Consider the following 72,089-nt stretch of genomic DNA (forward strand, 5'->3'; position numbering starts at 1 on the left):
ACTCATTAATTATATGAGTTAACGAGGGCTGAAATTCACCCAAAAGTTACTCCAATGAAGATCTCTGGCTTTCTGAAGACGACGTGCTTCACAGAATTCAAGTCCCTACGACTATGATGATAACGTTCTGAGAATCACATGCAGTTTGTATTTAAACCTTAACTGGAGAAATTTCATTATTCAAACAGCTTAAAATTTAATTACTCTGGTCAATTTAAGCCAACTAATTGGGAATAGTCGTAAAAATCTACGCTGCTCGAAAGCACCTGTTCATTTTCTTACAAAAACCAAACCCTATGGAAATAAAATTACTACAATCGTGAAAAAAACGTTCGACCCAAACGGCCACATATAGCTAAACAAAATATTCATCAAACTTCGTCAGGGATTACTATACAGTGTTTCAACTTTATCGAAAGATCAAACCAAAGATGAGGAGCTAATAGCAGTATTTTATCACAGGAAATCACACTGGAAGCAACGGGTTTGAAAGAAACATTTTTTTTTCGAGTTCCCTTTGAATGCACTCTTGTTTCGTCCGCCACCGTCACGGAATGGTCAGTTTTGGAGCGAGTCATTATGCAGATGTGGGACTTTTTTGACTGTCAGGGTGCATTTCCACGGCAATGTGGGTATTAGTCGTCTGGGTGAAATGGCTGAGGGGGAGGGAAGGAATGAGAGGCGGGGAATGGGCCGCGGGGGATTGAGGGTGGCGGGTTAAGAGGGGTGGAGGAAGGGGAGAGTGAACACCTGTGAAATCGAGATATGAGGGGATTTGTCCGCTTGGTTGCACCCGTCCGCAGGTCCGCGCGAGAGAATCGAAGCAACAGGGAGTATGGGAGAAAAGTACCTGCAAATCGATGCGGTGGATTTACACCTGCGCAGGCTCAATCGGATTTCGATGTATTTTTGCCATCCGGAATCAATTTATTTTCACTAGATAAATAACATAACTTCGTTGGTAACCTTTCACCAAACAACATGTATCCTGTGGAGTTCTCCGGCATGGTATCTATGTAGTAAGACTGGCAAATCCTCTGTCACCAAATCCTGCCATATGAAGTGATGTTAACTAATAAATTGTATGGGGTTTGCACCGCGACAAAGCTCCATATTTAAAGGGTAGGATAATGACTAAAGACTCGAACAAAGTTGCGGGAAGACAAAATTACAGCAAGTGATAACATGCATTAATTGGGCTCACGAAGACACGAAACTTCGCCTCGCCTCGCTTCGACACTACGTATAATTGAAATGAACCCATACATTTTATGTGAACCACGTTTATGGTTCAACGTGGCATCCTATCACCCTGGTATTCTAAAATTATACGAGTTTTTTCTTTGAAATTATAGTAAATTTAGTTCAATGATTTAAGCATCTATACCAGTAAGAGTCACCGGAAATACTGGAATTCTTCATACCGAAACGATTAAAATAAGTAATAGATTATGTCCAGAGAGAGTGAGATTCGGCAGTCATTTAATTTGACTACCTTTCCTACGCTTGTCTTAAACAATAACTATTCCATCTCTAGTCTCAATTCAACGGACTTTTCAATTTTACGATTTCTGTAAGATGTTATTACTGAAATACCTCGTTTAACTATCCCAAATGCGCAACCATGGAATGCTGTATAAAACCAATGTTATTAACCTAAAATAATTCTTACATTACCGCCAATCAACAAAAGTTTATATTTTCCAAGGCAAATAAAGTGAAGCCAAATGATAAAATTAAACCAAAAGAAATATACAAGTTATTAATAATGTGATAAAAAGTTGTAAGTATATATCTAACCGAATAAAGATAAGGAAATGTATGTCATAAATGAAGTTGTGACCTAAATTTAGTTATGCTATTCATATGAAAAACAAAAGCCAAAAAATTCATTCCACCACTGTAATGTACGAATTTATATCAGTTTAAACTTGACTTCATAAGAATATATTTTTCAATACAGAACTTCCAATCTGGTCAAAGATACTAAGAACGCTGCTACTATTCATGACATTTCTCCCATTTGACAAGGCAAAAAGGCTTGCCACAAAAATAATTTTTTTTATGAATAGAATAGTGTGTAAAGTATTTTTGCACACTAAAATTCCCATCGTGTTTCCATTATCTGACGTAAACGAAATTCTATCAGTTAATTTCGATTCTAATTTGAATGCTATAATTTTGATATGATATTTGCTAAAGCTGGAGGCATTTCGCAGAAGTAACCAGGTCATTCCGATAGCTCTAGAGGAGAAAATCTGTTACGTCTAAATAAATATTTAGTAGAGATCAACCTTTCTTGGCATACAAATATTAGTAGGAATGAAGAAAAAACAAAAAAATAAATATAGAAAAACCATACTTTGAATGTGTCCTGAAAGAATTATTATTAATTATTATTAATGATGCAGCTTTTATTAGCAACATTGGGGTTTTATCACTTCCTTAATGCGCAAAAGCACAATGCACAACTCTTAAGCGAGACTCGTATGCGTATGCACGCATGCCCATTTACGTGAATGCTCTATGAAAGAAGAATTGAGACTGGAAAATACATGCGGAAATAGCACGGAGATTTAACTATGTTGTAATATATGGAAACAACGGAAAGCAGGATAATATGAGTTGCCTTCAAAAATGTAGTTATGAAATTAGATAGCGAAGTGAGATTTCAACGGAGTTAACTTTAATCTAATTCGATACGCGGGTTCCCATCACCTCTCTTTTAAGAATTCAATGCGGCAGCAGTAACAGCAGCTAAATTTGGACATGGTGCACCCCATACCCCATTTCTACTACGAGCGATCATGGTGCACGATTATATACATATTTACTGCGAAAAGAGGTGCGCTCAAGCCACCTTATTGTGCACCATTAGAGCCACATATGTTACAAATTTTGCAATAAATATTTTTCCTTGGGAACATGCATTTCGGTAATCGATAACCAATGAATGGATCGACGAATGATTTAGATTGGCGGAAAATTTGGAATCGAAGTCAGTGATTTTCAGGACAGTCTTCTTTTAATACTCCATATTATGTAACACCCCATGTTCCTGTTCCGTGAAGCATGTTCCTTCACTTCGAAAAATACGGAAAAATTATTCTGGTAGAATGAAAGAGGTACTCATCCTCGTACGGCAATCCAAAATGTCCCGGGAAGGAGATATAATAATTAATTTTGGATACAATTCATACGTACATCAATCAATGGATTTTTAATCAGTGGATTTCGACTGATGCGGATGCGGTTTATACGGTACATTGAGTCATTTCTCGCTTATTCAGAGGCAGTGGTTTCTAATTTAGCTAAACCTACATCTTATCTAGTGTTTTCTCCCTACACAGCATGGGTGTTGGGATTTATAATTGAAATTTATTCATTAAATACCATTCATACAATTGCATGTGCCTACCAAAAGTAAACTATGTAGGGTGAAACTATTATTTCCAAGCATTATATAGTAATCTTCTTAATTATATAGTAACCTTCTGGACGTAACGCCGTTAATCAAATAACCCCGTTCCTTTACTGCCAGTCAAAACACTTTGTCGTCTTAAAACAAGAGCAAATATCTTCAGTAATTTTTGTCGTAAACTATATTTTTACAAAACTCTATCAAAAATAGTTTTGTACGATATATTCCAAACACTTAAACTTACCTCAAATGTCATCATTTAAATAAATGTTAATTTCGCCGAAGGGATAGCGCATATCAATAAGTTTGGACTAAAAAAATGTTCGAATCGTAAATGATGCTCATACACTATTCATAGTGGCCGATTCCAGGAGATTTGGAAAATATGTGTTAGGCGATACAAAATCAACTTAAATGGGTAATTTAATTCGACAATACTTGTTCAAACAGTGATCACGCAGGGTCAATCGCCCATTTTTAATCAACTAAAATATGAATTGATTTACATCTACCAAACAGCTACCAAAAATCGCAATTAATTTGGAGATTGATCAGAGGTATTCCGCCACGGCGAACCTTTTAAATATGTATTTCCAGCCGGCTCTCCATCGATGATGATAAACGTAGGAGACCGGCCCATTGTCTCCCACGCACGACTTCCAGCGCTCTCATTTCCACCGGCGACGGACTCGCACAGATCCTATCGCGGGAGCCGAAGGGGTAAGCGGGGCAGGCGTGAAGCCGTCCTTCCGCTCCCAACGTCCGCGGCGTCCACAGCCACCGACGGCCGCGGAAAGCCTCCCGGCGTCTCCCCGCTTGGTCCACTGCCAAATGATCTCTAGTTCACCCCCTCCATCACCCTTACTCATACCCTCCGGTTGCACCGCTCGTCAAGTCGACTATCTGCTATCTTCAGCCTCGATAATCTTCACAGCGCCACACATCTCTTTCCCTCTCCTAGGCTATGTAATCCTTGTGTTCGCACATTCTCTTTTCTTTTATCCCTTTCACTCTTTTTGTTTTCTTTTACATGATTACCTTGTATCTTCCAACTCTATTAAATGGAATCCTGCAAGTCTCCACTAAGGTGTGTGGCATGGGATGATTCAACAACAGGCATGCAACATCAAAAATTAAATTTTGCTTGTTGCCAATACATATATACATACTATAAATAATGTCGAATATGTTAACTACAGGTAAATTAACCACTGCATATCAATTGCCATCTTCCCCCTCATTGGAATTCTTCTGTTTTTGTTGAAATTCCTCACACAGCAACTTCGTGAGCAATTATGTTCTCTGATTATTTTATGTTAATTCCAAAATTATTATTTATCATCCCAACCGTAAAATGTTTCGTGATCAAAATAGCTACATAATTACCTTCAGTCAAGTAAATCAGCTTTTTTAGCGTTTACCTTTACCATGCGTATTCGAAGCAAAAAATGTATTCTTTAATTGGTCTTGATTAAATAGCAGAAAACGCCGAACCGTCGCACAACCATTAATATCATGATCACACTTTGTCAGGACCTTGGTATCCCTACTAAATTAATATCATTTAGTGACTCTAGCAACGATCTATTTTTAATTTCGGATTCTACCTCATTTCCCTTTTACCCTCCGCCGTACCTCCCATAATCCATTTTTATATCGCCAAATGCATTTGCCCTTGTCTAAACTCTACACAGCTTCAGTAATGTCCTAGTTTCGAAGGCCTTCAGTGAATTCGTACGACTTGCTGTATCTACATGTACATGCTGTTTGAGAAAATCCGCAATATTCCCAAGCTATATACATACTGGAATTTGGCTAAATTTTAATCAACAGATTTTCCAAGAGTCCATTGTTCGGAATTTTAATCACTTATTCTACTTTTGTCGTCGCGCGAAATGCAGTTTCTGTGCATATGTAATAAATTCGATCCGTGAATGCAAGTTACTTCTTGCTAATATAATTGCCACAATCTTTATCGAATATATACTCTTTTAAAATAAGTCACTATCTTAAGACACTTAAATACGCACACACAAGACACAATTCCAACCTGCACTCTTTGGGTAGTCAGACCGGTAACCATAAGGATAGGGGTGATCTATTACAGACGAGATCATTGCGGTCGGCTTTTATATTTGTAATGTTTTTCTAAAATTTACTTCCCCATGGTCATAATTCCTCATAGGTACATGTCTTTACGTTCAGACTCAAAGTAACTATTTACCTGCATTTTTTCTTACGGCCATAATTTCATTTAGTTCTGAATACAACCATATTGCATACAAAAATAGATTTAAATTCGTTTAATCGAATATTTTGAGTTATTTATGGAACATTTTCATTTCCTCGTTTAGTGTCCAATTTATATAGATTATTAAATGAATTTTAAAAATGTTGAGCCTGAAATTATATGCGAGTCATTTATTCAATTTAGTCTTCTTCCTGATCATAGTAACTAATTGCGTTGAAGATTATTTTGCAGATGAATGGCCCACTTTCCCAGAAATGCTTTAGACCGACATGCATGTCAGGATTGGATACAAACGTATCAAGAGGAAATAGTTACAAATTATATTTTTATTTCAATGTGCCTTCATAAGAAAAGATAATTAAAATATCTTTCAAAGTGCTAAAAAGAAAGCATTTATCGCCACTGAACGAAAATTTGTTTAATAATATTTTCTCACACTGAGCCTAGAGAGCACATGAAATGATAACGTAGACCTAGAATAAAGCGTTATTAAATAGGAAAAAGAGTTTAAACTCTATGAGCCGTTAATCAGCTAACTTTCATAAATTAAAGCCGATTATGTTTATCATTTTTAAAAATGCTCTATTTACTTCAATGCGATTCAACCTAATTTTGAATTCTAATAATTTTACAAATGAGTTTAGTGTTAAGTGAAAGCGAAACTTAAAATGTAGTTTACTCTAATCCACTCAAAGTACAGGACCTTGTAAACATGAATCCCAAGGCCATTCTTATTTTTATTTTTCAGCGGGGTAAAAAATACATTACATTATATCTTTTCGTTTGAATGACTCACGTTCACTTAACTCCGGCGACCATCGTCCCAGGTCATCCCTCCACACATGCATTTTCCTCGCAATTTAATCATCCCCAAAACGAATTTCACCCCTTCCTTTCTCCATATCTTTAAATTCCTCCTTAGTTTCTTTCTCCATTTCATCCCATTTCACCCTCCCACCTCCGGCCCACTCCTTCAACTCGCGACCGGTCGCCCACCGTCGCCTCTTGAGTGACAATCCCATTACGACGGTAGAGGGAGTCATCTGCCCGTGACGCGCTCATTAAACCACGAGGAAAGAGACGCTGCGCCCATGGAAGGATGAAATAGTAGCAAGGAGGCAGATGGGAGCAGGGGGAAGGTAAAAAGTCCTGAACGTGCGGAAAAGGGAACTTAAACAAACCTTTGCTTCGTATTTGAGGAAGAAAAGTGGAGAAAATTGAGGGAGATACGCTGCATAAAGGACAAAATGTAAGATAACAAACACGATTACGGAGGAAAGATTAATTATCTTAAGTTGGCTGCCTAGATTAGTTTCCTCCGTCATTTACATTCATCGTGAAATATCTGTGTTATTTCGTCCGCAAAATATAGCAGACAAATCCAATGGCTATTTCAGTCAAGTAGTGCATGATACTTGGGTCGATTGTTGGAAGTAGCATGAATGAAAATAAGTATGACTGATGTTTTCAGGTTTCAGACCATTGCCCTTATTGCCCATATAAAAAATAATCAATTTGAGTCGTTGACAGAAAAATGTACAGCAGATGAACTTTTACAGTTTTTTAATGAAATATACTATATGAATGACTCAATTATAATATTAAGGTAGCAGACTTTTTTATTAATACTGCCAATGATTTTCTTTGCCTGTCTGATTACAATATATCACGAAAAATACTAATGCAAGCTGGTGTTGCAAATGGCTAGTTCCGGAGATACTTCATTGAGTTCGATGTGTGAAAATATAGGTATTAAGGACTATATGTCCCATTTTTTTATTGAGCCCCCAGAGTTTAGTCCTTGAGCCAGTACTAATAATGTAAATAACTTTTTAAATTGTACATAAACAGTTTAAAATTTATAAATTTTATTCTAGAATTATTCATCAGTAAATTACATTCATTCGCTGATGATACACACATATGGTGTGCATCGAGCATTAAAAACATTCTTTGTTGGCCTTTATTAAGTGATCCTGGTACTACGTAGAGTACAATTACATGGGAATTGCATATAAACTAATTGAATTCATAAATGATACCTACGCTATATCTTTTATGATGGTTATTGTAGTATTAGTTTTGATGGGAGGTGACCGACAGCTAAGGTCACTTGTGCCATTAGGGATGGATGGGAAAGGAAGGGTGGAGAGAAACCCGGGACCGCAGTTCAACGTCCTATCCGACGGACGTCGTACTCAGTGTCCCTTGGACTCTCCCAAAAGTACATCAAGTCGAGATCGAGATACCACTGAAAAATATTTGTTGTCCCCAGGATTTGAACTCGGGCCCTCTTGGTGGGAAGCCTGTACATTTGCCACCGCACAATACCGATCCCCGCGATGTGTATGCTCTTTATCGGTTGTTTGTTCTGTCTTTTAAAAATTTCTTGATTCTAGATTACAATATGGAATTACTTGTTGGAGAGGTGCCTTTTTTCTCATCTGTATAATAACAAGTCATTGTAGTTGCCCAAAAAAAAGAAGTACGAGGTCTATTTCGCAAGCCGAAACATAACGATTAATTTCAATTATTTCAAGTCTTGATCCTTTACTTCTCAGTCATTTTTTTACTTGCAAGGTGGTTAAAATATTTTATATCCATGTAGGCAACAGAATTGATTCAAATGAACACTTGCAGAATACCTGTAAGTGAGTTACGGTTGAAATACAATAATTGGGTGAATGCCAAAACCAAATATTGAAACTTTTAAACAGTCCTTTTATGTAGCAAATGACAAAAATTTTCTATTCCCTCCGAATCCACTAGATGAAATCAAACACCACCGTTAAAATGTTACTAATTTAAACAATAGCTCTTTTTCAAAGGATAAATGTAAGATCTCTTAGCAATTATGCGCAATTTATCAGTATTACTATTTTATTATGCCAAAAACTCATTGCAATATGTATAAAATTGTGCTCTGTAAAAGTAATTTCTAAATTTTATAAAAAATTGTTTAATGATGAACGCCAAAATTAATGAAATTATATAATGTAGTGTTATCGATTATGACCCCAAAATAGGTTTTCTTTCATGGTACCCTAATACGACCCTAGTTAAATTGAAAATACTAATTTTAAAATGTTGTGCTGAAAAACTGTAGATCGTGGAATAAAATTAATATCATTATACATGCACAGGAATGAGAAAAGAAAGTGATAACCTTTAGGTACTGATCGATGATACAATATTATCATAATCTACGCTTCAAAGTACTAGCACTATGCGATGAATGCAAAATATTATATTAAACACTTAGAGTTGGTATAGTGAAATATATCCGGGAAAATTAGTAACAATTTTAAATTATAGTTTTAAAACGCTTAAAACTATGAAATTGAGTGAATTATAGTGATATAGAGGGAATGCTGTTTGGCAGAGAAATTCCACCCTTCATGGGTGCTCCACCCTGAAAGGGTGGAACACCCACCCGTTAGTCTGGTGCCGACGCATCAAAGCATGAGTCAGACAACGAAACGTCCGCAACAGAACACCTGATCCAAAGGAACACCCGTGATTACTTCACATGTAAGAAGAAAGCACCATCTACCCCAAAAGAAAAGCACTCCAGCTTTTACATATACCTATGTAAAATATTTCCTCCATGAAAGGTCAAGAACGACCACAGGGAACAATTCTCATGCTTCCCAGGAGATGCCGTTGTATCCAATGACCATCACCCATCTTTTATACCCTAATGAAAATCATTACGCCAATTATTTTCGGATCGATGACTGCCTTTTGTACGAAATTCAGTTTGAAATGAAAACATTCTTCCATGGAGGCCGAAGAACTTAGGGTGGAAACCAAAGTGACATTGGTTGTCTAGTGTAAACGGACGGACCAGAAACAAATCAGTGAAAGATATCGGTGACGTACAGGGGAACTAGAACGATTTTGAGAATGTAGAGGAGTCCTTCCATATATTCCTCATATTATACATTATTCCATACATATATGTATTACTGAAAGCTCTTGTGAGAAGAATACATATTCACACTTGGGCACTGAAACGGTGGCTGAGGCTACCGACCGTCTGGTTGGTCTGTCGTATGAATTGGTGCTTAGTGTAGACGGATGTTATGGGCTAGGGAAATTTCTGGCATGGACGAACTACTGGATTTAGTATGATAGGAATTTTGATAAGGGACAAAAGAGAGGGATATAGCTTACATTTGGAAATATCATAAAAGTATTCCACAGATTTTGGAAAAGTTAAAACGCTTGCCCTTTCCGTGGTAAGGGGAAATGAATGGCCGGGATTTGCCAGGATGAAACGGAAGGAGAAAGTTCATAGGACATTTAACTGAGAGCCACCGATCAATAGCTATTTCCATGGTTTTAGTAGTCAAATTATCACGATTTCAGACGGAAATATGAACACTATATCTGAGAACTTAAAAAAGTGAACATCATGTTCTTAAGAAAAATGTTTTGAAATATAAGTGAAAGAACTCGGAAGAAAATTGCAACATACTCATGCTCAATATCCAGAAATTATATTTCTAAGAGCTTACAAGGAGGTAGTATTTCTTTACAGTGTGCTTTCTCTTTCATTCAGATGGAGATATCTATACAGCGAGGCGAATAGTCACTGCTTAGATACCTGGCGCCATTTTGTGAAATCTCTGACCATATTGTCGAAAGCATCAAGGCAAAGTTTATTTGCCGAAAATATCGCAATACATCTTGAGACCTGATGCAAGTACAGACAACAGTAGTGTGGTCGAAAACAGAACATCGTGGGTCGGAGAAGACTTATCCGGAAAATATAATAATTTAACTAGAATTTTGTGAGACTCTTTGTGAGTATGACGAGCAAAGTTGGTATCGAGCTCAATTTTTATTTTATAAAAAATACTTAATTCCTATCTGAAACATCTTATCTCCTCCCAAGATGTCGATGATCAATCTGTCGAACTGCTCTGCAGCAATTTTTGAAATCAGTTAAACAGAAATTACTATTTAAAAATTCACTATTTAAAGTCTACCTTTCCCTTACACACTCGTACCTTGGAGGGATGGCTGAAGACACTTCCAATAGGAAATAATAAAGGGGGTGGATCATGCTTAAAGTAAATGTTGAATAAGAGTTGAATATTATGAATTTTATCGTTCCAAAAATATTAAAAGTAAGCATGCTTTACTTTCACTTAATTGAAATAAATCACAAATACGTTAGGGACGCAACCAAGGATATTCGTGAATGGCGTAAACCAAGAGGAGGATCGTACTTCGCTTCATTTTCAACATGAATCATTACCTCAGGTTTTAACTCCATGTAAACAGTAATACGATCAAAAGGTGGGCATGCCTAGCACCCAATTGCCCAGGCATAAACTCTAAGTATGAAACCAAGCCCGAGCCAACCGGTAGACAACTCAGTCATTTTGCCTTAATTTCTCCGGGGCTGGTGATGGGGGAGTGGAGAGACGAAAAAGTCGCAGAATGACGAATACTTAATAAATGCGAGTGGGAGAGAACGGAAAGCGGAGTTGTGGACGGGGGACACATGGAAGTGTGGTGAAAGTTAATTAACGCGTTGCCTGGAGAGGAGATTTTGTCCGCCAGGGTGCGAGAGGGAAAAAGCGGCGAGTGGCAAAGCATACGAGGCAGTGGTGTCGGAGGAGATGCGGATGGGGTGGAAGGAGACGAGGGCGGGTGGCGCGAAATGTGTGCGGCAGGGTGTGTGGAGAGGTTTCAGAGAGAGGGAGAGAGAGAGGAAGGGGGGTGAGTGGAGCAAGTTGACTTGGGCCTGGGTTGACAGCCGGATGACTTTAGCCAAAGTGTAGTTTTAAGCATTTTCAGGGGTGTCGATGTTCTCGGAATTAAGCCGTGAGTGGGTCGCAAAACTCCAGCTCTCCTACCAGCGGAAGGCCCGAGGGTCTCTGAGGCGGCATGGTCTGCGCGAGAAACTTGCGTTGAGGGGATGGAGAAAGGGTGAAATGTGCAGGGACGAGTGAAAAAGGATGGAGAGTGGTGGGTGGAGTGCTGCTCTTTGAAAAGTTAGGGTCTAATAATGAGTTCTTTTAGATGGTTATACATGGCTTAGAACTGAGATAAGGAATAACAACACGAATTAGAGAGGATAAATTTAATTATTTGTCTTTCGATACTGAAATTTTTAGTTTTACGGTGCTCGGAAAATTTAATATTATGTGTTTTGTCGACATTTAACCTAAAACGCGGTAAACTAATATAATACCTTTGAATCAAGAAAATCCCTGTGCTTAGATAAGCTCCTATTTTATAATTTTGGTTAATCGGTGTAAAATTATCACGGATATTAAAGTTAATATTTGTATTCATCGCGCATCAATGGTGATGTTGAGGCAGTGCTAATTGAACAATTTAAATTATTTCAGAGTATAACGATTGAAATAAATATTTCTATTGGCTAACCATTGAATTACGTTTCGCGCCAATCAAGCAATATAAATGGCTATTGATTAGATAGATATTTCTCTCGCCTACTATACGCAATGACTGCCATCATGTTGATGTGTGATAGATAAATTCCTGCTCCGTCAATTTGAACATAAGCCTTTTCTAACTAGTTGGAGAAATGATACTGCGGGAAGTAGAGCGGCAGATGGGAAAAACGATTCCCACCAAGTTTTTATGGTACTTTGGTTATTTTTAGATTACGAATGGTGCAAGGAGCAAATGAGTATGTAAGGGAGTCTACTTCTCTTAATTTCATTCTAAAGTCTAATGCATCGATATAGTTTGAGGCCTAAATAATTTGCTGAAAAAACTGCGATCCTCGTTTTGCTAATATATAATCATTGCGATAGTCTTCTCGTGACAATTTATGAGATACAGACCTATTTTTTTCAACTTTATTTCATTCTAAATTATTGAATTATTCAAAAGGAATAAAATATTTTGCGAATATTCTAATACTCATAAAATGATTGTATATTACCACTCCATATATAAATTGGGTTCATTTACTTCCTCCATTGAGTTCAAGTATAATTCAGGGAAGGCAGTCTATTCTTCTAATTTATCCCTTCTGTGAGAAAGTTGCAGGTGATAATGATTCACTAGTACTTGATTTTCTCATAGTTAGATATTTTAGTGTATCTCGTCAATAAGATGTAGAGGTTTCATTTTTTTACTGAAAATTTTAATTTTTGAGCACTTTTTTAAAATTTAATTCTGATCCTACAGTAAAAAAAATCAGAAATATACCCATGAATCATGAAAGATATTCACCGTCTTCCAGACATAATTATTCTCCAGGTTACTCTGTCGTCAGATAATAGCTTCAAAAGGAATATAAATTACGTATATCTTCGAAATTCCGCTGTTTCCCAGGCATGTTGTGAATGTAATTAGATAAAAAAGGGGGTTCCTCACGTTTTAACACAGCGTGCCTTTAATCATTTCTGCCCAATTTTTACTAATGCCATTAATGACTATTTTCTCTTCATGGAGAAGTGAGAAGTTAATAGTTCATTATATCACTTTCTCGTTAATTCCATCGCATTTAATTCCGTGCAAAATTTATTTACGAGGGACCAAGACTTTCTTGAATCATTAATTCCAAAACCAATTGAAGAATACCTTTCGTCTAATTTATGAAGTTCATGAATAATGACATCTCATAGTTGCCCATGAAATCATTTATGTTTGATGCAAGCCACCCAGTATAAAAAAATCTTAAGTATTCCGAATTGATATTAAGTAATCTACTGCTACTTTCACTCAGGCACCATGATCATGAGTGGAACTGGATAAGAAAAAAGGGTTTTGTTGTACTTATCCTGGTCTGATATTGAGATGTAAAATTCAATTAGGCACGGAAATATAATTTATATCATCTAAAATACCGTCGCAAGAAGTCAAAAGTGTTCAAAAAGTCAACACAAGTCAAGTCTCAAGTCGCAAGAAGTATTAAACAGTATTCATTCAGTTCAATTAAAATTGATTCAAAGAACTGATAACTGCTATATTAAGAAAATATAAAGTAAAAAATGTTATGAATATGTATTAGCGTTACGACGATAAATATTTTAACGAATTAATTATCAGATCCAATGCTTTATAGTAGTTAAATGCTCTCAAAAAAAAATAGGCTTGTAAAATCTGCCAAAAAATTATTACAAACGTGATATTTCAATTTAAGATATTTTTTCAAAAGGCGAAGAAGTACGTCTGAACAGATAACCAGAACTTGGTAAAGTTCATCAAAATATTTCAGGATTTCCCTCAAAGCGATCGAAAAATTACATCACACACTGGCTTTCACTCACTTTTGTGGAATAAAAAATGAGTTACATCTTGATAATACGGAATGCAGCAAAGAAAAAGGAAATTGGAACTAGCGCCTACAGTGTTTTGGTATTCTCAGTCAATAAGACATCTGCCTTGACAGGTTCCCTCCAATTTATAAAATGACGCATTCCAACAACAAAATTCTCAACACGAAATCCCCAAACGTTCAAAAAATTTCGAAAATGAAATATTTTCGCTGTAATGAGGCATGAGAACCGGTCACGCACGAATTTTTTCTCCGGCTGTGCGATAAAAAAACCAAAGCTAGCTTTTCCGGCGCTAGAAGCAAAAAATATCCAAAGAGATCGTAATGGTCCAGCTTCCAAGTCCTTAACTTTTCCAGATGGGACACCAAATGGTAAGGCGGCTCCCTTTTTAGCAAAACCTCACGGAAACGCCTGAAGATCGAAACGAGCCGGTTGCAAAATTGGAGTCCCGCGAGCCCCAAAGCGTTTCCCACCCTATCTGGCCGGTCAAGCGGCTGGGGACCCTACAGCACTTCCAGCGACCCGTCAGCCACGGAAAGGTTCACGACGGCATGAGAGTCGGCGGCTTTGGCCCTCGGGAAATGCATAATTTGACCGATTAGTGGGGGGCGGGGGGGTGACGAGGGGATAAAATCGAGATAGTCCCTGACAATTGAAACACGAAAAGAGATTAAACGAACAAATCTGACGGTAGACAGAGTCCGAAAATATCGAATTACAAAATTGAATGCTTTTTTTTACTTTCTCGATAATCCAGGGGAGCCGACGTACCTGGAGTAGGAAAAATCTGCCAAATTTCATTCGGTAAGCTCGTAGGTTAATGTCTTAGGGGTGCTCTAGAGATCCACTTTAATAGGTGATTATTTTTTATCAATATGTAGACTTATCACTCTTCATTCCCGTGTTTTTTCCAATAATTTAAATGAGATTAGACTAAGTTAATCAGATTAGACTAAGTTCCTTTCACACAAAAGCCAAAACTGAAATGACAGCCATTTCACACATACGACTCGTACATACACTCAATTGTGTTCTCTAATAGCGATTACCCTTAAAGTTTATAGAAAGTAATTGCTACACATTTTCTGGTCTTGGTGGCGGTGGCGGATTGTCCTTTCCTGCCATACCAGAGGTCGCAAGTTCGATTTCTGACTAGGTGGGCATTTCCCCATCTAAGGCTTGAATATTTTCAGCAGTTTTTAATGTTGTATTTTTGATAAAGCTTGTCAAGGCCAAAAGTAGATTGTTTTATTAATATTTAATGAAATTTAGCAGTATAATACGGACATTTTCCATTTTTCAAATGACCAACTCAGATTATGGGAAGTTTGGATGGTTTTCGGTTGTATTCACTCACGCATCCTAAAAACTAACTAGCATAGTTAAGCTTGTGGGAGCTCAAGTACATCAAAAGTAAACTTTGTCAATAATCACTCCACCTGTGTCTCATTGACTAATATGAATTTATAGAGAAATGTAGGATGGGAAAATGCTTGAGACAAGACGTCGAGATTAGAACTTGATCAGGTTTGGTGCTAAAATTTGCATTGCATAGGAAATTGTCCTTTTCCAGGGGAATGGGAAACGACGGAAGATCTTTGAAGAGGGATGAGTAAGAAGAGAGGCAGAAGGAAAGGATGACGAAAACAAGGTACGACGGGAGAAGGGAAAACGTGGGTGGATCACGGCCGATGAGAGACTTTTTTCTTATAAGATTGGGAGATCGGTAAAGAAGCATGAAGGGAGAGGGGCGGGCCAAAATAAAATGTTGGGCAAGAAAGAGTGTCTGATTTTTGGCTTTAAGCACTGAGAACGCAAGAATCCCTGGCATTTCTTGGTGATGGATTAGATCAGCAACAACCGCTATCCGGAGGTTTCAATAAAAAAATTACCGAAAGAATGAGGATCCCTTGCCGGGAAAAAATTTCAGCAGACAAAGGAAGAGGGGAACGCATATCAGAGAGAACACGGTCGCCACCCACGTTCATCCACAGAGCGAAATTTTTCGAGGGAGTCGATGGCTTCGAACGAATAGGTGATAGCTAAGAAGAGTAAGGCAGGGAGGGGAGAAGTGGACGTGGGGGTGAGGGCTACGGGACGTGCTATATGGACCCTCTGTCTCATGGCCGGACTCACACCATCCCACCCCAGAAAAAAGGAAGGAATAATACGCCTCTGAACGACATCCCATCATAACCCGAGGGAGATTAGGGGGTTAAACATGTCTGTTAGAGAGGGCGCGAGAAAATCACGGGCATTTTGAGTAGAGGCACTGTGGGGAGAGAATCGCCTCGGGCATCGAGAAGCTGAAGATCGGTTGGAGGCAGAAAAAAAACGGATGGCTGAGGAATAACGAATCGCGTAAAGAAAGAGCGCTCTCTGGACCAAAAGTTCGGGGAGGCATGAGAATGGGGAGTATGCTAAAGGTGAGTAAGTGGTGGCAAGGTGTGAGTGTGTGTGAATATATTATATACACTACTATATATATATATATATATATATATATATATATATATATATATATACATACATATATACATACATACAAAAACGCATATATGCGTGTGTATATATACTACCTTGAACAAAAAGTTCCCGGAATAACCACCGTGTGGCGCTCCCATCGTTCCGATTTGAGTTCTGTTTTTTTTGTTAAATTGGTACATCTGTTGTTGATATTCCCTTTAAATCTTAGTGTCATAACTTGACATTTGCAAAAGTTACGTAGCCAAGAGTACATCTATCTCTGTGTGTGTTGGCGATTTTTTACAATTGCAGAAATGGATTTAAATTTGCAACAACGAACTTGTATTAAATTTTGCGTAAAAAACGGATTTAGTGGCGCACGGACGTTGGAAATGTTGGAAAAGTGTTTCGGCAACGATTCTCTAAAAAAAACGGTCGTTTACCAGTGGCACGAGCGGTTCAGAAGTGGTCGTGAGTCAATCGAAGATGATGAACGCAGTGGCAGACCATCGACATCGAAAGTCGGTGAAAAAATTGATAAAGTAAAAGAAATGTTGGTCAATAACCGCAAATTAACCATCAGAGAAATAGCGGAGGACTTGAACATTGCCTATGGATCCGCCCAAGATAATGTGGTTAATGATTTGGGTTTCCGTCGTGTAGCAGCAAAGTTGGTGCCAAAAGACCTCAATTTCATGCAAAAAAGAGACCGTGTTGACGTCGCAAAAGACATGATTTTGCGAGGCTGAATCCGATCCCACATTCATCAAAAGGATCATTACTGGAGACGAGACGTGGGTTTATGAGTACGACACGCAATCCAGACATCAGGCAAGTGAATGGCGTTCACCAAATGAGCCGAGACCAAAAAAACCACGTCGTTTTCAGTCAAAAAAGAAGGCAATGCTGACGGTTTTCATGGATTACAACGGTGTAGTGCATCATGAATTTTTGCCAGAAGGCCAGACAGTAAACAAAGAGTATTATTTGGGCGTTATGAGACGTTTGCGTGAAGCAATTCGCCGAAAGAGACCAGAAATGTGGGCAGAAAACTCGTGGATTTTGCACCATGATAACGCACCGTCGCACAGTGCTATCATTATTCGTAATTTTTTGACGAAAAATGCAACAAATACCATCCAACAGCCACCGAATTCACCTGATTTGGCTCCCTGTGACTTCTTTCTGTTCAATCGAGTTAAAAAACCATTACGGGGAACGCGTTTTAGCAGCCGAGAGGAAGTAATGGAAAAATCGCAGGAAGCACTGATGGACATACCGAAAACCGAATATAAAAAAATGTTTCGAGGATTGGATCAAGCGCTGGCATAAGTGTGTTGCAGTCGATGGGGATTACTTTGAAGGGGACAATATAGATTTAGATGAATAAACTTGTATTTTTAATTTTCTGAATAAATTCCGGGAAATTTTTGATCAAGGTAGTATATATATATGTATATATATATGTGTGTGTGTGTATATATATATATATATATATATATATATATATATATATATATATATAAGGTGGGTCGCGGTAATCCAGTGGGTAGAGCGTTGGACTGCTGACCAGAGGGTCCCGGGTTCGATTCCCGGGAAAGGCACTCTGGGCACCTACAGCTCCACCCAAGCTAAAGTGATATTTCGGGTACCAGGTCTTTCTGGGGAACCATAACCGGCACAGGGAAAGGAAGTGGCCCCCCTACCCTGATGTGTGAATTTTCACACGCCGTATGGGCTTAGTACTGGGTGATCTCTACCATCACCTACCAAACCGACCTTCGGGTTGATTACAGTGTTTATGGTTTATATATATATACATATATTTATAGCAATGCACACTTATATTTAGGCATGTGTATGTAACTATAAACACAAACAAATGAAATCTCTTTGTCTGATGCTCCCATCTTCCTCTGAAATCTCAAATACTCTCTCTCTCTCTCGAACTTAGCAATTTTTCCGCTGCAAGCGGTTCGGTCGACTCCACATATGTCGTTCCGTTGCCTTCGTTCTTTCAATGCCGTCCTTCTTGCACGTCTATATTTCATATTCTGAAGGTATGATAGTCCTATTAAATCGACACAGATCGGAGGTAAGAAATCTTTTCACACCAAGTTGCTCCAACATTGGCAACCACCAGCTCTCTTTCTCCTTTCGCTGTCTTCGGTTAAGTTTTGATTTATGGAGGGCAGTCCGAGGTAGCCTCAACTGTATGCATCAAAAGCAAAAGAATAAAATAAGAGCAGCACGCGTGAAGAACATTGGCTGCAAAATATGTACGCATATAATGTACACAGTCCTTAATATTTTACGAGGACTTGAACAATGCAAACGATGGATCTCATTTTATTCAGTTTCCCCAGAAAATTAATCATTCAGACCGCAAGTTATATCTACAATACATAAAAAGGTTAAATAGAAGAACATATCATCTTCTTTTATTTAAACGAGCTATTTTCCTAGGTAGCAAAAATCACCAGTAGTGCCAACCGACTGATAATCGATGCAGCGGACACATTAAGTTTTCTACACGTGTATGGGCTAAAAGTCATTCAGTACGTAGACATTTGTTTAGCCAAAGATGCTAAGTAAAACAAGGTAAATTTTGCTAAAGAAAAAAATGATGTAAAAATGTTTTCATCCCATCATATCTAGCGTAAAAATAACCCAAACGATCGCGGATAATTGGAAATCGAGAAACATTTCTTCCTCGAAACGAAAAAATCAATCATTAGAAATAACATTTGTTGGATATAATTAAATGTATTACACTTTATGCGGATCATGTAGTAACTTGTGGTAAGATAACGTGTAATCAAATAATATTGGAAAAGTACGGAAATACCATTTTTTGGCTTACATGCATGTTTTCCCAAATTACCTTCCTTAATACCGACCGAACTTACACCGCAGAACCATAGAAACGCAACATTTAATCAGATGGGAAAACCAAGAACGCGATTAATTGCCCGTTCAAAATTAATTCCTCGTATGTGTTAGGCGTGAGAGATTACTAAAGCTCTGAAAAAATAAACTACATTTATCTGCATTTTACCCAAAGAAATGGCTGTGGTAATATAAACATACTTGTGTGGTGAAAAATAGCCCCAATATGCTGAACAGAAGATGTAATGCCCTTCCTTTGAAAACTAGTGATACCCTTGGGTTCAGAAACGTGTACTGTTGCAAATAAATTAGTTGTATCCATGTTTCATAGTAATCCTGTGAAGTAGAAAAGCAGTATTTTTCCTATTTTGCATCAAAATGCATAGCAAAAAATGAATCAAAATTGTTTCATGCCTAGTATTACGGGAAAATTTCCTATATACAATTAATACCGAAAGCCAATAAATATATATTCCCCTCCTCATTTATTAGGCATTTAGAAGTTTGCGAAACATTTCTCTTTACTTTCTTAGACATCCCATTTCCTGCTAGGCGTATTTTCTCATTTCACTAGCCCTGTGACTCTGATTAACCAACCACAATATCTTGAAGGGATCCATTCTTCCCCTCCTCTTTTATTTACTCATCTTACTTTCTCATTTTCTCCTCTGCTTTGACTCCTCAAGCTGACTCACCTCTCCCTATTCCACTCTCTTTCGTTCCCCTGTGCCCACACCATTCCTCATTCCACGCACCCTGTCCCGCTGCCTTCCATACCTCTCCTCCCGAGCACCCCCACCTCCCTCGGCTTGCCTCTCTCCCCTAGCTTCCCGACACTCCAAGACCGTGCCTCAAGCTAAAGAGCCCCAACCAACTACTACCCCCACCCCACCCACCCACGTTTTATGGGAAAAATTACATATATGAAATTCCTCCCTTTTTTACCAGCGCGCATAATGCCTGCTTTAGCCTAGAGCCCAAGGCCTGCCAAGGATTTATGTCGTATATTGGGGGCGGTTATGTGGAGGGAGAAGGAGGAGATGGAAGTGCAGAAAGAGGGAGTGTGAGGGTGTTGGGAGAGTGGGGAAGGGACGGGTGAGCAACGGATCTGGATTAAATGGCGGGAGGAGAAAAAGGCTGGGAGGACTGGAACAGATGCGGGACTCGAGGGGCACACCCTCGCACCTGCAGAATCTTCCGGAATCTGTCCCTTTTGAGGTTTACAGGAATTTTTGGAGGTGCTCTTTCGGAGCAATCCCTGGACATTGAAAAGGATCGAGCATTGAGAGCGAGGGTTGGAAAACGTTCAATGCTGCCACTGATTTAAGATTGACGTGACTGTTTCTCATCATTCATCCATTAGTATTCCAATCCTAAGATTTGTATCAACAGCTGTTCACTTTCCCTTAACTACTAACAGTGGAAATCATGCACTCTTTTCTGCCCTTTCTAATTCCTACCATATAATGTTCTCACAGTAAGAAAGTTGGCCGACCGCTATCCTCTACATTGTGCACCTAGGCGTGCATTTAACCTTGCACCATGTGTTCTCTTCTTTCTCAAATTCCACTGAAATTTATTTTTTTACAAGTTAGCCCTTTGGTCTCCCTCCCTCTGATTTCATTTTCACGCAATTTTAAATCCAAGGTGTCCAACGTATGAGTAATCTAAATGCATAGAATCGTTGACGTATACATTTATTTCCGATAAAGAAAATTTTTCCTTATTTAATGGAATTTCAAAATGAATACCATATGATATCTCAATATTTATTTCCAACGCTTCAATATCGTTTATAGCTATCAGGGTTGCTTACAAAATAATGGTAAAATAATGGGTGTATCTGTAAACAGAACTTTCAGTTTAAACTAAAGATTTTTCCTTGAATAACATTTAAGAAAGTAAACATAACGTGATAATCATGGACTGATGACATAATTAAACAATGTAATGCAAATAGCTACTGAGGGAGCATTTTGATGCTTACATAAAAAAAAACCCTTGGGTTTCAAATTACTCAAAATGCCTGTTTACTTGAAGATGATATGGTTTAGAATGTTTTAAGAATGCATAAGGCATGCGCCAAAAGAGTAACTGGATCCTTCGGGAATAAGTTTAGGATAATATATAGATGTGATACATAAGCAATACGGGAGTGAAGTAAAGATCCTGAGATGTTGCATAAAAGGTGACCGCGGGGGCATGCAAGGACTTCTTATTCGGTGGAAGTGTTTTTTATATCTTTGCCGAGATCGTTTGGATCCTTCAGCCAATGCAGTATTTCTTACGTCGTATTTTCAATGGCCTTCCTTATCTCTCTCTCCCTTTCCACCTTACCCATCCTTATTCTCAAAATTCCACCAAATAGTTCACCACAAACTGACCCCTCGCCCTCGGTGCCGCTGGTCTTTCCTATAACCGCCGAAACTACATCACCCTCAACGACCCTCCCTCCCCATGTCTGTGGGGAGGTAATTTCCCGTGCAGCTTATGCTCCTGGGACAGTTCATTTGTGATAAACGGTCAGCTAGGGGACTATATTGGGACACCCTCAACCCATCCCGCCGGGAGAGGGTCCATCCAAGAGCTCACACACCAACGCAGACGCAAAGCGCACACTAAAGGAGTAAGTAAGTAAGGGATGGGTATAAGTTTCGGACGGGGAGCAGAAAATCCCGGAACGGTATCTCTCGGGAGTCCTTCTTTTAGCGACTGTGGTGGTGGCGTTGGATGTAACATACCTAGTGACCAAAAAAGGGGAAATGAAACATCTCCGCTGAAAAAGCCATTTCTGACGACAAATGGCACTTATATCCTCAACTGTTATTGGTCCCCCGGCGGTTGGATGCGAAATGAATTGCCTTCTCCGGCCTGGGCTCGGTGTTGCCATAAAAAGCGAGGAAGAAAAATAGTGGGAGTATTAAGGGCTTGGGATGTTCGCGGCCAACGTGAAAATGCGAGGGTCGCTGCATATGACCGAGGGTTTTTCCATCTGCCGAGAAACGCCAAGGATAGCTGAGACTTTGAGTAAGAATTTTAGTCGCTAGTATACCAAAGACGAGGAGCACCGATTCGTTCTAATGGAGTATATGAAACTTTTATGATATTATATCAATTAAATTCACGCAAAATATGTGAATTTTTTATGACAATGGAATTAAAGGGTTCCATTTCAATACTTTTATTCATGCAGTCTTTACTTGGAGAAATTCTTCCATAACCCATGCAACTTCATGTTAACAACTATATAATATTGCCAGGTCATGTCACAATGTGCACATAAAACTTAAGCTGGGTGTACTTTACCAATAAGATGATCTTATAAGTGGTAGAATGCACGAGAACTCTTGTCTGAAGCAATGATTACCTGAAATGAAATTCAAAAGTTTCAAATCAGTGGTAGAATTATATTATTGAATAGCTTAGGAATGAATCATGCACTAAATATAATTAAAAATCCCGATAAAAAGTAATAGAGCGTGAATTAAATATATCTGTAATACAATTGAGACGTCCAATGGGATTTAAGTTAAATTCATGATTCGTGATACTTGTATATAATAAATTTATGTAGATTAATTTCAAAAATCAGTTGATTAGTATAAAAATGCTGGTTTTCAGGAAAGAATGCATTTAATTTTCTGATAGTTAACCATATTCCTTTAGCTTAATCGGAAAAGTCCATCCGTTTCCGTGTGGGTTAGGGGATCAGAATTGAAGTTTGAGGTACTTTTGCATTGCAACAACACGTTCCAAGTGTTCTTCACCACTCCTTTCTCACCGATATTTTTTCATGCTGAAATGGAAGCGGCTTAGTCAGAATAAATAAAAGTAGGAATATCAGTACAAAAGGCATACTGAGTACATCTGAAACGCTTTCAGGTATTCGAGTTATTGTAATATATTTTTCCAAGAAGTAAAACGAAATGTTTGCAGTTCAGAGCAATATTCCTCTCAAGTAATCAAGAATTACAAATCTAGCGTGTCCAGCATTATAGCAAACTTGATTTTGGAATAATTTATACTGTTAAACGTTGTTGTTTAATGCTTGAATTTTCCAATAGATGTACAAAGACAAACTTCGCCTGGGTTATTAAAACTAATTCCTTTCTCATCCCTTCTCCTTCCTGGATGTTTGTGGTCAGAAATCACAGGTTAGACAGGAAACGCGGAGAATCAACAATCGTACCCCCATACCGTGTAGTCAGACTGCAACACGAAACGATGCAAGTATGTTCGTATCTCATCATCAAAGTTGCATGCTACACAAAGGATATTCTGGTGTAAGCAATTTTACGTCCTTCAACGGCGACAGCTCAATAGTGACAACTTCCCGCAATGCACACGAACTAGAGACGCTTGTGTCCAGCGTCGGCCTGGAGAGCTGCGGAGACGGAAGGTCGTGTCAAGAATGATGAAAGAGGGAAAAAAATCTCATCGGTGAAGCGGGAGAGCGTGCCCGACGGGAATGGGGGAAGACGAAAGGAAGGGAGAATTTGGTACCGAGCGCGTGTTTCTATTGGAAAAAAGTGCCCATATCCCTCGCACTTAGAGAGAAGAGCGGGTCACCCATTGTTAGGAAGGGTGGCGTAAGCTGGTTGAGGATGGGAGGGGAAGTGGGGGGAAGGGGAAAGAGCTCGACCCATCGGAGGGATGATCCCCTTCCAGCTGCCCTGGCTCACCTATTCTCATAGGTGACAACCCGTTTCAAAAAAGGACGCATCTCAGCGATTGGTCGCACGTAGCTGGATGGGACGAGGCGATAGGCCCCCGAGACCGGTCGGCGAGAGAAATAGGATGGAAAGGGATAGGGAGCCGGTAAACGCGACAGGCGAGGAGGGGGAAACTTGTCAGCCTGTGGGACCAGAGTGGATACTTCGTCATCATCATTATGATTCAAATTCGAAGGTGGAGTGTATTCCGCGATGGGCGGAGCAGATGGGCACGGAGAGAGGAACAGCGTGCAAACCCATGAAGGACCTCGATCACGAGCAGACAGAGACGAACCGAGTGTATTACTCCTTCACACTTCACCGCACATTTTTCGGATCGTGCTTTTGGTCGTCTGTATTGTCAGTCAGCATGCGGATGATTTCTTATAATTTATCTCAAGCAGTCTGGCTTAGTTGATGAGGCCCATTTCTTAAAAAAATGCATTTACCTTCGCAAATTATGGTTTTACTATCGAAATTCCCTAATATTCCTCTTGCCTCAGGGAAGGTCAAAACAACGAGAACGTTCTTTCCGTTTATGAATATATTGTAAAGCGGATTCACACATATTTGTTGGAATTAGATTATCACTAAGGAGACACCATAAGAGGGCTCATTCTTCTTCAAGGTGTCTTTTCTCTAAACAGTTAAACCAAAAGAAACTGTGTTGGCTTGCCTATAACATAATAGGCAACAGCTAAAATCTATGTTACATACCGCATAACACGTCTCACTGCTCATGTTAAAATAATCCGTTTTTCTCTTTCCAGGGGGCGAAATGTGAGTAATTTGAATACGACAGTTAGCAAAATAAAAATTTCCTTTCAGCTTGTAAGGTTAACTTGATTAATAATTAAAAATTGTTTTGGATCACAAACTCCACAGGACTGCGCAATTAAGAGAAAATTCTATTAAAGTTAAAAATTGATTTGGGATAAGTTAATAACTCCAAAATAAATAGACTGCATTGAAAAAACAAATTTAATGCCGAAAATTTTCAGAGATAATTGGAACTCTTAATGAAAACAATCCACAATTAAAAGTGCACTCCGATATTCATTTTAAAAACAAGTTAAGCGTATATTCTTACATGAAATTGGGACTCAACAATACATTTTGTTTATCAACATTATATTAATGCCTTCCGGGTATTTCACTGTATACATGAATTCCCAAAGTAGCGCGGTTCTTGTCAAGAGACAATATACGATTCACGTTCATATTTATCAATAATATTTAATAATAACTGTAATACTCAAACAAAACAACTTTATAATTTTTTTTTTCTCGCATCAAACGTGTCATCTCAATTTTAGCCACCACCTATCTATAACTGATTTTTCTGATTGTAGAGGATTGATGAAAAATTAACAACGCTGTGCCCAATGAAACATATTCTCGTCAAAGTTTTAATTAAGTTATCTTTGACCAGCAGAAATATTTTAAGTAAACTTCGTGATCGAATGTGTCAATTTGCATTAGCTGATGACGAAGCGTCAATTTATATTTCCTCGGTTTAAATCAGTGTACCTATAACTACTGACACTAATGAATTTCCAACCCTATTTCTCTTCACCCCCGGCAAAAAGACGAGTTTGCACGTATGTAACTTTAAAAAAAGGCTAAAAAGAAAATCAATCTAACCTGACTACCGGCTGAGAGATAAAATCTGACTCTTTCATCGTATCATATCATGACCCAAGTCACCAAAGTCCCACAAAATCGCCTTGCGTAACTATTCAAGATTCCTACCAATCACACTCAATGAATCTTAACCTTATGATTCTTGGGCGTCTTCGGCAATACTGCAACCTAGGCAAACACATCGGAACGATCTCCTTGGGCGAAAACTCCTTAAAACAGAAGCCTTACACCTCTATTCTCGGAATCCTGCTTTCGATCAAAATTCTCCAAGGTAATTCCTATATATCCTCATTCCTTTATCATCCTCCTCCGTTCACCCAAAAATCCCTCTCTTTCTACGCCCTCAGCCTCCCAAATCATCCCCTTACTTTGCCAAAGCGTCCCTCTTCACCCAAAGCCCAACGTCACCTCCTCCTGTATTGAGCAATCTGCTTAGTGGGTCGATGAAAGAGTGAGGAAATAAAGGCAAGTAGGAGAGATGACAGGAGAATGGTAGTGCCGCGTGTGGTTTTGTGAGGGGGAGTGAGTGGAACGCACGATTGTTATGCGGCCATGTCTTTTCCGCATTTTCATGCGGCCCTAAAATGTAAAAATAACATATATAGATAGGGAAATTTGGGGAAAAGACGAGAAGTTGGTAAGTAAAAAAAAATTAATTTGACCAATAATGGAACTTTAAATCCAAAAAAACGAAAGTTTTGCTCATTGTTGGGTTGGGTAGAATAATTAATTATTGCCATTGGTTTTCACTTTTATTCAAACAGCTAATTCGTTATTTCATCGCAGTCTGAAGTTTGAAACTATACCAAATTCTATTTTTTAGCGAAATAACCAATTTAGCTGTGAGCCAATTCAATTTAAAAAGGCGAAAGTGACAGATGAGAGGCTCAGGTTTGAGCCGTTAGAGGTTCGTAAGATTGTACGCTTTCGGAAAGCCAGTACAGTGTGTAGTTGCACTAAAGGTTTCGAATAATTTCATTTTCGCTATAAATATATACTGAAAATCTCAATTCATGAAAAAGGATCTGATGTTTTCCCGGCGCATGTTCATGCTGAATTCTTCTCAGGATGTCTATCGGATTGAATTTTGCTTTGCTGTCAACGTTTCACCGGACGACTCGTCCATCGTCTTCAGGGCTGAATGTATTTCAATTCATGATTACCTTGAGTACAGTAGAGAATACCAATGAATTTCTGGGCAAAATTCAGACAGAGTTTCTCGAGGATACGCATATTATTATAAAAATATCATATTGTAATCTTCTGAAAAAATAAGGCCGTGGATTGTAAGAGATGAAGGGTTGACTATAACAATTGCGTGCACATCGGCAAAATCTATTCATCTTAAATTCAATGAGCGAAATAGAAACAACTTCCTGTTTCAGTTTTAGTATAGGAGTACTCAGGGAACGGATAAAGAGTGGAGAGATACTCGGTGGCAGCATTAGTCTACTCTCTACGAAAGGCAAGAAGAGCTTCACAATATAAGGGAATCGGATCAGGGCTCCTTGGGCAGAACATTTTATCCACCGCACCAGCCTGATCCCCGCCGAATAATGAAGTAAGCACGTAATACGTTGTATGTATATTTATCAACTCATAAATTTAAATCATCCGTTATATAAACTGAACATTATATATGCAAGAAAAAGCATCAAATCGATGACGGACAGTACAGAGAAAGAGGTTTTCCAAGATTTTTCATGAAGCATATGTGATAAGGGCATAGTCAAAATACGGCGGTGCGAATGTATGGATATGGTAGAAAGGATTAAAATCAGTGAAAAGAAGACGAGAGAAATAGCATGCGGGGATCCTTATTCAGTCGAAAACCTTCCTCAGAGGAGTGAGTCTCTCCCTATTCTCCTCCTTTCGTACTCCCCCTCCACTTTGTCCAGCCCCTCTCACCTACTTCGGGGAGCACGGTCCTCCACTCCAGTAAACACACTGCCGACATTTCCCATTCACCTCGTTTTCATTAGATTCGCTAAGACCAAGCGGAGGTAAAATGGACAGGAAAAAAATAGCATCCCCTTTATCGCCGTCCAGTCTTCACCACTCTCGAGAAAACGGGGTGAGGATAAGTCGCAAGGGAGCGAAGGCAGGCTGGATTGGGGAGCAGGAGATGTGCCGTGCGATGAGATTTTCCCCCGCGACAAGAGGTCCCTCGGCCTCCCAAGTACGCGCCGTAGGAGTGGACCTCATTTCCCGGACAGAAGGAGCGCAATGAGCACGAGAGTGGCGGCCGTTGCACGGGGCCGCCGCCTTCATTCGTCCGTCCCACTCGTCACGACGATCGCTGAGGAGCTGCAAACGCGGTAAATTAAGTTACGCTTCAGCGAATCTCGCAGAAGAGCTGCAGTAACTAAGAAATTTCCGACTTTCAAGGTCCTCCTCATGGTCCTTATTTTTTTAGATAGAATACAAAATAAAGGTAAAAAAGAGAAATATTAAACGAAGCATGTGACGACGGTAAAGGTTTTCAAGGGATTAACATCGTCTACGAATTCATCAGCAGATTTGAAAAGTGCGATGGTGAATATTTGGGAATATTTTTTGAACTAAATTACGAAGCATTTACTCCATTTAATACGAATTCATACTAATATTGCTATGCAAAAATATAAACAATTTGATTTAAATATATTTTACGAAGACACCATTTTGGTTTAATTCAAGGATTACTCCCAGATTTATGAATATTAGCCGCGGATTAGGAGCAGAACAACATGCCACCCTTATTCACTCGTCTTTAATTCACATGGTGTGTCTAAGTATTGAAATACAATAATGGTATTCGGAGTATTCGGAGACTTTGAAGAATCCTTGAAATAAAATATCAAAAATCCCAGATTTATTTGCCTTAATATTTCACCGTTTGGTATTCTTTCTTTGCAACCCTATCTTATGTGCTCTAAGTCGCTCTAGTCGTTCGCAATCAACGAATAGGATATATACACGTAATTTGAGAGTATTGTCTGCAAATATCTCATATCCGTGGAATATATCGGCGGGACATAATAGTGAGAGTAACAGCTGATATAATCTAATCCTTTCGATCCAAAGGAGCCAGCCACCAAGACCAAGAAAAATATACTTTTATCACATTAAATGTACGAAGATATTGAAATCCAGTATTCAACAGCAAACAATTATTTAAAAACTAACACGGTTTTTAATGTACCATTACACATTTTGACGGAATTCGTTTTGGATTACTGAGACGTGAGAATGCTGAAACTAAAAATGAAATTAACCTTTTTGTTAACTCTGCCCCGCTTACACCATAAAGTTTCGCTTGTGATAAGGATTTTCGGCGACCCGAGTCAAATGAAAATGCCATGAGAGTAGATTTAGAGAAGATTTCTTTTCTGTGGATTGCGGCGAAATTTGGATGGGCTAAAATCAGAAGATGTACTACCAAAGCAGCCTGAGGCTCCCAGAAATGGTATCACGGGGGAAGAAAGAGTGAAGGAAAGCCAGTGACATTAAGAAGAGTTCTCGGCAGCATCTCCTGAGCCTTTTACTTCCTCAAGTCCACCCAGATCCGAAGCCACAAGAATGAGAGCCAGTATTTGCCTTCGTGGGCGGACGGAAATAAACGAAAAGAGCAGAAAAACGACAGCAGAAAATGATGGACGAAAATGAGACTTTGATTTGGAACATGCATAATAAATGTGAAACTTTGAATCATACATCAAAATTCGTATGTAAGAAACGCCCATTTTATTTCAAAATAATTGCGTAATGTGAGTCTGTATTATACAGTATAAGGGGTTCTGAGTCCGAAATTATTGCATTCAAGCCGGAGTAAACCATTTATGGGTTTAACAACGATTCACAAAAGAATTCAATTCACCGCGACTTTCAAACACTTCAGTCTCTTTTATTTACGTCGATGACCAGAAATGGGCAATGCAGGTCGAGAAAAAGGGAATTCTACCAAAATTCAACACTTTAGCGTATAGCATTCATATTTAGCATGCCACATAGCTTTAGAATTATTCCAAATTTATATTTTTGCAACATTTACCCTTTTATTTAGACGTAAAATATTTCTCCAGTATGATCTCCGAGAAAGATCAATTAAAAGGACTTCAACATTTATCCGAGCAGAAAGTTTGATTGAAGGTGACACTTTTTTTAAGAAGAATGGTGACTTACGACGACGTCCATCACTATGATCCTGAGACCAAGAGACTTAGTATGTAGTGGAAACACACCAGCTCTCCCGTTCGTAAAAAATTCAAGGTTCAACCCTCCGCAGGTAAAGTGGTGCTGACCATATTTTAGGACTCCAAGGTCCAGTCAACTGTAATTTCTATGACGATCAGCGAACTATCAAAAGCCAGTACTACTCTTAGATGCTGGAACACAAACTCAAACCAGCTATCAGGATCAAATGCCGTGGACACATGGCAAAAGGAGTCATTTTTCAGCACGAAAACGCTCGCGTACAGCCCAGCTGACCCGTGAATAGCTTCAAGAATTGCGTTGGGAGGCCTTACCTCATCCCGCGTACAGTCCACACCCGACCCCGTCTAATTTTTACCGATTTGTACTACTCAAAGACGCCTTATATGGAAAAAGATTTGCCAACAACGAGGAAGCCAAGGAAGCTCTGCAAAAAAGGCTTCGGGGCCGACCGATAGAATTCTTTGCCAAAGAATCAGGGAAACTAAAATAAATATGAGAAAAGTACTTTATAGTTGGAGGCGATTATGTTGAAAAATAGCCCTAGTTTTCTAAGAATCCAATAAACGATTTTTGAAGTATAGCCAAGTGTCTCTTTACTTGTTGAATTGACGTCGTATTCAGCGATGCTTACATATGTAGAACCGGGTCTTGGTTTTGATTTTCGTGCAAACCTTGGCTACACTCAAGCTGTGTGATTTTTCGGAGATCAGATCTTCCAAGAAAACCTTAGGCGGCACAGGGAAAGTAACCGGCCCTCACACCCCAATGTTTGAATTTCACACACCATTGGGCTTATTGTTGGATGAACTCGACCCTTGCCTATCAAACCGATTAGGTTGAAAACTGAGGTGTTTTTATATAAGTATATGCCAATAAGTATCAGAATGAATAAAACAAGTTCCAACTGATTTCAGGTCGCCAGTTCATCGAGATACAAATGAAGATGGTATCCAAATAGTTAGATGTTGATTATCAAAATAGCAAATTTAGGAATAGAGAAGTTTCGAAGAGGGCGAACCGAGAATCAAGTCAGTCTAGCAAGAACCTAAATGCTCATGATTGCGCGAGTATTCCCATTGCACATTCCATTATTTTAATTGAAAAATCGAAGCGGCCTATGAAATTATGGCTTGCGGGTTGATACAATCGTGCTATCGGAAAGCCTCCCTCACGTAATGCTTGAAATTTGGGCTTCCATCTACCTATTGCCCTTCGTAAAAATTTGTCTAGGTCTTGGTTTCAAAACAGAGGCGAGAAGTTAAGTAATTTTTATCAAAAGTTTCTCGTCCACTCTCCAATAAGACGATATAAAAAGAAGGGGGGAGGGTACGAATTAGGGCGTGGCTTAGGGATATTAAAAGAAGGGAGTAGATAGAGGGTGGATGAGGCGAAGGTGGTCGGCAGAGGGGTGCAAGGGAGAAGGGTATAAGTAATGGGGAGAAGTCCGTTGACGGGGGCAACTTTGGCTTTACCCTTTCACGAGCGCAAGTTGACCGTGTATTCATTCAGTCGCGGAGAGTAGAAAAGGAGGCGCCACGGAGAGGTGAAAGGCTTGCATGCAGAGCCGCGCTGCACAAGGTGTGCACAGCGGAATGAGGGTTTTTGGCTGGGCAAATAGGGGGACGGCGGCGGAGCAGGCGAGAGAGAGAGAGAGCAGAAGAAGAGGGGCGGGGAGGAGGGTTTATTGGCAAGAGAGAGAAATGGGTTTAGATGAAAGGAACGAGAGTGCGCCTCTCCGAATAGCCAGCCACGCGCTCGAAAATGTGTACAAAAGCCTTCTTCTGTTCAAGTTTTGAATTGGGGCCTCCTGAGAGCGATGACGTTCACGTGAAAGGCCCTCCGTTTGTTTCCTTCAAATGAAAAGGACACCATCAAGGTATTCGAAGAGGAGCCGAAGAAAAGTTAAGCAAAGAAAACTACCACAAAATCATTCCGATGGATAAAAAAAAGTTTTCATCAGGGAGAGTTAAGTACACTAAAGTGTTCGGCTAATACTTTATTTCGGACATTGTTTCTTTGATCTGTTCTTGCGATAAAAACATCGATGCCATATAAAAACAGGCAAAATTTATTCTACCTATTCTTGAAAAATATAATGCCAGCCATTAGTTCATCTCGGCGTAGTCAAAGTCAATTCATAAACGTTTGACTGCAGGAGAACTGAAATTTTTTACAGATGCTGAACCTTTAAGTCACAGACTAAAATTAATTGGCATTAATTTACTTTGTCTGAAACAATATTAGATAACCACCATCAAAAAAAGATCACTTATAGGTGTAGGTTCAAGTAAAATGTCTCCTTATGAGTCAATCCGGTTGTTGAGGGTTTAGATCTACTATCAACGTCTTCAAGAGCAATCACTATGCACTAAAGGACGCCCATGTACTGCAGTCATCCAGTTTCAATTGTCATAAAAAACTCAGGATAATTTTAAAACATGTAAAACACCACACTGTCATCAAACATGTCCACCATTGCTTTCAGATTTAACTTAAGAATCCATTTAGTGAACCGCATTTGCCATCATTCCCAACACTAGTGCTCGAGATACCACTATCAAATAAGACAAAAGCGGATCATTGAAAACCAAGGAAAGTGTGTGAGGGAATAAGACGAAGTAATGTGGTATGCGGTGGAAATAGTCCCGTCGCTGAATAAACACCAACTTCCATCTTACTAGGGCGAGGAAACATGTGAGGGAAAGTCTTAGTTTGTTTGCCCTCATGGGATGGAGAAAAGACACGGTTGAAGCGTGAACATAAAAGGACAAGGACGTTATGTGTAAAAACAGCTGAGGGCTATTGAGTTGTTGAAAAAATATTAAGAAAGCAGGATAAAATTATACGCAGCCAAAACTTTGAGAAAGCTATAAGTTTTTGGTCAATGTATTTCTCCAATAATTATACCAAAAAAAGAAAATTCTCTCTACTTTCTTTCACATTGTAATAAGATAACTATTTCCGACGTTAAAAACGATTCCCGGTTGCGAAGAAAGGAGAACACTGAGAAACACAAAAAATGAAGATCAGAGCGCTCTACACAGTAAATTACGTCACCACGTCATTAGAGAGTCAAAGTATGCGAAGACAGAGTGTATTGAAAACAGCTACGAAAAAATCTACGATACCATGAAGAAGGAAAACACTAAGAAGCATATATGCTGGTGTAGAGTAAATTTGGAGAAATAAAAACGAAATCCAACAATACCATAGATGCATAAATATTATAATGATAGAAAGTATCGAAAGGAAACAGCTGGAAGGAATGCCTAAGAACTATATAAAGAGCCAATGCCACTGAGTGGTTGAACAAAGAAATAGAGTGAGAAAGATGAAAATGACCGAGGCTCAGATATACTGAGCAGTAAAATCGACAGAGCATTGAAAGAATTGAAGAAAAATAAACGAAGACTCTAACGAAAGTAAAAAACTACCGGTAGCTATCTGTATAAGAGTACAATTATTGTAATGGCAAATAAAACCAGTGTCAGATAATGAAAAGAAAATCGCATCGGTGTCAAATGAATTTGTGAGGTCAGAGAAGACATGAAAATGCTTCATTCACTTCGTGGATGGAATGGTAATTATAGCAGGGAATCGAGAAGACCTGCAAGCATCCATGAGCATAGTAAATCAAGTATCGCTAATTATAGCAAGAATATAAATAACAAGAAAACAAAACTCCTAATTTTCTGAACAGAAAAGTAAGATGCTGCGTTGGTAAGAGAGATATCGTCTTAGAACAAATAGAAGCATCCATCTGCTTTGAAAGCACAATAAAATCGGATGAAAGATATTCAAAGAATATCATGTGTAGAATAGATAAAGTTTAGGAGGAGTTTGTCGTGAAATGTCAACTCTTATGCTCAAAGAGAATACGACAAGCAAGAAAGCAGTATGTGAAAATATTCGAACCAGACCTTAAATTAAATTCATAACAAGTCCTGATAAAATTTTCACTTGGGTACGAACGTGATCTACGTGTATGACAACCCAGGTCAACGATGAAAGAAAATTATCAGAAAAAATATAACGTGGCTACAATGACAGGGAATCTTTCAAAAATATATCTTTACATACGTGTAGTTACGCCTAGAACAAATTTACAGAGAATTCCCCCGGTAAACATTGCGGCACAAAGGAAAAGCTTCCACTCAATGATTTCTTTCGCATATGAAGAGAATATTTTATGCTCCTAAAAAAAGCATTTTCAAATCATAAACACGTTCTTACACCCACAGGTTTTCCCTCGAAAGCCAAAACAAAATAAACCTCTTTTCTAGGATTATGAAAACATAATATTAACAGAGAAATACGAAAGTCCCTCAGAGATTAAAATCCCATTGTATTTATTGCCGTAGACTGAAAATGAGAGGGATAGTGAAAATACGGTAATAAAATTTGTCGAAGAAATATGACAGAGAGGGTTGAGAATGAGCAAGAGGGGATGGAAAGAAATGAAGAAATAAAACGGACAGGATGGCGGAGGAAAATGAGGGAAGGGTCTCAGAGTGGGAGATGGTGCGATGAGAAAAGGGGGGAGGGAAGGGTGAGATGTCCGGATGAAATAGGTTCTGGGCGACGGGGAAAAGAGCGGAGGGGAGGAGGTGATGTGGGAAGGATTGGCCAAGGAAATGAATGGCTTAGGCGCCTCTCTCCGCTCGGAATACTCCGCAGCGTGAGTCCAAAAGGGGGAAATAAATGCCAAACGGCGGTGTTTACTTTTTGAGCCGAGTTGAACTCCCCGACTGCGCGTGTTGCCACAGACTCCCTCCCTTCCTCTCACTTCTTATTCTCCGCGATTTACGCTGTTCTCCCGAAGTTTTATGTGCAGACATTTAAGTGCCCGGACCCTTTAAACCGCTCCGATAATTGTTTTTACAAGGAGTGTTCGGCCATGCGACAGTCAAACTTCACCCGAGTGATTTAATCTGCCACTCATTTTTAACTCTTAATTACTTCAAAAATATATCTAATACATCGTCCTCGAATATTTGTTTCCCGGTCCAACAAGAACAACGAGAATTACAAAATGAGTTTCTACTAAACACTCACATAGCAATAAATATATATCACAACAGGAAGGGTTCAGCCAAACCTACCTTAAGTCAAGTATATACCTGTACTTCAATAAAAATCGTAGACACACACTCACAGATATATTACCATATATATGTGTGTGTGTATATAGATATATATATATATATATATATATATATATATATATATATATATATATATATATATATATATATATGTGTGTGTGTGTGTGTGTGTGTGTGTATGGGGGTCGCGGTAGTCCAGTGGGTAGAGCGTTGGACTGCTGACCGGAGGGTCCAGGGTTCGATTCCCGGGCAAGGCACTCTGGGCACCTGTAGCTGCACCCAAGCTATGTGATTTTTCGGAATTCATTCACATGGAATATATACAGGGTTCGTCCGGAAAATAAGTGTACTGAGCTCAGGAAAAAAAATTTATTACACTTTTACATATCTTAAGCTAATATTCCTCAAAATAGGACCCTTGTGAGTCGATACACTTGTTCCAGCGGCGTTCCCATTCCTGAAACGCTCCCGCGAAGGCATCATCGGGAACCTCTCGAAGACACGTCGTCACGGCCTCTTTGACGGCGTTCAAAGTCCCGTATCGCGTTCCTTTCAAACTCCTCTTTATCTTCGGGAACAGAAAGAAGTCCGGTGGTGCCAAGTCCGGGCTTGGCCAAGAAGTCCGACACGACAAGCGCGGTGTGAGACGGCGCATTGTCGTGATGCAGCCGCCAGATGTTTTTGATCGCTGGCCGGACGCGGGCGACTCGTTTTCGAAGCCTGTCGAGCACTTGGACGTAAAATGCAGCATTTACAGTTTGTCGTTCAGGTACAAATTCGTAGTGGACGACTCCCCTTTTGTCAAAAAAGACAATAAGCATCGCCTTGATCCGAGATTTGCTCATGCGAGCTTTCTTTTGACGGGGTGATGATGGGGTGTGCCACTCCGCACTTTGTCTCTTCGACTCCGGGTCGTACTCAAAGATCCACGTCTCGTCACCCGAAACAACGTTCTCTAAAAAATGTGGATCATTTTTGCAGTGATCCGCAAGTTGTGTCGCGATTTCCAAACGATTGAGTCTTTGATCATCACTGAGCACTTTCGGCACCAACTTTGCACAAATTTTTTGCATCTGTAATTGCTCCCTAATAATCTCGTGCACTATTGTTTTTGGCACATTACACCGCTCTGCTATCATCCGAACACTAAGACGACGATCAGAGTTCAGTACATCGCTAACTTTTCGCACATTTTCGTCGGTGAGTGTTGTTGATGGGCGTCCAGGCCGTGGTTCGTCGTCGACCTCTTCTCTGCCCTCCACGAACATCTTGTGCCACCGAAAGATCATGTTTCTGGACATGGCTGACTCCCCGTTAGCCTGGTTAATCATACCCACAGTTTCGGTAGACGATTTCCCAAGCTTTACCGCAAATTTGATGGAATAACGCTGCTCCAAAAACTTCGGCATCGCGTTCCGTGACGTGGGTCGAGCGTGGAGGTTCGCGTTAACAGAGCTCCTCACTACACCACAGCTCAGAGCCGACTGCCTTTTTCAGCGTCGCTTGCCAACATACCCCCCTCCAATCGCAGCCCGTCAGAGCGGTGCTGGGCGCGCCTGGAGCGGCGGGAAAAAATCAGTATACTTATTTTCCGGACGAACCCTGTATATGGAGAAAGTGGAGAACTTTATCCTATTAGCTCTTTGGAGATGCTGCATCTTTTGGAGCAAGACGAAGATCTTTTAGATCACCTGGTAACAATGGATGAATCTTGGATCTATCATTATGACCCGAAGATCAAAGAGATGAGCGAGGAGTGGAATAACAGCTCGTTGTCTCCACCAAAGGAGGCTCAGGTGCAGAAGCCTACAGAGAAAGTTATGCTGCTGGTTTTTTCACACTTTCGTGGAATCATTGAAACAGACTACCGGGAGAAGAGTCAGGCCATCACTGGCACCTATTACTGCACACTGCTGAACAAATTGCGTGATTCAGTGAAGTAGAAATGGCGCATTATGATAACCAAAGACATCCTTCTTCTTGCCAACAGTGCAACTGCTTACCTATCTCAAGGTACAGTTGAGGAATCAAAACGATGTGGCTGTGAAATTTTTCCACATTCGTGCTATTCCTCCCATCTTGCCCCAAGCAACTTTTTCTTGTTCCCAAAAGTAAAAAAATCATTGCTGAGTCTTGACAACACAAATGGCGTCATTCAAGAGGTGGAGTGACGGCTTTCAATGCAATCTGCTGAGTTCTACAATGACGACTTTGAAAGGTCAAAAAATGCTGGGAGAAATGTATTTGTAAATGTATGTAACTGTGGATTTTGAATATGTAGGAAAGTCTTCAGAATAATAATTAAAAATTAAGTTTCTATCTCGATTATTTTTCAATTATAATTTAAACACTACGTTAACCTCTCGTATACACGATATTAATGCCAAAGCCTTTCTATACACATTGGACAATAGCATAAATGAAAATTACGTGACAAAATATGGGGAGGGAGCGGCATTTAGATCAATGGGGAGGACTGTTAGGTTTTGAGGCGAAACATGCTAAATGATAGAAAGATAGAAACTTAAAGGACAAATTGGTAGAAGAATAAATAGGTATGAATCAGTAAATTAAGAAAAACTATTGTAAAGAACAAGAAGGATGATAATGATACGTGTAGAATATAAATTTAAGGATATTATTATTCCTAAAATTTTATTAAGAGGCATTAAATTGTCACATTTATGTCAAGCATCTCACAAAGGTTAAGTAGGTTCTCAAAATACTAAACTCAAAGTTTTTATTGAAAGAAGTAATTATATATTAAGAATAATTCTCTTTAATATCGGGGGCAATGTTTAACAATAATATCGTCCAATTATGAAATATGTTAAATTTTCAGTAATAAAGCCACACAGTTTGACAATGAAGTTTTGGGATATTATTTGGGAAAGTTTCCCTTCGATAATTTTAGATCATTAGTAGAGATTTTCAGTTACAAAAGAATCACAGAAGTTTGAAAGATGATAGAATTCTTTATGAGCATTATCATCATTCAAAAATATGTACCAAATTGTTTCTTTGTATCACTGCGTACTTATATAGCCATCCGTTTTTTCTTAAAAGATCATTGGAACCGAAAGCAAAAAGTGATATTAAACAATATACGAGAACGTTAACCTTTTAATTGGTGCTTTTAGTTTGGAACCTTCAACTATCTTAGATTTTCGCCGGAAATGAGTGGTATGAAAAACTCAACGGAAGGGATATGGCTTTGCGTCAAGAATAACTGTTATTATTTTAGGCGGGAAATCCCAGCCATCTCTATGAAATATGAAGTATTTATGCAATGATGAACAAAGAAAATTTGCATTTTCATTATAAATAATATTAAAGTATCATGAAAAAAGATAAAAATTAAGGTGTATCTCGTTTGCAACGGCCATGATAAAGCATTACATTGAAAATGTTCATAAGATAGTTATAATTCCCAGACAATGGCTTCGACAACTTAAACCATCTGCGAGGATTGTGACAGAGTTTGTCTTAATTAAAAATACAGCGTAAAATTATGTATGGGTTTATTACGGGCAGCTTGAAGAAAGTGATTTCTGTACGAAAATAAACAATGGTAACACTTATAGAGATAATGAGGACTGTTTGTTACGCTCTCATGGCTAAGCCCAAGTAAATGCATGAGGTGATGTGAGAAGTGTTCATTAGTGTTTGTTTTTTTAATATTTATTTTACTGTAAAGTTAATTATTTCCATATGAATCTAAAATCTCCTCTTTATAAAAAACATTTTATTCGCTAGAATTCCAAAACCATGCACAACAAAAGAGAGGCCATGTAAAGGATCCATCATTTCCCATTGTATGACGCATGCAATGAAATTTTCGCTACTATTTCATTTCATCTAGCGTTATCGCTATACATCATAGCATAACCAATAATGTTATTAACGTCGAGCGTTCGGAAGCTCACGTCTATGATATAATCCGGTAGGCATGTTTTCGAAGGAAGAGCTATCAATGAAGAGAAAGTGTACACTAAGACTGATATAGTCACGTACCCATGGCAATAGAAGTGCCAACAAAGTTTCTGAACCTGTGCATTGCAAATTTCCTTTGAGCTTCTAGTGCACACGCTGCACAATGCTCAAGCGTCTCATTATGTCATCAATCGCATTGAAAGTCCCTTTCTTTGGAGACGATTTCACTTCATCAACAACAATGGCCTTGTGGTGTGGAACAAAGAAAGGCTGGTTCGGTGAAAGGGGTAAGCCACAGAGAATCGGGGTGAGAGTATGACCGGGGGGCTAGAACTGTCCCCCACCATGTACTTACGGAAGAGAATTCATTGAAGCGCGAGATGATACTATTGCCATGGGAAAGCCTGTCCCCCGGGCCCTCTTTTCGTGGGATCCAAGAGCATATGCCTGCCTCCTGATTCCATTCCCCCAACTCTATCTCGAGAGTACATCTTTTCCTTCCTCACAGCTCTTTTTGCTTCGAAACTTGCGCCACCCTGGATATTAGATACACTTGGGCGACTTGATCCCTAACTTCAGAAATATTCCATTCTTCTTCAGATATTTTTACCGCTAGTTTAGGAAGCATAACAAATTTCATGGCTGTATGGTTATGGAGCGGTTTCTCGATGCGGAATTCTGGCAAGAGCAGCTGCATCATCTTCGCTCGGGTTACGGAACTGTCTGCGTCAGAAAATAAGGCACTGAATATTGACAATTGACCAATTCTAATGGCTCTTTGGGCCATATGTCGACCATTTAGGAGTATTTTTAACGCCTGTAGTTACGCAAATAAACCTGAAAACTTCGAAAATTTATAAAGTCGAATGTGGATTTAATAACAGGGAGGTGTATACATACCTACTTATGTCCCATTGTCATCGGTTTTATCTTTTCCAAATCCGATGAAATTTCAACAATCATTGAGCCTAATGATAACCGGATAAGAAAATCAACTTTATGTTATATAGCTAGGAGTCTTTATTATTACAGGTTATCTACCGGTAAGCGTAGGTTTTGGATGGACAGAACAACCAAAAAATTGTCTTGTCTCTTCTAAGAAAATACAACTTAACATCCTCCTCTACAAGAACTCTCTCCTCATGTCCGTATACTTCCTTTCTCCATTCATTCCACCTAAAATCCTTACCCTATTCCTGTCCTTTCCTCACTTGCCTAACATCCTCCCACTATCACAGTCTTCAACATCCCACCGCCGATCCAAATACTTTTCATCCATTTTTCCTGCCTCCAAATAATGTTCCCCAACAATCCCTTCTCCACCGTACCTAGCACTTCATCATTTGTTTTCCTTTCTGTCCAATTCACCTTCCACCATTCTCCACAGCCACATTTCAAAATCCTCCAGTCTACGCCTATCGTCAAGCATCAATGACCATGTTTCCGCGCCGTGTACAACTAGGAAGGAGTTTATAGTATAACCAAAAGAGAGGACATCATTCGAAAGAAACCCTAACTCCTAATTCTACGCTATTATTATCCTCCGTTTTAATAAATACTATATGCCATACTCGAAAAAGTAAAACTAATTTAACCAAACATTTACATTATATATAGTCAAAAATGATCAATCATAATAATCAAATTAAGGAATTTATCTTTAGCGCATGGAAAATATGTACACTCATAACGCCATCACAGGTCCACCGGGCACATTCAAGCATACGTACAGTAAGTATAGAAAAGTATATAACTTCATGTGATTTTTAATGAAAACCTCCCTCCTTATAAGTACACAAAATTAAACAGCATACTTGTCGCAAATCGCAACGCGATAAATCATATGGAAAAGGAAGAAAGAGGTAATAAGTTTCATTTCGATAAGTATTTACTCGTGATTATAATTTTGAATAAAACATATTCCCTGAAAGCTGATAATTGGGGCGCATTTCCTATCCAAAAGGGATTGAAAATTAATTGATAGCATAGCACATTAAAATTCCTTTTCCCAAATTCCGATAAAATCGCAAAATCACAATTTAAATTCACTTCTCTCGGGCTCGCAAAAACTTTTACATAATAGTAGGAAAACCTTAAAAATAAACTCTTTGCGAATCCTCAACGCGTTGGAGTCACAATGGTCTCATTGTGTAAGTTACGTCATCGATGGCTGTCAAACTACTCCCAACACCGGTAGCAAGCAAATCCTTCCAAGCGGATCCAAAATTAAACCAATAAAACCTTTGGCATGACCCACGGACGTCTAACAATGCGTCGAAACAGTCCCAGATAGCGAGAGGAGGGAAAAGCGACCGGAGAACACTTCAATTGAGCACCCTCACTCTTTGTATTTTATTCTTCCACATCCTCTTTTGCCTTCGTATTTATAGCCGAGCGATAAAGTAATTACGTATTCAATAATTCAGGAAAAATACACCAGCACCATGGACCGATTTTTCTCTCTTTCTCTCTCTCACTTGCGGGACTCCACATTGGATACGCCGCCCGCGGCGAATTTCGGGACGAAGGGGCGCGGGGTATGAAGAAAGGACGGTAGAAAATGGGTGTGAAAGGGAGAGCGGAATACTAATTCGGATAGGAATGAAGAGAAGAGAAAAACGGCAGAAAGAAGAGATGATAATGGTTGGTGTAGGATTCTATATTCGAGTAAAAGTGAAGTTCAAAAGGTGGAGTAAGTAAAAGGGCACTCATGAGCGAAATCAAATGACAACCCCGAGGGGACCAGAATTAGACCTGAAAAATGGTCATGATATCAATTAATTGATATGGAATATGAAGAGTACTTACATAGTAAAAAATTAATCACTCGCATTGAGAAAAGTCAATGAAACATAATATTCCCTCAGAAATTCGAGTTTGGCGGATAATATATGAGGCAGTCTGGTAAACTATCATTGAGAGAAAGCGAAACAGGAGTCATTAGAGAGATAAGGCGAAACCAAATCGTATTTCGCACATTAAGGACTGTAATAAGAACAAAGCTGCACGAAGAATTAATCTGCGAGGTTAGCTGTCACTTGACATTAGATAAATATTAGGATCATAACTTAATACACAACTTCAAAATTCCCAATTCCTAGCTATTGCACTGATTATGAGCGTGGCGATGAAACCCTCATCTGTGGGAAAGATAAAATATGCTACACGTTGAGCCACATGATGAATTTCGGCTAAATATGGGCGTGCAAATTAGTTAAAACTTTAAATAATTCTGAGACACTTAGTGGTAACACATTCCAAGCAATATAGATTAAAAATAAATACATAAGCAAATGATTAAAAATTGAATTAAATATTAACATAGGTGTCGTGACTGAAATAATAAAATATCATATTAGCCTCAATTTTGTAATGTTTACTTACTATACTGAAAATTATCGAAAACCAACAAAATTAGCTAAGCATTTGAAGCCTTAGGAACTACCGAAAAAAATGGCAAAAGAAAAAATACCCAAACAATCGATTGTTGGCTATATCTGATCGTCAAATTAATAATTTTTAGTGCAGATGATATTTTCGGCTCAGATAAGTTGGTTTAATATGTGTTGGTGGTTAAAAGGGGGGAATATAACATTCCAAGAGCTATCCGTCGTTCATCGATGTAAGAATACAACTATTGCATTTATATTTTATAATGAAAGCGCAGTAGTGCTATATTTTTAAAAATGATGCGATTTTCTCCTTTTGCTCACATTTCTATGATCATGTTGTAAATATTTAATGGAACTGTTACGCAGTAAGCAAATGATGGCGCGGAAGCAAGAAGAATACTCTACCGAAGAAAAGGGTAGGAAATGGAAGAGAGGAAAAAATAGTGTTTGAGGGCAGGAAAGGCGAGGAGAATGAGGGAAAGAAAAAGGGTGGGGAGAAGAGTGGGAAACTGTGGAGAGAGTGGGGCAAAAATAACAGAATTCTCTCTCCATCTCTCTCTCTCTCACTCGGAACTGTGGAATTGTTTTGCGTTTCCCATTGGGCCTTGGGTGGAATTTGTTTGACGCTGCATAAAAATAAACAAGAATACCTCCGACTCCTGCATAAATTCCACCGACCAGCCTCAATCATTACAGCGAAAAATTGGAAGTCTATATGTATTAAACAGGAGACGCTTGATTATCCTTGGGTTCGAGCTTATCTCCGTTTCTCTACCTCGGTGGTGTTTATTCCGTGATCGCCTGAATAATTAAATACTCGGAGGAAATGCGATGCCAACTCATGCGAGTATTTTCATAATGAAAGGGAAAATTGAGACTTCTGGGAAATAAGAGGGCGAAGGCGAAATATTACGAATGTCAGTGCGCGAAACGAACAAATTTCTGAATAAACATTTCTCACTGGAGGGAAAATATGAGGGTGTATTATGCAAGAATGAATTCAAAAACGAATCGAACATAAATGTTCATCTGGATTTATTGTCACAGCTTTATTAATATCGAGTCAATCCACATATAATTGAATTTTAATGACGAAAAAGTTTTCTTTTTAGTTACAAAATAATCAAATGATTCGGCGAATATAAATTCATCCACCGTTTTCACCGGAAGTAATAAAATAATTCCAAGGAAAATCTTTTATGCATGCTAAATAATTCCACTTGAAAATCTAAACGCATATATATTCTAAATAAACAACGTGGAAGGAAAATTTGGAATTCTGTTTACAGAGAAATTTGGCAAAGGCAACCCTAAAATGAACTTGATTAAAACTTGTGATTTCTGTCGCATTGGTCATATTTAATAAACTGTTTCAAAGGATGATATTAGGTAATATTTACACACTCACTACTAAGAGAATACATGCTCGGGTAAACCCAAAATAAGCTTATAGCAAAAATATAAAAAGCTAAATCACACCAACTTGAATCGAAAAAAAAAATAAATGATAAATTGAGCACAGGCAAAAGAAACGAAATATTGATCATAATTGTGAAATGAAATCCATGCCATGAAGGTAGCTAGCTCTATTCCCTTCAGTGAGTTAACTTGCTCGGGAGAGACTGTGTGACAAAAGGCTGAAATAACACTTTGGAGCAAAAGAATTCCACAGAGTGGTTATTTTAGGAGCCGTAATATTTCCTAATCGCTTGAGACGACGCCGTCGCTCTAGGAAATTTTCCTTCGTATTGGAACCACCGGAGAGTGGCGAGGAGGGAAAGAAAGGAAGGGAAGCAAAAGCAGTGAAGGTCGCACAATGAGAATTGAGCAAAAGGTCACTGCGCTGAAGGAAGTAAATGTTCTTATTCGAAGTCGGGCCATAAAGCCTTGCCTCCTCTTTTGCCTCCAGGCTACGAAAGGTTTCAGAGGGGAGAAAGTGGATTTGATGATGGAAGGTAAAAGATGAGGTAAGGGAAGAGGGTTGGAATAGAAGCTTAATGGGTGAGAGTATGTATTGGGGGGAGGATGAGATCCCAAACTTCGATTACATGGACGGGAGAGCTTAAAATGCAGAACAAAAGATTTCACTATGGGTATCGTTTCCTGTAGAGAAGGTAATAAATTAGGTGATGGGAAAAGGAAAAGTGATTTAAGATACATTTACAACGGGAATGATATGATTCAAGTACAAAAAAGAAATTTGAAACAAATTAATGATTTCATTCATAAGTACTCTCGTGTACAATATACGTACAAGAATGGTAGTAGATCGCCTCTTAACATTTTGGAAACGAATAGCATGTTCACGCCTGCATTGGAAATGCCATATAACCCTTTATACTATGATTTTCACTCACTCAATCTCAATTTTAGCCTCAAATACTTTTCTGTCCAAATGATTTGCATTTCATAATATTTAAAATTACATTTAATGAAATGAAATGCAATCAAGCATTTAGATTGCTGAGCAATGCCTCTTCCTACGTATTAATGCTGAATGAATTATCACAAAGAACTTCACGGCTTTCTTTCCAATAAAAAGGCCGATCGGAGAGGGATTTTTAGAGGAAGAAAACGTGGATGAACGACGGCAATGAAATGGCAGTGAATCTAGTAGACCAAAAACCTTGTTTTCGTAAGTTCCACATCAGCTCTAATTGATGCCTCATTGGTCCCATATAGTTCATTAGCCGTAATATTTGCTATATATCGCTCTTCTCAGTGTGACTACTCAGTCAAATAAATGTAGCAATATAACTAAGCATCAATATTGTGAGCTTTAAAAGTTAGAAGTAGCAATATATTACCATATTTACTGTGATGAAAAATAACCTCATTACCACTTCCCTATGACCACCGCATGAAACGTATAAGCATGATGGGAAGGGTAAATCGGGCAGAGAATGAACCGCGGTGGCGGTTTGGATATCTTCGTCAGGGGAGGATGCGACTGCAGGCCATACATGGGTTAGGTTAGCAATAGCGCAAGAGAGGACGAAGGGAAGGTTTGCTAGTAGGTGAGATGCGGCTTGATAAATCTGACGGACCAAAGCAAGGAGAATGGGAAGGAAAGGAGGAATATCTCGGTGGAGAAGAGAGAAAGGAAGAGAGGGTGTTACCGTTGGTAGGAGTGGGGTATGGGGGTAAGGAATGGTACATGGCCGGATCTCGGAGGCTGGAATTTTATTGGCGGAGGCAGTAGCCAGGGGGCGTATTCCGTTAGGGGGACGGAGAAAGGAGGGAAACTAAGGGGGGGTGAGGCGCTGGGAGGTATGGAGCGGGTGGCAATAGAAGGGTGTGCAGGGTCGAGGAGGGAGGAAAAGAGCTGTGTCGAGCGAGGGAGAGAGAAAGACAGAAAGGGAGAGAGAGAAAGAGAGGACTACTCTGGTGCGGGAAGAGGAGGAGGGGAGACACAGGGGAGGGGCCTATAATCCCTCCAGTCAGCTTTTGCCTCGGGCGGCCGTGGAGAGGGTTGGCGGGAGGTGGGGGGGAGCGAGGGAAGGAAGCCCCGAGGCTTGTTTTCAGGGGGGGAAGGGGCGAGAGAGAGAAGTGCCGGGCCCGAAGGGGGGAGGCGGGAGGGAAGAGGAGGACCTTTTGTGAGTGGGCGGAATGATGGGGTGAGGCGGCTGCCGGACTGGGATTGGTGCGTGGAGGGGATGGTCGCACGCTGCTGGCTGCTCGGCGAATGGTTTCGAGTTGGTGTGTGTGTGTAAGGGTGGTATGTGGTGGGGAAGGAGTGAGGGTTGAGGAGGAGGAGGCGACCGTATAGAGGACGAAGAGGGGACGGTGGGGAAGTGGTGGTGGTGTGAGGAAGTGGGGATTCGTGTTGCTGTGGGTGAGACCAATGTGGTGCGCGTCCTACTCCTCCCCCGTGCGACACTCCTGCCGCCTCCCTCTCCCTTCCGCACTCCCCTCTTCGACTCGCGGACTCCCACACTCTCTCCACCACTGGATCCCCACTTTCCATGGCCTACCATTTCATCTATCTTGACGAATGTTTGACGGAATTGCTCTTCAATATAGCGTTACGTGTACTATTATGGGGCGATCATAAATTTTCCTGTCAAGTATTTTCGGGTTCTTTTGGCTTCCAAAACGTTTATTTCGATCGAACACCATATAGGCACCTTGGGCAGTTTTAACTAAATCCCTTCTATAGTCTTCGTTTTAATAATCAACAGTCGATGAATTCAGTAGGGTAGCAGTAATAAAGTGGAAACGAAACAAATGTGTTACATTAGTGTCCCATGACAAAATGAGTTTGGTTGCTATGAAACAATTTAGTTTACCTATCACTGGCATGCAATTCGAGACCCATTTTTTCTTCGTTCACTGTCGTGAATTCACGACATTGAAAATTTACAATTCAACATAGCACGATAGAATGTGGAATATTGTCTAAGGCCGGCATTATCAAGAGCAATCATCTTTTTTTGCGAAATTTTGCAACAATGCACCTAACACGTATAAAATGTATTATCAATTAATGGAAAATGGTTTCTTCAGGTGCCGAGCTCAGGCCATTGTCATAACACTTAATATTATAATAAGTGTTCTCTTAAACAATTTTATATTCTCTATAGTCTCGGCAACGCCGATGACGGTTTTTCGTTGCAGCGTGTTAGCCGCGTGCATGGAATTGTGTGAAGAAATGTTTGCTTTGTATTTATCACAATGTAAACCGTGTCTTGAAAGTCATTTTTCATTTCTCTTCTAATATAATCCTATATTATTTCACCAAGATACAATATGTGAAGAAACGGACGTTTTCGAAAACGGCAACATTTGCAGTAATCTCAGATAATACAAGTAGCACAACTGCAGGTTTTACGCTTACAAAAAAGTTCTCATTGTGTGTTAATATTTACATTATATTCTAATTTTTAAGTCAAATTTCATTACCCTCTGTATTAGAAATCACATTATTCTTTATATTTTTTGCACCATTATCGCCTCATATAAAATACTCTAATGGAAGATTACAATTTTTTAATGGCCATCGTTCTGAGAGTTGTGTTACGCCTGAGAGTCTGTTTTACGACAATTAGACCGTTTTTAAGGTAATTGAACAATTAAATCGTTATTAATACAATTAAATCGTAAAACCTTTTGTATTATGATGTGGAGGAATGTAAATCCTGACTAAAATCGCAGATAAAAGAAAGGTCTCATTGCATCGCCCTTTGAGTAAAGCCGGTCATCAGCTGTTTCTTTTCATTCATGAATCAGAGAATAGGTGTTAAGGAACACCTTCGGAAAAAACACTTGCTGCACACCTGGCCAAAGAGGTTTGGAAGTTTTTAGTGCGTCATTACTAGAGTTGAACAGCGGAAATGAAATGCTGTTTTTTTTCTCTCAGAGGAACATGTAAAATGCGGCATCGTTTGAGAGAGCAGTCAATTTCTTCACAGCAGTTTTGTTCAGGGTGAAAATTCATTAATTTGTGAAGACTAAAGAAGGAAATGATGGTGATGACTATAAAAAATAAATCCAGACGTCTATTGAGGATAAAAACATATGATTTCTCTTGCACATATCAAATAACATCGCGTACGGCAAACTCTACCGAAGGCTTACATACAGGTAGTCCTGTAGGTTGGACTATCTTATATAAAACTACTTGCAAACTATACCTACTGGAATATTAAGAATTTTTAATAATGGAATATCTCAGTAATTCTAAAATTATATATTTTTCGTAGTTAAAAAATCGCTAAAAGCCGGAAAACATTTCTTGCATATCTTACTAAATTAATGGTAGTAGAAAGAAATGACTTATATGTACTTCTGAACACCGCTTGCATATTTTTCAATTCATTGTTTTCTACTGACAACAAGCCAAATAGCTAAATAAATTAAAAAACCCCTCCAGATGTCGGTCCAGGTGGTGGTGGGGTTACGTCCTCGATTGCCAATTTAGAGATCGCAGGCTCGATTCCCGCTTGGTTGGGTTTTCCTCCACCTAGGGCTAGGGTGTTTGTGATCGTCTCTAATGTAATTTGTAGGGGGTAGTGGGAATAAGGGACTAAAAAGTCTCAATTTCTTCCCCAATGATGTCATTAAATTAATAAAAAATAAAATGATACATTTACCGTACATTTTTGGTACAGTAAAATTGGTAAACTACTGTACACTACCCCTAAGAAATGTTAATAATCAAACACTGGTCAACTACTGTACACTATAACGATAAATGCAAGCAATAATATAAAAGATACAACTTATGGTATTTAGATGTAGACCAAAAAATTTGGTGTTACCTCAAATCAAAAGCTGCAAGTTTTTAATATTGATTTCACTGATTGTATAGATTATTTAACATAGAAAAGAGGTATTAATGTTTCATATTTAAGAGTGATGTCATTGAATAACGTATAGTATGTATATTTTTGTAGACAATCAAATAACTCGGTTCTTTTTAAGTTGATGAATATGGTTATTCACGAAGAGATAAAAAATATACATGTGGTGAAAAACAAGTACTGACGTTGAATCAGGCATCAAAAGACAAGCAAAGAATAATAGAAAGAGTTTCTGAGAAAAAAGACGATATCTTCTGAATTTAGTAATCTCTTTATGCGATTTTGGTTCTTATAAATAATTCATCATTATTTTTTTATTTGCACTAATATCGTGACCATTTTAATGAACTATTAGTGATTCGCACCAAGCTATCCAGCTAGTGTATATTAATTTTTTTCTTATATGAAAATTAAATCAGTTGAGTTAGTGTTAACTTAAAGTGTAGAACATTATTGCTTTTCACGATGACAAATATGCATCCTGTATCAATGCATAGTCAAAGTCAAAAACCAACGAATTCCTGCCTCTTCAGGCACAGGTATATTACCAAAGCAATATGTTACATGTCCTCCAGAAGAGCTGGAGCAACAAATTGATCATACCCGTCATTCATTAATAACTACCGGACCCCTATAATTTCTCAAATGTTTCCTTGGCCCTTAATCACCGTTGGATCCTCCTCCCCTCCCTTCTTTCCATACCCTGCCCCACACTCTCTCTCATCCTCCACGGCCAAGTCCGCTCACTCCCTCCCTTACCCTTCCTTTCTCTTTGGCTCAATTTTTCATCGGTCCCTTCCCACCAATTAATGATTCCCTCCATTTAGAGATTCATCAAAAAGAACCGTCCCCGTTTTCTTCGGTTGCTAAGGGGAGGATGCGAATCTCTGGGCGAGACGCGATGTTCTCTCCCTGTGCGTCCGTAACCCCCTCTATCGGTAAGCCTTCGTGTCCGCTTCGTGCTCCTTTCCTGCAAGCAATTTGCGTGGATACCATGGCGTTCCAATTAGCTTCGGTGGCTGAGCTTGGCTCTGTGGTGCCACGGGTGGCGGTCAATTCAAGGGTAATACCAAAATATATTAAATAGAAAGAATGAAGATAAATAAGTGACTTAAAGATTGATGCGGTGCGTTAATACCCTGATGTCAATTCAATAGGAATGAAAGCATGATAAATCGGAAAAAATACTTTATCCTTTCCGTAAGATACATTCCAAATGCATTATATAATTATGTTCAGTACGTTACTGTCTTTGAATAACTTATAACAAACTTATTTAGGAAAATTTGAAAGATGTTTAGTCGCATTTCTTCCTTTCTTTAGTTTCCTAATCTCTTTGCCTTCTTGCAATGTGCTCAGTACTACTTAGGTATCGATATAAAGAAAAGAATAAAGAAACCAATTATTCTGGCGCGAATTCGCAAAATAGATACTCTTTATTTGGTATTTCAGTTATATATCCAGAGTCACATCCATAGCTAATGAGAAAAGATAAAATAAAACGTTTCTTCATGCTTCCCAGAGAAGCAAGTCTCACACGGATACTGCCCAGTTCTTCAACAATGTAACTGATGAAGAATTGACAATTTTAATATCGAATTGCCCTACATCACTCAGTTCTTATACAACTTCAGAAGAATATCAATTTTAATAGTAACACGAAAGATATTTATAAAGTATTATAAAAGGAAACTAAAAACAAAAATGTCGCTGTACGTATTTCCCCGTTACATAAAAATTATCTGATGGATGGTTTTCGCAGCGACTCAATGATGTGGGGGTGGTTCTCGGGATTGGCTTCGTCTGGAGTATTTTTTGGTTCAAAGTTTCACCTCGCGTTACAGCGAGCGTCTTCACTCCCGACGCTCGCTGCAACGCGAGAAGAAACGATTATTAATAATGGTGATTTACCTTACACTATATTACAATAATGGAGATCACAATTTCTAATAATAATTTCTCTCCAATATAGAAAGTTTCCACAAAGTTAAAACTGAAACTATGCGGTGCGAGAAGAAACGTTGAGGGTAAAAACGCTGCACAAGCTGTCAATTCAGAGAAAAACCCCCACAAAATAATCACACCTACGGCAAAAAGATTGCACATATTATAGCTGTGATGAACAATAATTCTGTGACATAACCCATGGCCATTCCGAAAAAAATTACTACTTATCTAAGGTTACTACTAGCGGAAAATTTAAATTTTCCTATTAGAATAAGAACACCCATTTTAGCTTACATCTTGTTCAAGAAAACTAATTGGCTATAATAAGAGTCAATGACCAATGTAGTCGACTCAGGGGTCAACTGAAACAAAAAGAAAACCCATACTAAACATTGTGAAAATTTAGTTGAAAATTTTAATTTGCGGACCCAGGAGTTTTAAATAACTTGTTCCAATTTTATAGACTAAAATGCATGATCTACTCTTAAAAACAAAATGAATCTAAAAATTTATTCAAAAATGTTTGGTACGCCAAAATACCCCGTGCTGTTCGTCAAATTAAGTCAAGTCAAATTTAAATGTTCCCAGTGAATCGGGAAAAAGATAGGACTACACGGATGTATTTGGCATCATAGAAACCAGATGACATGGCAATTGAAGCACAGATCTTAATCAAATTTAAATGTGAAAGGTAAGTGACATAAAATACAACAGTCATTTAAGTATCCAAATATTCTATTGGTATCTAAGGATTTCCATTTCGGTGGGGCATATTTACCGTTCGGATAATTAATTTTACAAACTGCCTTCGACCTATACCCTTTGTTCCTACTAAACCCCGCAAAAAAAATGTATTACAATCAAAAAAGCACTCCAACATTTCAATATCTGACGAAAATGGCATAAAGAAAGAGACTTGGGAGTATTTTTTTTACAAGCTCACCTTGTCCTCTTTGAGTATGCGTAATTTCGTAATCATCATCAAATTCTGATTTCCTTGAAAAAATACTTGCGAATATTGCAACATTGGAAGAGATTACTAAATCAATTGCCAGTTTTAACCCAGGCAAGATATGCACCAACCTCTCATCCATTTGTTATTAATGAAGCTGAACGCTATGACATTACTGGAAACATGAGCTATTAGCAAAAGATTTCAAGGATTTTTACCTTACAATGACGGTAATTTCTTCTTCGTTTCTAACGGTATTGTCTTCCGCCAAATAACCAACATCGAAGATTCCTCCCCCATAAAGAAGAGATTGCCCACGCCGACTTGACAGGGCGGAGATTTTCTACCCACTGGAATGACATGGCGAAAAATGGATTCCAAGAAAGTGACCGGAGTGAAGTCGATGAAGATGGTCGGGAATGTGTAGATAGCTTGGGCGAACTGGAGTGAGAAAAGACGAAAAATCGAGAGGGGATGTAAGGATAGAAAGAAATATTTAGAAGACCTGAGTTCTTTTCAAGAGGCACACATTGTGGGATGCAGAAAGGAGGGCGTAGTTGGGACGACGGCGCAGCGGTTTTCCCCGACGAATGAGGCTGGAACACGAGTAAAGAGAGCATAGGGAGGCGTGGAAGGAGGGCCCTGGGTGAAAAAGGGAATGGAAGAAGAAGCGAGACGGAATTGTATGCGAGTGTGTTAGGAGGGAGGGGCAGGAGGGAAAGGGGGAGGAAGGATAGGACCCCGATAGATAGTGTAGCCGAGTTGGAATAGGAATGAGGGGCGAGGATTGGGAAGTGAGAGAGGGTAGGGCGAAGCGCAGGGAGGGTGAGAGAGGGGAAATATGTTTGTTCCCGGCATGGCCCCTGAGGCTACGTTCCATTACAAAAACCGCCAACGCCGCCGCGGACCCTTCCTCTCTCGATTTCCCTTTCCCCCCCACACCCTCCGACCTCTCCCTTCTCCACGTCCCTCCCCACGGTTGCACTTCATCCTCCTGGACGCCCCCTCCACCTCTTTCGCTCAACCTCACGCTCCTATTTCTCTCCCACCCTCCCCCCCTCTCTCTCTTTCTTCCACCCCACCAACGATTCCAAAAATGAAAGGAGGGAAAATATCTCCCTAGTCCCCCAACTCCTTCCCCACGGAGTATGAAAAAAATAACAGCGCAAGGCCTCCTCCGAATCAGCCACCCTTTTTATTCCCCTCCCCCACCCCTTACGCTTTTCACCCCACCGACGGGTCCCGACTACTCGAACCGAGGTCGACGTGCGACAAACTCGAAGCGAAGAAGATCTATTACCCAGAGAACCCATCCACTGCCAGCGCACCTCCCTCCCAGCCCTGATCCCTTGAGCAAAAACTGTATCCACAGGATCCGCATGAGTACCTACAAACTTCTGACCGGAAAGCGTTACGTGCCCGACTGCAAACTATTGCTTAGAACAGTTCTCACTTGATCGCTGGATTAGCGCTGTGTGGAGACTAGCTTTTAACATTGAATCCCAAAATGAGACAACTCAGATAGGCATGCGTGGCGAGTCTTAAAATTTTAAGGAGCAAATTGAATGAATGACGCATGCTCAAATTAACCACTTCAATCTAGTTTGAGACCTCACTGCCAATTTATAAATTTACTGGAACAGCGTCAATTACCGAGGAATCACCGATTTGTCGTTAATAAACTTTAAGTGTTCCCATTTTTGCAACCATCAACTGAAAATATTTTCGTATCAATGGAATATATATGACAACAAAAGCATATGCGTTTCGATTGTCATAGTGTTAAATAGCTAAAACCTTATATTCACGTAATACTTCTCCCTCGGTCAAACTTCTAGCAAAGACAGTTGGATTAATCGAAATATAGCCATTGAATACAATTATCATGTGACACTATTTTCTTTGGACTTAATTTTTACCCGGATTTGATAGTCGGGAAATGAATTTAATTGCCTCTTTCTGAATTAATCAATGAATGCTTCGATAACGTCACACGATTTCTTTAGGTAACCCTGGGCAATAATTTCTTTAATTCAAGTGCCAAATTCGAGAAGATAGAATGATTGTCCCATGTACCGAAAGCTCGGTGAGCCGACATGGGAGAATCAAGATAATATGCCATGTTATTGGAAGTAAATGGGGTGGTAGTTCTGTGAGTTAAGCTTTGAGCTACTGACAGGAGGGCCCGCCTTCGATTCCGGGTGTTACGCCTATGGGCATCCTCGGAATTTTTCCATCTGTGTGATTATTTCGTGTACCTTGTCGTCCCGGGAAATCACCGACGGTTCATGGAAGAGAGCTGACCCACTACCCTAATGTATGAATTTCACGTGCCATTGGGCTTAGTGTAGTTGGGCTCTGCCCTCGCCTATGAAACCGGTATTATTTTCAATTTTATAATTAGCAGCAAACTGTATCAACAGACATGAGTATTTAACTTCTTTATTCAAAACTGCATCAAATATGCCAAAATAGCAATCGTTGAACCTATGAAATACTTAACCCAACGACGTGTAACGTTAACCCAAAGACCTCCCTTGGGAAACGCTGGGAAATAAGCCACAAGAAAACTAGCACCATTATGTATCACATAACTAGTTCTATTTATTAAGATAGAGCTCAAAAATGAAATGAAAAGGTAAACGGGAGATTCACCAGTCAACCGTCACTCACAATATTCTTAATATATGATGTCCTAAAAACACCGGATTGTTTTCCGAGCTAGTTCAAGCGCAGAGAAAAGATTTATAGAGATATAGTATATGAGATTACAGAGCTTTGAAAAACGATATTATTATAAACTTATGAGGGGCAATCAAATGGAAAACCTGAAGGTCGAACACCAGTCCGCCCACCAACATAACCCAACAGCTGCGTTCGCATGTGAGTTTCCACTATACAGTTCTCCTACCACAGCAATTGCAGTATCGACACGTAACAACGTTGTTGACCCTTTTCGCGCGGAATGTGTGTTATGGCGGGTTTTCGGCTTCCATTTGACTACCCATTATAGTAGCATCCAAAAATATTTAGAACAACTCACTTCATAATCACTCACAGAACGAAGGGTATATATCGTACACTAAATCTTAAAAACATAGAAATAGCACAAGGTTCTTCCACGAACACGTTAAACAGATGCTTAATCATGCAATATGAAAATATTATTAAAGACTATAGAAATGATTGATTTAAAATACCACTTTGTCCGATAGCGGCAAGGGAAATATATCATTGATGTCCTCAGGAAACAGCTTTTTCCACTATTAACCCTAGTTTGCACATTCTATTTAACTTCTATTGTATTCGATTCAGTACTAAAACTCTTCTCGCGTGCATTGAGTAATCATTGAATTATGAATACTAAGTATATATGTATAATACAGCTCCTCATTAAGGCTAAAACATCACGTGAAGTACAAAAACGTTCATATTGCCCATAGCCCCTTATTAACATGAAATTTGGATAGTTTATATCATGCAGATGATGATTCGTCCCTGTCAAATATCATTAATGACTGCAGGGTACCATGCAGATTTACATAAAGTAGTACCTGAGTTGAACCTGAGGACGCGTGCAAGAAATGAAATTATTTTTAGCTGGTTTACATACACCTCCCTTTTATTCCCCTGCTCATATGCCATATAGCAACAGAATTCTCTACATTCGTGAAAAAGAAGTTTGGTTTTTCGATATAAACATATTCCATGAAATGAAACTTTTTTTGCTCATGAAAAAAATTATTTCCTGCTTTTACGTATATCTATGATGAAATATTTCACAATTTTTTCAATAATTCTGATTTAAATAATAAAATGCAAATAATTATATCAACGCTCGGAATATTTAATAATCTCCTATCAAAGGTAAATTTTAATTGTTTTTTCCCAGCAAATCAAATGTAATATTTCACATTTGCGAAAACATTACAAGCTTGCCACTGCGTAAATGCCTCGAGCACAAGGATGAAGCAGGAGCCATAAAAAACAGAAAGCAGTGATTCCAAATTGGAATCATGCTATCCCGTAGCTCTCGCAGATATCAAGTGGTTGTCCATTTATTATTATGCTAGACGCTAACATGTATTACTATCTATTTCTTTATAGTCACATAAAACCAGTTACAAATCTCAGCCCAAAGATTACTTCACACTTTCACATTATCTCCATATCTTTAATATTTGGTGCAAATTTGTTTTCTGTAACCGATTATCAGTCCACACAAACCTTGCATGAAAATAAGTTAATTAACTAGTATCAATCCAGATTGTCTTGAAAAAATTTTGTCGTTTCAATGTGTTTTACATTTCATTCAATATCGCTATTCTCAAACCATACTACGCTTGCAATTTTCAGTATCAAAATGAAAGACTAAAAGCCATTTTGCGTATTAACAAGCGTATATAGAGCAAATTTGCAATTATTTCGTTAATTAAAACACAATTGACAAAATAGTCGATCGTGATAAAATCACTTTCATGAACGGTGCGACGTAATATATCATATAATCAAAGCTAAGGGCCTAGGAATGTCCAGCATACATCCGCCAACGTTACAACGTTGAATCCTTTACCCCCTTTTCAAGCTACTCTAGAAATTTCTTTCCCTTAAATTTTTCACTGTCATTCTTTCGCATTTCTTTTGTTCCTTAGCATCGTTACCTCCCGCGCATCACTTACCCCGCACCCATGGCTTTCAGTGGCCACGCTCAACGTCCCTAACCCTCACCTCAAAAAATCCAGTTCCCTCAATCTTCCCCGCTTGCATAAGGAAAGAAGGGCGCTCTTCGCAACTCCACATCTTCCCTCCACCTAAACCCCCCCTCCCCCCTTTCGCCTTAAAACACTCCTCTCAACAATGCCCGCAAACACCCCTTCGGAAAAACCCTCCTCGTTGCAACCCCAATCGTATAGTTTCGCCCATATACACACACATATCCACGCACGGTCTCCCCCCCCCAATTTCCCCCCCTCCGCACACTCTCTCTTCTCCCCTCCCCACACTCTTTTTCATACATCGCCACCCCGACTGCAGTCCGTCCCCCTGCCGAACCGCTAACCCCCAGCCCAACCCAACCCTCTCACCAATACCCCTTAGCCCCTTCTCATGTATCCCTCCCCCTACGCCCCCGATGATTGTGCCTCATACGACGCCCCCGGGCGGCAGACTCACCGAGGGTGCGACTCGCTGGAGCAGAGAATGGGAGCAAGGGGTGGACTCGGGAAAAGGAGTGAGGGTCGAGGATGAAGGAAGAGGACGGTTAGTGAGGGGGTGGGAGGCGTGGGTTGGGAGCGAGCGGTGGCGGACTAGGGCTGTCGGAAGAGAGGGTGTGGGGGAGGTGTGTGATGGGGAGGGGGTATTAGTAGGGAGGGGTTGGCAACCGAGGGGTGGAGGAATAGATCGGGAATGTGGATAAAGGAGAGTTGAGCGGCGGGAGTGAGCACGGAAGGGGGTGGGTATACGTTTGGCGGTACGGAAGGAGACGAAGCATGAGGAGACTGGTGCGGGAGAGGAGAAGACGGACGACTCCATCAGCTGGGATGCGAGATTTTGAAGGTTCCATGCCATATTCAAACCGTTTTCAAGGCCAATGGAGCCAAAAATGTTCCGTGTCACGCATCACTTGAGAGTTGTCCAAAGCGAAGGAATTGCACAGTTGTGCTTACTGATAGATAGCATTATTCATCGCTTCAGAAACGTAAACAAATATAAAATCAAACTTTAGATGAGCGGAATATTTTAAGATACAGTTCTGTAGACGATTATTGAAAACCAATTCCATTGTTTGAACAAGGGACTAAAAAGTATTCAAAATTGTACAGGATCATAGAGCAAAATAAAAAAATCATATGGAAGAAATACTGTCGCGGGGACATGATGCTAGTTCTGATGTTTCGGAAAAGCCATGTAGATGGCAGTCTCAATACACAATGTCGCGGGGACATGATGCTCGGACATCTAGAAGGACTCATGCGAGCTAGTGTCCTTTTCGCCGAATCCGCGATAGCAAATTTGGCGAACAGTGGCTGGACACAGTCACCCACTACCGAGGTTAACCTGCTCTCTCCCCTACCGCTAATGATACGGAGTTCGGCGCCCGATCATTGTACCCGGGAATTCATATATAAACCCCGAGCGCCCCAAGCAAAGTAGGGCTGGCAGGGCTGGCAGAACTGGCCACTGACAAAACGTTCATAATAAAAAAGACAATTGACGGCAACAGAGTGCAGCTGAAAACAAAAGGACTACGAGCAAGTGATAAATTTCCTCGAAGCAAAGGGAGCGCAATACACCACGTGGGCCGCCAAAGGGGAAGGCGTAATAAGATATGTTATCCATGGCCTTGACCGTGGAATAGATGTGGATTACATCAATGAAGAACTAAACGAGGCCAAAATTCCGTCCGTCAGCGTAAAGCCTATGAGTGAAAAAAGCGCTGACATTTACGTAGCAACTGTCCAGAGAGGCATAAATTTCGACATAAAAATCATTGAGCGAACGAAATACTTGTGTTCCCACTCGGTGACCATCACCACTTTTAAATACAACAAGCCACAGAGATGCTACCGATGTAACCGATTTGGACACGGCTCAAGGTACTGCCAGGCAACCCCCAGATGCTATATTTGCGCGGGGGATCACGAGGGAATCAACTGCCCTCGATCAAATCCCGTGGAATGTTGTAACTGCGGTGGGGAACACGAAGCTTATAGCCGGACATGTCCGGACTACATCAAAGCGGAACAGAAATATAAGCAAAATAAAAACACCTCAGAACCAGAAAAAAAGGTATCCCCCAGAACTTTTAAACCAGCACCTGACACAAACCCCTGGGAAAAAAAAGAAGACGATCGGACTAATGAAGGCCGAGGACGAGGGAAGATCGCGGAAAAGGAAAGGGATGCACCAAAAAATGATTCGGAAGACCCAGAAACTGGAAAACGGAATGGACATATCCCGGAAATCGCTGATCTCATTAAAACCATGTCTGAGTTCGGCAAAATGATGCAGCTGCAAATGCAAATGTTGCAAGATATGATGGCAAAAATAACTGGCATTATTTTAACAAGCACGAACAATCATGGGAAATAAACATAGAGCTCATTTCTCATTGGTCATTTGCCTGTGGAACGCAAACGGAGGGCTGAAACATAAAACTGCCGAGCTCCTGCATTTCCTCAGGCGGAATAAAATTGACATGTGTCTTCTATCAGAGACACACTTAAAATCTGACGACAATTGGGAACTCCCAGGGTATAAAATAAGAAGGAATGGCCGAGCTCTTTTAAAAGGACAACAAGCTGCAGGAGGTGTGGCAATTATAGTAAGACACGGGCTAACAACTTTCGAACTGCCAATTTTAAACTCTGACAACCTAGAGAGCATAGGGCTAGAAATTTTAACTTTAACGGATAAAGGAAAGATTAAAGTATACTCCTGCTACCTACCACCGAACAAAAAAATGCTTAAAACAGAATTTGATGCCCTCATGAACCCTGACGAACCAACCATTATTGGCGGCGATTTCAATGCTAAGCATTACGACTGGGACTGTCCCACTAAGAATGAAAGCGGGAAACAAATCAGGGAATGGGCAAACAATCATAGAGCAAAAATAGTAGCCCCCAACGAGCCAACGAGGGTATATGGCAGAAATATTATTGACTTTGCAATATTTAAAAACATAAAGAGACCAGCGAAAGCCATTACTCATAATAGTTTAACTAGCGACCACTACCCTGTGATATTAAGCATTGGGGTAAAACCTAAAATAAATCCGGCGAGACCTAAGCGACCTTGCTATGGACTAGCAAACTGGCAGCTCTTCCGGGAAGTCATCGTGGATAGTTTAAAAAAAAGAACATTAACCCAGAAACAACTGAGCTGGTAGATGAAATGGTCGAAGATCTAACAAATGCGATATCTGAAGCCATAGAAAAAGCAATTCCGGTAGCTAAGAGGCGGCTGGACGATCATCTTAAGCTGAGCGATAGGGTTAAAACCCTTATCAAAGAAAGAAATACGCTCAGAAGACTATATTACCGCCATGGCACTCGTGCCCTAAAAAACAGGGTTAAAGACTATAACTACGAAATCAAAAAGCAAATAGAGGAATTAAGAACCAAAAAATTTAATCAGCAACTTAGCGACCTAAACAAAAGCAACAACTCTGTGTGGAGGCTAGCCAAGAAACTGCGGAAAACCCCACCAAGCGACCCGAATATAAAAGCAAAATCGAAGACTCTCACGACGTCCGTGGAAAAAGCCAAACATATGGCTAGCTTCTACGAAAAGGTTTTTACGATAAATGACTCGGGAACTGAAACCGGAGAAATAAAACAGCAACACGGAAGCTACATAGAGGCAAAGGAAAAACCACCGGAAATTAAAGTAATAGATGTTACCGAAGCAATATCGAAACTTCCTAACAAGAAATCTCCTGGTAAGGACAACATCCCAAATGAACTATTAAAAAGGCTCCCGGAGGCGGCAGGAGAACATCTAGTAAAAATTTTCAACGCCTCAATCTGCTTGGGATACTACCCAAAAAAATGGAAGGAGGCACTAATCAGATGCATCCCTAAAAAGGGGGGAAAAACCATAATAGAAGAACACCTAAGACCGATATCCCTCCTCTCCAACCTCGGTAAGCTATTAGAAAGGGTAGTTGCACCACATATTAGGAGACATGCGGAAATGAACGAAGTAATTCCGAAAGAGCAGTTTGGTTTCCGCCAGGGCTACTCCACCGACCAGCAAATTCACAGAATCACAGATTTCATCAGCGACGCTTTTAACAAAAAAGAACGAACCATTGGTATCTTCCTAGACCTATCAAAGGCTTTTGACAAGGTATGGCATTGGGGACTTATACACAAAATGGAAAAGTGGAAATTCCCGAAATGGACAGTAAAGTGGACGACTTCCTACTTAAACTTCCCCTTTAAAGTAAAATGGGGGGAAGAAACAAGTACTAGCACAAGTGCCAAAGCCGGCGTTCCACAAGGCTCCATACTAGGCCCCCTCCTCTTCAATATATATACAGCCGATTTCCCAAGAAACAGAAATGACTGGCGTAGCATAATTGCCCTATACGCGGACGACGCTGCAATCCTTGTTAAAGGAAAAAATATTAGCTCGATGCAAGAAAGAGCGCAAGATGCACTGGATGAAATAGTGAAATGGTATAAAAAATGGAAACTGCATATAAATACAAACAAGACAAAAGCCATACTATTCACGCCCCCTAGAACTACAAAAACTACTTGCGAATGCATCAGGATCAGACAGCAGCCGATTGAATGGAGTAACACCATAAAATACCTCGGAGTTGTCATTGACGATAAATTAAACTTTAACAGCCATATTAAGGAAATAAGACAAAAAGCGGCCATACAAACATCACAACTGGCAAAAATTCTAAGAAATAACGCCACCCCTCAGGAAATAAAATTATTAATCTACAAAACCACTATAAGACCAATCCTAACTTACGCGTCACCTGCATGGACGGGGCTAGTGAGTAGATCCCAAATGGAAAAATTAAAAACCACTGAAAGGAAAATACTAAGACTGGCCCTTGGACTCCCTCCGTGGGAGAAAAACGAAAATATATACAAAATAATAGACATAGAGACACTACACAACTTTTTACTGAGGCAAACTAAGAATTACTTCGAAAAACTGAAAGGAAATTCTAACGAAGCTATGACATACACTAAAATCAACAAAATTGGTCCATACGATAAGTACAAAAGACCAAACATGGTGTTAAACCCCTAACACATAGGAAAAAAAATAAATAATATATAAATAATGAATATAATGACAATTAAAAAATGGAAAAGGGAAATAAAAACGACGCTGGATTGGTAGTCCAGGAAAAGACGGAAAAAAATACACAGGACACAGAGCAAAAGCCCAAATAAGGCGATCTCTGAAATAAAAAAGCCGCCTAAAAAACGGCAAGACATCTTCGTCGTCAAAGCAGGGCAGTGACTGGCGACACTAAAGGTTGTGGAACTCTCTTGCGGAGGCCGAACCTGCTGCTGTCTCCACGCTGCTCCCTCCCCGTAGACACTAAAGGTTGTGGAACTCTCTTGCGGAGGCCGAACCTGCTGCTGTCTCTACGCTGCTCCCTCCCCGGAGACACTAAAGGTTGTGGAACTCTCTTGCGGAGGCCGAACCTGCTGTTGTCTCTACGCTTCCTCTTTCCTTCCGGGCCGGGCTCCTTGTGTAGTAAGTCCAATAAATGTATAGCAATGAATGCCACTCTTTGATTCCACGAACCCAACCCTACTATGTCCACTTTGTGTATTTTTAGATATATAAGGCATTGTAAGTATACAAGTATGAATAACGTTTTCAACAAGATATGCGCTCGAAATAATTAAATATTCATAGGAGCACAAGGTAGAGAAGAGGAAAATGTATTATTTTCAATATACACAATTAATAAATTAAGGTTCTATTCTTTCTATTCGCATTCTGATCTAAATGCAGTTTGCAAGTGAAATTACGTATCCTGTAAAGCCTGAGCGTATTTATTGGAAATGAAGGGGTAAATTAATAATAATTGGGCGTAATTCAATTATTTTGATTTAATTTTTAGAAAAACTAACTCCTTGATTTAGCAGTAGCATGTAACATACTGGCACCAACTTAATGTTCGTATGAGAAAATGTTTCAACATCTTGAGCTTATGGTCATAGAGTGTATCCTTCAAGTTACTAGTGGTGACTTGATCATCAGATTAACAGATTAGTTCAGAAACGAAATGAAATTTTAGGTAGCTGAGCGGCGGCCCTCGGAGGGCTTAGCAATATGCCTTCGCGTTGCAATGATCAAATAATTCGGGAATAGTGAGAGGCTGCCACCAAACACTTGGCTAGCAATTATTCAGGAAAAGGGAGCAGCAGCGGTATTCTACATGCACATGTATATGGGCGATAGTGGAGGCCATAGTGGACGGTAAAGCAACTAAATCTTAACTGCAAGTGTGGAAGAATTAATTTAATGTCAGCAGCACCGAGATGTGTGGGGCAACGGGACCACCAAATGGCGACCCAAGGAAGCAGCAACTCACCAATTCTTTTTTCTGCTAATAAAGACAACATGCATCGTTTAACCCTTTTGAGTAAAATATTCCGGAGACCAACTAGTTTCCGTTTTGGATCTCTGGGATGGGACTGCTCGAAAGAGCCTATTAGTCAAATGTTTCAATGAAATTACTATCGGGATTTTGAATTTCCAGTCACTCCGGGCACGCGGAAGGTTAAATAATGTACAGGTGGACATTTGCGAGGAATTAAAAAGTTTTGAATTAAAAGCAAATTACCCTAATTAGGAGACTCTCGCAAATGTAGCTACATGGTTGCTCATATATATTTGAGGTCCCGTGAATGTAAGTGTGGTCCTGTGGAAGCGTGATGCATTTTGGTGAGGATGACAACAAAAGTCATACGTACGTATCATAATACTTAAAGCTTACAAAAGGTCATATTCTAATGATAACGAATTGGGAGGTTTGTATGACAACATCATCTAAGTATTTAAAAAATAAAAAGGTATAGGACAGAAGACAGTGTAATTGTTCACCGGAATGTTACGTAATAATTCAATTTTCTTGTTTACTGTAAGTATTCCTCGGAGATAGACAATAAGGAAGCCATATAATGAAATGGATACAAGGGTGAGTGAAATGAAAGATGGAAGATCATCTGAAGCTCTGAAAGCAGTGCTAATAAACGGAAGGAAACTATCAAAACCGTTCAAGAAGACGATGCAAGTGAAGAATGCCAAGTGATGTGATACGTGATTTGAATGCAAACTTCAGGAAGAATATAAACGTTCCTGTAACAAAAAAGGAGATAGATTAAAATGTGACCGCAGAGAAATCTGGATTTGCATGCTTCAAAGATGATATGGATAAAAATGATCTACCGAAGAATAGAGAAAAGAGCGGAAGAATATTTAAGAGAGAGGCAATTTGTACATAGAGGTAGGGAAAGAAGAAAAACTTCTTTTGCTCTAAGACTTATCGTGTAAGAAAGGCTACATAAAGATCAACCAACCTGTATTCAATTCATGGATATTGAGAAATCTTTTGACAGCAAGGGATTTAATATGATACTTCGTAACATTAAAAATTGAAGCAACTGCAAGTAACAGTAGATCAATTCACATCCTAAAAAAAGAAGTCAACAGTAATTCACTGCGTGATAACAAAGCCTAATCAAAAATGAAGGAGGATGGTTCTTCATTGTCACCCTTGACTTTTTAATTACAATAGAAATTAAGATATAGTCGAAGAAGGTAAAATAATATCATATGAATCCAGGAAAATACACACTGGGAAAGTGCACCAGTTTTGCTATTAAGGAACTTACTATTCAGCTATTAACGACTGGCATTGGAACAAGAAAGATGAGTCCTGATAGCGGAATAGAATTCTTGACAGAAGAAACAATAAATAAAGGTAAAAAGTTTAAGTGTTGATGTACGGAAGCGTTTTGTTTTGAACTTATACTTGGACTACCAAATGACAATGATACATGGACTATTAGAGGAGCAGAGAAAACACTGGAGGAGATGGAAATGTAGTGATCCATTAGAATGGTTAAAACAAAATCGATAGACAGAGTAACAAGTGTATTGAAGTCCTTGAGATGTGAGTGACAGAAAATGAACCTATGTAAAACAATTACAAGAAGAATAAGATGGAAACCAACTAGAGACGCTCCTACCACTCGGCACGTTTTTTTACTGGAGACCATTAATGAAGGACACGTAAGAGGGAAGAATTGCAGATGAATCCCAAAGATCAGTTATGAGATACAGGTGAATGAAGATGACGCAAGGAACCACGAGGGAGTTAGCATCTTGAGGGATAGTTGAGGAAAAAGCCTTTTTGATAATCAGAAAGTGACACAATATAGACTTTGGATTTTACAGAAAATATATTAATATTTCTACTAGTTTCGCTATACTGAAGAATTTTCATGACTAATGATTAGTTATGAAGATATTACCCTACAGAGAAACTAGCTGGAACCCAAAGTCTTTATCGTGTTAGTTTTCCATCATCGAATTGGCACATTGACCAACTGTCCAGAGATTGGTATGCGTCTGGGTGACTTGAATAGAGAAATACCAATACTCGGATTGGCTACCCTCGACGATGATGATGCGGTCTACTTTTGACCGTGGTCATTGATACGGTGGAGGTTGTCTGTACATGAGATATGGTACCTGGCTCATTCACTCAAAAGCCCAATTAAATAATATGAGCACGCGGGAAATTAAATTTCAAATATATTTATTCTATATTTGACGATAGAAAATATAAAAAGATTCATTGCTTTACCATATAAAAAAATATTTCCGATTACAGTCCATCTTAAAAAATATAACTCTGAGTCGCAAAAAATTCAAGGGACGCAGTGTCAACGATTAACATGAATCTAACCATGATCGCATTTTGCATGTGACACAGGCTTTGCAATTTCATAAACAGTAAAAATTCCATTTTTTTTAATGAAGCAACCAATATATTTTTATAGCGTAACAAGCATCAAGGTAAGTAGTGGAAAACAAACAAAGCTTATATATGATCTAAGAAAACTACATAGCAAACACCCTCAAGGATCCCCAAATTTTATTGGTTAAATTTGCATAATAACATAATAATAATTCGGGAGAAACTTTGTTTCGAGAGTTTTAGCATTAATAGTTGCAATTAAAGAAATAAACTAGACTATTTGCAAATTATCACACCTGCCATCTAGTAAAAATTTCAGTGTGCAAAAATTGTAATCACTACACTCTCCATTTATGACTGGTGCATAACAGCCTCCACCACATGCCCACCCTGGTTATGTAGATGTAGATGTACCTATATTCAAGTAAAATCTGTAACACTTTCAAACATTTCTTATGAGTATATTTTATTATTGTCTCCATACTTTGGCAACTAAACTTTTAAGAAAGAACTGGAGTAACGATTAACACTGAACTATCAGTTGGCATGAGTGCATCATATCTCTTTCAAAATACATGAGTTACGAACCCGAAACGTTTTGCTCACTACGGGACGCAAAGAACATTAATGCAATGAGAAATAATCACTACTTCAACATCATTTCCTCTTCATTTAAAATAATTGCCTTTGAATTTCCTTCTACAAAATTTCTTATTCCAAAACGGTGTCCGGGAAAAGGAAAACAATATACGTGATTGCATTTCTCCAGTAATTCAGATGTTTCTATTACTTATGCTTCTGAAGGGCAGGATGAAAAAAGCACAGATATTCAAGCATCACCATTCTTGACAGCAATAACGAAAACTATAAGCATCAATACAGCAATGGCGCATACAAGTACACATATTATGAGGAAGCAATTCTTATTTTTAATGTTGTACATTCGAAACAATTCCTTTGGGAGATAATACTTTACCATTAGCTCGATGAAATTTGCTTATATTATTGGGCATATGCTATGTTGACAAAGAATTACAGCTGACGCAGCCAAAACTAACAATTATCTCTATTCTGATGACGCAGCTTATTCCTTTGCTACGAATTGGAAACTCACCAGCGACGGCGACAAATTTCTTTCCAGATCCCTCTCTTTGAGTATATCACTCCTTTGAATAGAAAACAAAATTTAGTCATGAATGCAAATTTATCAGCATTCGGACAATTTTGAAACCAATTAATATTTTATCATATTTGAAAGTAATTTAGCATGAATACGCCAGATCGTATTTGCATTTAAATTTAGAATACGGGTCTTTTCTAGAACTTCACTGAACCACGCGGATTCAGTCAAGCTTCCGACTTTCAAACATTTTAATCAGTTCTATTTTGCTTGCATATATACTTGTTTTAGCTTTTACTAATACAGAAATAGTATCCTCAACTGAAGAATACGCTGGCCAATACTTTGTACAGTCATTTTGTTTAGTCGCACTCCTTTCTGTCATATAATCCTGTGAACCTTACCCGGAAACATTACGATAGGTTAAATTTACATTCACATTATTGAGGATTAAGATTCCATTTCGTGACTCCTTGAATTCATCCATCATATTATAAGAAAAATCAATATACGTAAGAACATATTTGCACAGAAACAGATTTTACATTAGTAAGAGTCAATACGCCGTTAAATAGTATGCTTAAACGTTACTAAATGGTCATTTAGTCATAGTGCCGCTATTCGATTCAAAATGACATCAAGAACCGTTGCTGCTGCAACTGTGCAATTTCTTCTTTTTTCAAACATTTGAACTTATGAAGAAGGAGTCAGTGGTACCTCAAAAATTCACCAATTAAAACTTCCACAGGAGAAATAAAGCAGATTAAGATGGCTCACATTTCACTGCTTTTCAACTGGTCTGCAAACGTTTGGAAAGTGATGATAAGGTGACAGTGCAATCGAGTGAAAGATTCAGTGTCTAGTTTCTACGTTCCTGTCGACCTACTACCCCAGAAGTGGAAACAGCTATCAGTCGGTAAGCAATAATTGTCGAATACATTTTATCAAATACTAATTAATCATTTGTAATAATGCGATTCCTGTCGTACATTCAAAATCAAAGCATAATATTTTGGCATACATTTGCAATTACAGGTGTAATGGAAATTTGATCGAAAGAAAAGATAATTTGATTTTCATTCAAAATTAAAAACCGCAAAGACTATCGATTTGTAGTTTACACTAAAATACATTTTCGATAAAATGACAATGGATTGTGACATTTCCTCAAATATTACCTCTCGGGTGAAATTAAAAAACTTTGTAAAATCATATTTACCGTGTATCTATTATTGTAATAGGTTATTTTTTTGATAATTGAAAACTTTTATGAGACAAAATCTTTGAAGTTTAAAAACATCCCAAGGTCAAGTGCTATTTGCGGTGCGTCGCTTTTGGCCAAAATCTAATTGGTTTCTCTACTCAAAATAAAAATGGCAAATTTCGTACTATTGTAATTACAATTATTTAACTAGACGCACAATACAGTCGCATACACTCATTGGACATTGGGAATTTGACATCATCAGGGAATACTTCAGCCGTGTCAAAGTAAGCAGAATAGTAAGCACGAGTATTTCGGTGAAACCCCGAAGTAGAATTACTTCATGCATGCTTCCGAACTTATTTCAGCAATTTGCAGATGAGGAATATACAATAAATAAATATATCAATTATTAAGAATATTTCTGACTTGTAAAGCGGAAAAAATAAATGCGTGGAGAATTTTTGGGTTTTTCGGTAGGTATTATCGTTAACCACTAACGTTTCAAGAGCTGTTTGACATCATCTGCAGAGAGAAATATGACCTTGCCAGACAGCCGTCGAAATTTCGATGCTTATCACAAACTAATACCGGCAGGAACCCCGAGATCTTTCCATTCAGTGCATTCGGGGGAAATCATTAGACCCTTCAGATAAAATAAATATTTTTAAGCAGCTACTACCCTCAAAACGTCTCCCTAAGCAACATAGACATAGGCACACTTACAGGTATGAGGAGAAAAAATGGGAATGAATGCCATTAGATTAGCAATTTGTATCTCATATTCAACGAACTAATTACATATCATAAATACTATGCACTTGCTTGTATATTAGAGTAAATACGTACCTCCCATGCGGTTTAAATACAAGTTCCGTAGCATTTTCATCATTTTCATATTTCCTGGTTTTACCGAAGAAACCACCACTCATAAATGCCACAGTGATTCTTAGGCCTCTAATCCTCTTTTGTATTAGCATTCCGCCAACATATGATCGCCAAAGCACATCATTTGTGTATAAGTTCAGGGTGACCAACTGGCAGGTACTTATTACCCGTGAAGCGAGACGGATATATTTAGCGTGGCTGAAATCTGACGTCAGCGGTGGGTCACGCGTGAGTGATGTGTTCGAAAATCACTTCTTTGAACAGATTTCCCGAGGTCCCGAAAGCCGTGGCATATCACGACGTCCTGCGTGTGCCTTGGGTCACGTAGGGATGTGTATTAAAGGCAGTTCTAGTGATTGTGGTCTTCCGGTGACCAGGTGGACTACAAACAGCAGGTACATTTACTGTGTCGTGTGCTATGTGAGTTGGCTGGAGCTTTCAGAGTAGTGCTACACCAAGAAAAATATCTCGCAGAGTTAGTTGCATGGATTTTACTGTATATTCACATAGCGTTGGACAATGGAAGGATTTTTTTCGTACGGTGAAAAATAATGTCATTCATACCTATCGGTTTTCATCAATAATTTTGAGCTAAGGCAACTAAAAATTACAATAGTGTATTTAGGGGACATCGATTTAGCTGTTAATTTATATGGCTAGTGTGATGATATTAAATTTTTGCTATGAGTTTGAAGATAATAAAAATATTTTTCAATTACAAGTGTTTCGTCAAGTTTGTCATGCCATAGAAAATAGAATAACCTTTTACGTGAACCCTAATATATATATATATATATATATATATATATATATATATATATATATATATATATATATATATATCAAATTTTCTTAGAAGTTATATTCCATGAAAAAAGAATACTGACCATGACACTTAAATTACAAACCCACCATTATATATATATATATATATATACATATAATGGTGGTTTTATAAGGGTGGGTAACACCAAACCATTATATATATATATATATATATATATATATATATATATATATATATATATATATATCAAATTTTCTTAGAAGTTATATTCCTTGAAAAAAGAATACTGACCATGACACTTAAATTACAAACCCAAAGTTATTTTTAAAATATTAAATGAGAAACAAAATTTTTCAAAATCAAATAATTCAGGCCTCACTATTTTGAAACTATATTTCGATTATGTAAAGCAGACCGCATCAGCTACGGTTGTTCGTCAGTTTCTAACACAGGCTGAACGTGAATATTATTGTTTTTGCTTGCAAAAAAAACACAATATTAAATTATACGCTAATAAGCATTTAAAGTGAATATCGGAACTCAAAACCTACCTTTTATAAACTATGGCCCGGGTCCTTAAGTCAAAAACGATACTATAAAACTCAATAGGATTATGAATACCTTCATTATTTCATTAATATAAAAATTAATTAGCCACATTTTATAACATTAGTTGCCAAAAACATTTCATATGGATATAAAATTTTAAATTTTTGTAGATTAAAAAATGTTAAGTCAATATAATCCAAATAAGCTTTCTAGTAAATTTTCATTATTGATCAAATTTCGTTTGTTTCGGTAATTTATGACGACCCTGACGAGTAAATAATGTTTAGCATTGATATCGCAACCTTGTATTAATTTTTGTAGAAATATTGTTGGGATGTAAACTGGATCATTAAATGTGAAGCACACATGGTTAAACTAAAACATTCCTAATATACAACTGGCCAATCGAAAGCCTACCTTAACAGTTAAAAATGCCAATTATAATCTCTATATTCAATTTATCAAATTGAAATCACTAAATCCGAAGTAGGTTCTCAACCGAGATGAATTTAATTAATATTTTGTGCTCTTCAGAAATATTTTCACTGGTGAATGAATATCTAGTTAAATATTAGGTTAATAGAGATATATCCTAAGAATCCAAGGGGGTTAATTTTGAAATACGACCGACAGTTTTTCGAATCCTCGATGAGGACTATTGAGGCAATCGCGTAATTGTGGCGCGGCAAGCAAGAGGATTCTGAGAAGCCATAATTAATTTGAAGGGGTAAAAAATTTCGGCCCCGGCATTTACTGGGAGCAAGTTGGAAAAGACCCTGGATTAAAAGGTAAAATTACCCCTCGGTGATTTGCAGCCCGGAGGAAAACGGTAGCAGCGGAAGGATTTGGGAGCAGGAGAAGCCGAGGGAGGAAAAGCGGCCGCACACAGGCTACTGTGTGTGCTTGCCCATTGTTAAATTACAAGGTGTTCCAGTCAAACGGGAACGGGCTTATTAGCACTTTGATAGTGTCCATTAGCACGCGCTCTCTCTCTCAACAGAAGCAAGAGTCGGTGAGGAGAAAGTGGGAGTGGGAACAAGGGAAGAGTGGGGCCGGGGGAGATTGGGAGAAAACGTAAGCTGGGGAAGGGTTGGGTAAGAGGAGAAAGGGAGCAGAAAACATAAATGGAATGGGGAGAGGTCGATGAGAGGTAGATTACGAAGATGAGAGTGAGGGATTAGTTTGAAAAGAGAGGAAAGAGAAGCTGAGGACTTTGAGAATAACGGAAATGAAAGGGAGTCGGGAATGACAGAAGGATATATGAAAGTTAAAATTTGGTCAAAGTAAATCCAAAGAGTTCCTATAACCTATCGCTCCGTGTACGCAAAACATAAATGGAACAAAAATAAATGATGATGCAATTAAGATTTTCGAATAAATAATATTTCTGGAAACTCCTAATCACCTACTGGTTATGTATGTCCCCGTTGAAAGTTAAACACCAGGGAAGTCTGCATTGAGCAAACATTATATTGAAATAATCGTGAGCATGGGAAAAATATATTAAAAGGGATTCGACCCATTATCAAAATAAAGTATTACATGAAAAAATGATGTACAATGTAAATATTCACTTTTTTCACTGTAGGCAGTAATGACACCAATTCCTACAGTAGTCGGAAAAATAATCCCAAAAGAGACGACGGACGGTTGAAACTAGTCAGCTTAATCCTCACACCCGTCAGTAATTTGTTACTTTTCAGTGTAAATAATTTAAATTAATACTCTGGTTATTGTATTGAAAATTTTAAAACTCATGAAAACCGATAAGAATATGATTATCCCCTGCAATGTAGATCGAGGTTGGTTCCCCAGAAGAGAGGATATTTTAGGAATATTCTTGGATGTCAATGGATGACATTTCAAGTAAGATAGAACTTATAGTAGAATAACTAGTAGGCATTCCTAATTTGGACCAATAAATGAGTTTTTTTGCCCTTAAAATTCACCTAACCGGAGTAGATTCAACAGCAATTTTTCGGAAAACCAACGTAATAGATTCTTCGCCTATCACAAAAAATATGGGAATGGAATTTGGGAATGTTGGAAGAAGTCTATTAATTAAAAATATGGTGTTTAAAAACAATAAAAATAAGCCAGAATGGAGAGTACCTCGTCGTCTACTTCGGTCGCATCTGTAGCAATCATTGCACGACAAAACTTACTAAAGTAAATCCGGAAAATTCCATATCAAAAGCGAAATTCAAGTTCTGTTCTAGTTTACAGTCCGTTAAATATCTATATTTTAGGCAATTTAAATACATTTCAAGGAGTTTTTGTACACATGAAAATGTAAGAACTTGGATAATCGATGTGATCAAAGAAGTTTTACGATTAAGACCTCTAATTGTAACCTAACATGACAAAGTACGGTGACAGCAAAATGCCAGTGAATCTTCGTAGGATTACACCTTAGCAATCCCATGGCTCTTGTTCCCTAAGGTTTCTCACATTCAATCACACTGCCCTCCTCAGTTCTGGCCCTCCCCTCAAGGCGCACGATTAAAGTTAATAGCTTCGAGAGGGGAAATTATACGTTAGCCGGCGGGTAAAAGGGGCCCCTAAGGGTTTCCAAGG

Source organism: Hetaerina americana, unplaced genomic scaffold, assembly GCF_022747635.1.
Source record: "Hetaerina americana unplaced genomic scaffold, ioHetAmer1.1.p SCAF_5, whole genome shotgun sequence".
NCBI lineage: Eukaryota > Metazoa > Arthropoda > Insecta > Odonata > Calopterygidae > Hetaerina > Hetaerina americana.